The 72089-nt window shown below is 43.2% G+C and overlaps 1 protein-coding gene across 2 annotated transcripts; it reads left to right on the forward strand.

The window, feature by feature from the left end:
- The first annotated feature begins 626 nt into the window (after window positions 1–626).
- On the forward strand, window positions 627–58699 carry QSOX1 (quiescin sulfhydryl oxidase 1). 2 transcript variants are annotated; one of them, XM_001374361.4, is made up of 13 exons: window positions 640–1097; window positions 15978–16078; window positions 26978–27026; window positions 29112–29217; window positions 32308–32398; window positions 34949–35094; window positions 37845–37979; window positions 41623–41752; window positions 46475–46597; window positions 47097–47244; window positions 48053–48229; window positions 53384–54204; window positions 58079–58699. In XM_001374361.4, exons 1-13 carry the CDS (start codon window positions 797–799, stop codon window positions 58085–58087), a joined length of 2337 nt encoding a protein of 778 aa, XP_001374398.3. In that variant the 5' UTR covers window positions 640–796; the 3' UTR covers window positions 58088–58699. The 2 variants fall into 2 exon arrangements, with proteins under 2 accessions (XP_007480963.2, XP_001374398.3); XM_007480901.3 differs by lacking the exon at window positions 58079–58699 and having other exon boundaries at window positions 627–1097; window positions 53384–55950.
- The last annotated feature ends 13390 nt before the right edge of the window (window positions 58700–72089 follow it).

Raw genomic sequence — 72089 nt, forward strand, 5'->3', positions numbered from 1 at the left:
TTGTTGAAAGTGAATGGAGAATGTAAAGGGGGGCTGTTGGCAGAAGATTCCCCAAAATAACATCCTTCTTCTTGGTGCCTCTGGTCCACGGAAGGGAGAGAGCTTCTTTTCCCTTATCTACCAAAGGGAAAAAAAAAAAGAGTTCCTCATTTAGAAATCTTGGGAACCCCGGTGGCGTCTCTATTGCCTCTTAAGGACAAAGCAGGTTACACAAGGAGGAGGGCCCCTACCCAGCCCTGCCCTGCCCTGCTCATCTTTGAGGTCAGACCTGGTAGAGGCATTGGGGAAGAGGAATGGGGGTGGGGAGGGTGTGCAAAGGACCCCGAAACCGGAGAACTGGTTGTTATAAAGTTGGGAAAGTGTTGTACCCGACATGGAGGGCCACCCTAGCAGATGTCTCGACGCTGGAGAACCCCTGCGTCCATGTCCAGTAGATATCAATAATAATAATAATAATAATAATAATAATAATAATAATAATAATAATAATAATAATAATAATAATAATAATACACATACGTAAACCTGTTCCCCAAATTCCGAGCTGCCTCTTCGGAAGGAAGCAAGAGGGGGAAGGGAAAGGAAGAAGGAGCCCCCCTCGCCCCTCCCCCCGACAGCTCCAGCCTTGGTAGGCGTGACTTTGAGAGGGAGGAGTCTCTTCGCTCCACCTCAGGGGGGCGGGCGCAGCCAGCCTGGGTGCTGGAGTTCCCTGCTGCTGCGGGCAGCTGCGCCTCAGCAGCGCCCCTGAGGAATCGCAAAGTTGGCCGCAGCCGCTGGCAGCAGGCTCCTGCCGAGAATGGGGAAGCGTGGCCGCTGCTTCGTAGTCACCATGGGCCCGGACTTCGGCTCCGGGGCGTTGAGTCGGCTGCTCGTGCTGATGCTCCTAGCCGCGCTCCTGATGGCCCGGGCGGACGCGGCGCGAGTACGCTCTGTGCTCTACTCTCCCAGTGACTCCCTGGTGCTCCTGGGGCAGAACACCTTGCGTCCGACTGTCCTGGGCTCCCCCAGCTCCTGGGTAGTAGAATTCTTCGCCTCCTGGTGTGGACACTGCATCGCCTTCGCCCCCAAATGGAAAGCCTTGGCCAATGAAGTCAAAGGTGAGCAGCTGACCCGCACCCCAGCTCCATGCCCCGACTCTCCGGGGCTCCCCGGGCCCACTGGCCTTCAGGACTTCTCTCCGCAGCTCGCAGTAGGGCTCCTTTATTACCTCTTTCTCCTTCTCCATCTCTCCTTCGGTGTCGATACTGTCCTCCTCCCCCCTGCCTCTCCCTTCACTCCAAGACATTGCTCTCTCACTCTCCTTCCCTCTGGCAAAGCATCCTTTTCATTCCCCAAAATGGACCTTCTCTCCGCCCCTGTCCCCAGCCTATTATCCTCAGGCTTGGCTGACTCCTCGGCCTGTGTCCCTTTTTCTTCTCTTCTTTCCCTGCCCTGAATCTTTCTACTCTTGGTCCTGGTCTTGATGGCTTCTCTTTTCTGTTAACCATAATCTTTTTTTCCTTTCCCATCCTGGGCCCCTCTCTCATAGGTCTCTGCCTCTCTGTCTCCTTCTCCACCCCCTCCTTTCTGTCTGTCCGTCCGTCTGTCCGTCTGTCTGTCTGTCTGTCTGTCTGTCTGTCTGTCTCCCTCCTTAGAAGCTACTGATGTTCCCCATTTCTCATGACTTTCTGAGTCTCTTACTCTTTCCTCTACCTATCCTATCTGTCCCTGATCTCCAGTGTTGACATTTTCATGCTAATGCCTCTTTTGTATCAGTTTCCTCCCCTTCAGCTCTATTCACCCATAATTCTGTGTCCCTGTGCCAATGGGGATAAAAAAAAAAGAACTGCCCCCTTCCCCCCTCCCCCCTTAGATCACAGTGATTATAATGGGTGTATTCTTCCATCTGACTCCTTTATTGCTTAGCTATATTCTGGTGCCTTACTCTAAACTTTTTTGACTTGCCATTCTCACTGCCTGGTTCTAGAGGTCCTTTTCTCTTTTTCATGCCTAGTCTTCTTTCCTCTCCTTTTGATATTTTATTTCTCTTGTGGACGTTTCCCTACACCTACCCTAACCTCCTACTCCAACCCTAGGTTTCCCCAGCTCTGAGGATATTAGAACTCATTTTAAAAAACTAGAACTTTCCCCAAGATAATTACTATATTTTCCCATTTTCCAGTCCTATGGCCATCTTTTTTTTTTAATCATACAATTTGATGTTTGTTTGTTTTTTACCTTGAATCAAAAGCTTTTCCTGGTGCCCCAGATTGGTCTGCCCTTGTTTCTTGTTCATTGTCTCCAAATAGTACTACTTTTTTTTTGGTAATCAAAAGTGGGATCTTTATAGGGCCACACTTGAAAAACTGACACCAAGGGCCACAAAGAGACCCAAACTTTTAGAGAAAGAGGAAATGGAAACTAGTTCCCTACTGAATAGATTATACTTATTTGGTGGAAGACTGATTTCCAAATCCAAATGGTATCTAAATGGAGATTAGGAATTATTGTATCAGGTAGGCCTAAAACTGGAAGGTATCTTCAAAGTCTCCTAGCCTTACCCTGTCATTTTATAGATGAGAGAATTGTGACCCAGAAAAGTAAATGACTTTCCTCATAAATGGCAAATCCTAAATTCTTTCTACTTTATAGTAATGGTCCCATTTTAAAAAAAAATTCAGATATTACAATCTTATACTTCCCATTTGGGTATTAATTACAGTGTACCCTCTATTTCAGAAATCCGTCTACCTTTGAGCAAGTCCTTTGACTAAAGGTACTTCAGGGATGTCAGCCCATGATGGGTCATGGCAGGAAGAGAAGAATGTCTACTATGGCACTGTAGTGACAGAGGCTGAATTAAGTTTGAGAAAGACATTATGTGCCAAAACATAGAGGAAAGAGGAATCCTATTTTCTACTCATGCTCAAAGATTTTTGGATAATAGGAGATAGGTGAGACCCAGTGATGATTGAATGAGAACTGATCTGAAATACCTTGTGGTACAATGGAAAGGGCACAGGATTTGAAGACAAGAGATGCTGTATTCAGAGCCTAGCTCCACACTTGTATATCACTAGGTAATGACCATTCACTATCTCTCTGGCCTCAGTTTCCTTAATTATAAAATGAGAATTGGACTAAATGTCCTTAAAATCCCTTTCAACCCCAAATCACTGATACTATGGGTTGGAACCAGGCTGGAGAATCAGTCTATGACATTTCCTCCATATACTCTGAAGGTTCAGGAATGAAGGACTTCTTTCCAGATGACTCACCAGCCTGACCTCTGCACCTCAAAAGTTTTCCCTTGAAATGCACACCCAGATACTGACCCAGCCTGCTACTGTGTGGGATCTTCCAGACTTGAAATGACTTTCTGAGCCAAATCCTGGTTCCTGGTCATCAAGGAATTGAGTTCCTAGGAATGTGGCTTATGTTTTCTGTCAACTAAAGTGCAGGGGAAGTTGTGGGAGCATGAGGGGGATGGTAAAGTGAGATGAGAAACTTATACTAGTCTCCTCAGCTACCAACCTGTAGATTACTGAAGATTGCATCTGCCTTTCTTTTTGCCAGGATCAGGGAGTTTTTCATTCAGAACCTATTAATTGGTGATAGGAGGCTACTCAGAATGGAAATAACTTACTCCCTTTATCCTGCCTATATCTTCCAACTTGGACCTCAGAACCACAACTAGAATCATTGTTTCAAGTAATGGATCAGTTTTCTCTCTTTCTTTCACCTTTTTGTTTCCCAATTAACAAGCATTTATTTTTTCTTTTCACATGCCCCTTTCCTCAGCTTAAAAAAAAGAAAAGGGGGCAGCTGGGTAGCTCAGTGAATTGAGAGCCAGACCTAGAGATGGGAGGTCCTAGGTTCAAATCTGGCCTCTGACACTTCCCAGCTGTGTGACCCTGGGCAAGTCACTTGACCCCCATTGCCTAGCCCTTACCACTCTTATGCCTTGGAGCCAATACACAGTATTGATTCCAAGATAGAAGGTAAGGGTTTAAAAAAAAAAGAAAAGAAAAAACAAATCCTTCATACAAAATATGCATAGTGAAGCAGAATGAATACCCACATTGGCCATAACCAAAAATATATGTCTAATTCTCCATCTTGAGTCCATGATCTCTCCATTGGGAGGTAGGCAGAAGGCTTCATCTGTTGATCTATAATTGAATTGTGATTGGTCACTGCCCTTATCATAGCTCTTAAGTCTTCAAAGTTGTTTGTCTTTGTAATATTGTCAATTATAGAAATTGTTCTCTGGTATTGCTCACTTCATCCTGCATCGGTTTATATGAGTTTTTGCAGGTTTCTCATCCATTCTCCAATTGATGGACATCCTTTCAGTTTCCAGTTCTTTGCCACCACAAAGAGAGCTGCTATAAAAATTTTTGAATATACAGCTATTTTTCTTTTTTTCTTTTATCATTTTAGGAAACAAACCTAATAGTGGTATTATGAGGTTAAAAGGTATACACAGTTTTATAACTCTTTGGGCATAATTCCAGATTGTTCTCCAAAATGGTTGGATCAGTTCACAGTTCTACCAATAGTGTATTAGTATCCCCATTTTTCTACATCCCTTTCAATTTTTATCATTTTCCCCTTTTATCATTTTAGCCAATCTGTTAGGTATAAGATGATATCCCAGAGTTGTTTTGACTTTTATTTCTCTAATCAATAATGACTTAGAGCATTTTTCATATGACTATATATAGCTTTCATTTGTTTATCCACAAACTATCTGTTCATATATTTTGACCTCTTATAAATTGGGGAATGGCTCATATTGTTATAAATTTGACAAAGTTCTTTATATATTGTAGATATGAGACAGTTATCTAAGGAACTATTTATAAAAATTTCCCCAGTTTTCTGCTTTCTTTCTACATCTGGCTACATTGTTTTATTTGTACAAAACCTTTTAAATGAAATTTAAATTAGCCATTTTATATCTCATAATGCTTTCTATCTGTTGTTTATTTATACATTCTTTTTCTATCCATAAATCTGATAGGTAATATGTACCCTGAGCTTCTAATTTACTTATGATATCTCCCTTTATGTCTAGATCATATATCCATTTAGATTTTCATGTTAGTCACTGGTATAAGATAGTGGTTAATAGCTAGTTTCTGCCAGACTACTTTCCAGTTTTCCCAACAATTTTTATCAAATAATGAATTATTACCCCCAAATCTTGGATCTTTATTTTTGTCAAACACAAGTTTACTATAATCTTTTACTACTGTTTATTGAATGTCTGTTCTGTTCCCCTGATCTACTTTTCCATTTCTTAGCTAGTATGAGGTAGTTTTGATAATTACCTCTTTTCTAGTACAATTTAAAATCTGATACTGCTAGGCTTTCTTCCTTTCTTTACATTGATTCCCTTGATATTCCTGACCTTTTGTTCTCTCAAATGAATTTTCTTATTATCTTTTCTAGTTAAGAAAAATAATACATTACTTTCAAATAGGGGAGTGACCAACTACAAACTGCTAATCTCACTTCCAGAGACAGTAACTACAGCCACATAGGGCTGTTGACACATAGGGCTGATTTTTTTGCCATGAAGAGAGGGCTCTAAAAGGTCTGGCTCATTGAATGCCTCCCCAACCCCCAATTTTTAGTAAGTAAAATCAGGTTAACTTGAATATCAATAGCAGTCATGCAGGAGAAAAGTCATGAAAGGGAAGACAATAGGGCTTGCTTGGAAATAGGGAGACCTTGTCCCATCTATTTCACCTTGGTGGTGAAGGCAAAGAGGCATCTCTGGGTCAGTGGTTAAGAGCACTGGACCTGGAGTCAAGAAGACTCCAGTTCGAATCCAACCTCAGATACTTAGGTAAATCACTTAGCTTCTATGCCTAGGAGGTAGCTAGATACCACAGTGGATAACATGCTGACTGGAGTCAGGAAGCCTCAGATTCCTGTGTTCAAATCTGACCGTAGGCACTTCTTAGTTGTATGACCCTGGGAAGTTTAACCCTGCGTGCCTCAGTTTCTTCATCTGTAAAATGAACTGGAGAAGGCAATGGCAAACCACTCTAATATCTTTGCTAAGAAAATCCAAATGGGGTCACAAAGAGTTGGATACAACTGAAAAATGACTAGAACAAATAAACAAACACAATATGTCCAGCATAAACATTTATGTTTATGCTGGACATATTGTGAATAAATGCAAGTATATACAAAGTCTTTTTGCAGAGGAGGCAGTAGCAAAGAGGGGAATCAGGAAAGGCTTCAGGCATAAGATGGTGCTTGAGGAAGAGAGGGTCCCTCTGAGGCTGAGGTAAGGAGGGGGATACATTCCAGGCATGGAGGATAATCAGTGCCAAGATGTATAGATGAGAGATGGAGTGTTGTATGTAAGAAACAGAAAGAAGATCTACTATATGCCATGTATTCGAATAGGCACTGGATATATGAAGGCATGAATTGTCCCTTGGGGTCAAAGAGCATACTTTCTAACAGAGAAGACAGGATGTACACATAAGGACATATGCAAAACAGAAGGCCTTTAGCAATTGGGGGAACCAGGAGTGGTCTGGTGCCTCTGAATGGGGCATTTGGGCTAACTCTTTTTTAAAAAAGTTTATTTAATTTAGAATATTTTTCCATGGTTTCATGATTCATGTTCTTTCCCTCCCCTTCTCCCATCCCCTTTCCATAGCCAACAAACAACTTCACTGGGTTTCACATGTGTCATTGATCAAGATCTATTTCCATATTATTATTATTTGCATTAGGGTGATCATTTAGAGTCTGTATCCCCAGTCATATCCCCATCGAACCATGTGATCAAGCAGTTGTTTTTCTTCTGTGTTTTTAGTCCCACAGTTTCTCCTCTGAATGTGGATAGTTTTCTTATAAATCCCTCAGAAATTCCCTGGATCATTGCATTGTTGCTAGTAGAAAAGTCCATTACATTTTTCCTGGTTCTGCTCCTTTCACTCCGCATCAATTCCTGGAGGTCATTCCAGTTCACATGGAATTCCTCCACTTCATTATTCCTTTGAGCACAATAGTATTCCATCACCAGCATATACCACAATTTGTTCAGTCATTCCCCAATCGAAGAACATTCCTTCACTTTTCCAATTTTTTGACTTGGGCTTACTTTTGAAGAGAAGTTGGTATTCCAAGGGGTAGAAATAAAGAGGATATACATTCAAAGCATGAAAAAAACAGTGGCTGCTCTCACAAAGCTTATATTCTTTTTTTTTTTAAATATATTTTATTTGATCATTTCCAAGCATTATTCGTTAAAGACATAGATCATTTTCTTTTCCTCCCCCCCACCCCCCATAGCCGACGCGTAAGTCCACTGGGCATTAGATGTTTTCTTGATTTGAACCCATTGCTTTGTTGATAGTATTTGCATTAGAGTGTTCATTTAGAGTCTGTCCTCTGTCATGTCCCCTCAACCTCTGTATTCAGGCAGTTGCTTTTTCTCGGTGTTTCCACTCCCATAGTTTATCCTTTGCTTATGAATGGTGTTTTTTTCTCCTGGATCCCTGCAAGTTGTTCAGGGACATTACACCACCACCAATGGAGAAGGCCATTACGTTCGATTATACCACAGTGTATTAGTCTCTGTATACAATGTTCTCCTGGTTCTGCTCCTCTCGCTCTGCATCACTTCCTGGAGGTTGTTCCAGTCTCCATGGAACTCCTCCACTTTATTATTCCTTTTAGCACAATAGTATTCCGTCAACAAAGCTTATATTCTTTTGGAGAAATGACACTTAAAGGAGCAGTTAGGTGGCTCAGTGGATAGAAAGCCAGGGCTGGAGATGGCAGGTCCTGGGTTCAAATGTGGACTCAGATACTTTCTAGCTGTGTGACCCTGGGCAAGATAGTTAATCTCTGTTGACCTGCCCTTATCACTTTTCTGCCTTGGATACTTAGGAAAGAAAGGAAGGAAGGAAGGAAGGAAGGAAGGAAGGAAGAAAGGAAGGAAGGAAGGAAGGAAGGAAGGGAGGGAGGGAGGGAGGGAGGGAGGGAGGGAGGGAGGGAGGGAGGAAGGAAGGAAGGAAGGAAGGAAGAAAGAACTTGAATTAACCAATAATTAAAATAACCAATGAATAACCAATGAATTAAAATAGATGCTAAATAAAGGAGGGTGAGATTTCCCTTTTTAAGGAACTTAAGCTGACAGAGTAACTTGGTGGTGAAATGTACCCTTGAGTGCTACCTCTGTCCCTATGTTTCACAACAAGCTACATAGTGGTAGTGGGCAGGGTGCTGTTCTTGGAATCAAGACAATCAGAGTTCAAATAAGTTCCTCAAACATGTACTCCCTGTGTGACCTTGGGCAAGTCACCTAACCTTCCTTAGTCTAAGTTTCCTCTTTTGTAAAATGGGGTTAATAACAATAGCATCTGCTTCACTGGGTTATTGGTAGGATCAAATTAAATAACATGTAAAGTAATTTGCTAGTTTTCAGGGGCTCTATAAGTGCTGACCAGTTAATTTTGTAGCTATGATGGCTTCTATGAGTTCAAATCAGGCCTCAGACTCAACCCTGTTTGCCTCAGTTTCTTCATCTGTAAAATGGTGTGTGTGTGTGTGTGTCTGTCTGTCTGTGTGTTGCTTCATGAGAAATGACAGAACCACAGAATCGCCCTACCCAGGGCAATCATAAATAACACCACAGAATGTTTTCCTACAAGAGACCAGATTTGGGCTCACATCATAGGAAGTGCTGATGTTATTAGACATTCAGAAAATGGCACTTGAGTCATGGGGCAATTTGAAAGCACCTTTCCCCAAGAGGCATTCCTGTTTGGACAGGGATTAACTCCACTCAAATGTACTTGTATTTGATGCTACAGGTAGGAAGAGCTCCTTCCTATTATTATTATTACTAATAAAGGGCCTATGAATAGTAAAATCCAAAACGATTAGTGTTTCAGCAGGACATTTAAATATCATTAGGGCCCATTAAAGTATTGTCATTAAATCCTCGGTGTAACATTTTTCATCTCAGGATCTCCTAGCACCTGACAAAAATTAACCTCCTCCTGACATTGCCAGGGGCTGGGATGGTAGCCAGCTGCATGGTTTCCATGACAGAGATGGGGGAATCTAGTTTCTGCTTGTGTGCAGAACACTGAACATACAACCCAGTTGAGCATCTTGCATTTCTTTGTCTTTGTGCCATCTTCCCAGTAGAATGGAATGGGGGGGGGGGTGGCAGGGACTATTTCCTGGTACCTTGTAAGTAGTAGCAGGTACTTAAAAAAAATATTGGTCACTTTCTATAGTTTCTTTCTATATAGAGTAACTTTCTATTACAGATGGGGAGGAGATTGTGCTTCACCAATTCTCCTTTCTGTCCCCTGACTTCTGCCTTTCCTTTTATGGTATTTTTAGTGTTGGGCTATTAGGATTGTGTCAGACCTGCTCTAAAATCCTATTGTGTGGAAGCTGAATCTTTGCCATGGAAAGACCCAGCAGTATAGCCTGGTTTTTAGCTAAAGGGAGAAAGAGATAGCTGGAAGCATGGCCAGCTTCTATTTCTCCCCACTTTCTCCAGCCCCCCAAGCTTTCCCCAAAAGAGAAGGCTGTGGTAGTTCTTTTTTAAAATTTTATTTAGTTGATTAATTAAGAGAATTTTCCCATGGTTACATGATTCATGTTCTTTCCCTTTCCTTATCCCACCCCACTTCCATAGCCAACAAGCAACTCCACTGGGTTTTACATGTGTCATTGATCAAGACCTATTTCCATATTATTTGCACTAGGATGATTTAGAGTCTATATCCCCAATAATATCCCTATCAACCCATGTGATCAAGGAATTGTTTTTACTTCTGTGTTTCTACTCCCACAGTTTTTCCTCTGAATGTGGATAGCTTCTTTTTCATAAGTCCCTCAGAATTGTCCTGGATCATTGCATTGCTGCTAGTAGAAAAGTCCATTACATTTGATTGTGCCATAGTGTATCCATTTCTGTGTATCAGTCTCCTGGTTCTGCTTCTTTCACTCTTTATCAATTCCTGGAGGTCGATCCAGTTCACATGGAATTCTTCCAGTTCATTATTCATTTTAGCACAATAGTATGACATGTTGTGGTAGTTCTTAAAGGTAGTAGTAAGAGTCTAATCTATTTCCAGCCTTCAGCAGGGTCAGACCATCTCAGAGAACAGCCAGAATTTCCCTATTTCTCTGTATGTGTCAGTTCATTAAACTTTCCAGAAATATTTAATACTGTGTGCCTTTCATTAAGCTAGTGATGGCAAGCTTTTTGGAGATGGGGTGTTGTGTCCTCTGAGACTGAGTGCTGAGGCCCCCCACCAGAGATCATGCACTGTGCCCTTCCCCCCCACATTCTGGGTATGCCCTGTCCCCCCCCTTTACTTCACACAGGGGAGGGAGAAAGTGTTCCTATTGGGCTGCTGGATGGAGTGGTGGGTGATGTGAAAAAAATGTCCTTAGGTGCAATGGAGAGGGAGAAGGGAGCGGCTCTACCCGAGTTCCTCTGCTTTTCTAGTAAAGAACTCTGGGGGTAGAGAGTGGAGGGGGGGGTAGCCAAGTGCCCTTAGAGAGCACTCCATGTGCCATCTTTGGCTCCTGTACCATAAGTTTATCATCACTGCTTTAACCTATTGGAAATAAAAAGAAAGGGAAAAGCCAGTCCTTGCCCTTAGGGAGTTGACAATCTAATGGGAGAGACAAGAAAAATAGGAAATAATTAGCAGAGTTTGGGGGAGATGGGGGAGTGTAACCTGGACTTTCTTGGAGGGAGGGATTGTTACACAGCAAAACCACTGCATCATTGGAATGAATTTTTCTAACCTAGTTTTGGGGAAATGACCTAGCCTTAGCTATTATCTATGTGTGCCCCCTTCCTCCATTTCTAATTCCCCCTTTATTAACTGGAGTTTATTTCAGAGGAAGCTTTGTTCTAACCTGATCTCCCAAGGCTCTGTCCATTGTTTCTTAGTGTACCTGGTACCTCTAGCCAACTCCAATCAGGTGAATGTTTCCCAGAACAAGATGACCAAACATCTATCTCTCAGGAGTGAACTGAGTCCTTCTCATGGGATGGTGACAGGCAGGTGGCAGGTGGTGTCGGGGCCAGAGCTGTCATTTTCCTCCCCCTCTTTGCTGCTCTTTGGGAAGGAGAGGAACCAATCCAGTGGAACATACATGAAATACTTGCCCTGTGCTGGGATATTGAGAGAGAAACAAAAAGCAGTAATTGCCTTCAAGGACCTTATTGTTTAACTAAGACTCAGAGGATTTTGGGAGGGACTTTGGTGACTGAGTAGCTCACCCTTGTGATCCTTAGTTTTCTCATCTGTAAAAGGAAGGGGTTGGATTGAATGATCTCTAAAGTCTCATCTAGCTCTAAATCTATGATGTGACTGAATATATGAACACAGTGAATCCCAGAGAACTAAGTGACAACAATAATAGCTAACTCTTATATGCCAGGCATTATGCAAAGCAATTTACAAGTATTGTCTTATTTGAGCCTCCTGGGAGATAGATGCTATTATTTCCCTCATTTTATAGATGAGGAAATGGAGGCAAACCAAGGTTAAGTGACTTGCCAAAGGTCACACAGTAAATTGCCTAAGGCTGGATTTGAACTCCTGATTCCAGGAGTCATATATTTAAATCATTCTGGGTCCTCTCTTATATACATGACTTTTATGTTCTCCTTAACATCTCTTGCCCTTATCTATTGTTGTTTAGACATGTCTAACTTTTTGGGACCCCATGGACCATTGCTATCCATTGAGTTCTCTTGGCAAGGATAGTGGAGTGGAATTTAATTTCATTCTACAGTGGATCCTTTTATTACACAGCTAAGACTTGTCTGAATCTAGATTTGAACTCAGGTCTTCCCAATTCCAGGCACAGTGCTCTTCTTTTTTTTTTTAAGCCCTTTCATTCTAAATCAGAATCAATATTGTGTATTGGTTCCAAAGCAGAAGAATGGTAAAGGCTAGGCAATTGGAATTAAGTGGCTTGTCCAGAATCACACATCTAGGAAGTGTCTGAGGCCAGATTTGAACCTAGGACCCTCCCATCTCTAGGCCTGGTTCTTACTCCAGATCCATGTGTAGTGCTCTTAACCACTGAGTCACAGCTGCCTTGTTACCCTCACCACCAGAGTGAATTAAATGGGATTAGCCCTCCCTATTTTCAAAGAAACCCTTCTAGTTTCCCTTTTATGACTTTTCTCCTGCACATCTGTCCTTGATATTCACGTTAACCTCATTTTACTTATGAAAAATTGGGGCTTGGGGAGATACTCATTGAGCCATAGATATTTGAGAGTCCTCTGTTCATGGCAAAAAATCATCAACAGCCCTGTGGCTGTAGTCACAGTCTCTGGAAGTGGCATTAGCAGCTTCTAGTTTGTCTGTTGCCTGATTAGCTGTATCCTTCTCCCCAGCCAGCTGCTTTCCCCCTGCAGCAAGCCCCAGGGTATCAATTTAAGCTGTCAGCACAGGGACTAGGGCTATTGCTCAGGAGAGGAAGGAGCATGGGTTTGCCTCCTGGTGAGCAAAAATGTTCCCAGCCTCACTTCCTGACTTAACCCTATGCCCTGTGTGAACAGCTGTTCCATAAATATTATTGATGCAAACCAGTGAGGGGAGGCATTTGGATGAATGTAAGCTGCCTCTGTGACCACAGATGTGGCGAGTTTAGTCCCTCCCTAAGGAGGCAGATAATAATAGCTAATAATAGCTAACATTTATATAGCATTTACTGTGTGCCAGGAACCGTGCTAAATGTTTCATAATTATGATCCCATTTGAATTTCAAGACAACCCTGGGAGGTAGGTGCTATTATTATCCTCATTTTAAAGATGAGGAAACTGAGACAGTGGTTGGATGGAATTTGGGGATAAAGGCATGCCTCCATCTCTACCTTGAGCTAGGGTTTCCTTATAATTGCTACCTCTCTTTCTTTCTCTTGCTGACATATGGAAAGGGCTTTACAAACCTTAAAGTACTATATTTTTCTTGTTCAGACATTTTTCAAGCAAGTCTGACTCTTCCTGATCCCATTTGGGGTTTTCTTGGCAAAGATGCTGGCATGGTTTGCCATTTCCTTCTCTAGCTCATTTTACCAAGAGGGGAACTGAGGCAATCATGGTTAAGTGACTTGCCCAGGGTCACATAGCTAGTAAGCGTGGGAGGCTGGATTTGAACTCATGAAGATGAATCTTACTGCTTCCAAGCCCAGCACTCTATCCATTAGGCTCCCTAACTGCCCCATATAAATGCTAGCTATTATTTTATCATCAATATTATGATATTATTATTATCAGTATTATTATTAAAATGCTATATATAAATGTTACCTTTAATAGTAGTATTATTGTTGTTATTATTTTGGCCAGACTTAGGAGGTAACTCTAAAGCAAAGATCTGTCTTCTTGGGGGGGAGGATATTGGAAAGTAAAAGAATCATAAATTAATTTAGCCTAGGTTATCCTTATCTACTCGGATTTATTCTCAGTCCTCTTGCAGCAGGGCAATGTTGGCCATTAAACAATTAGTTATTAATAAGAACTTATTAATAAGTTATTAAGAAGAGTGGTAAGGGCTAGGCAATGGGGGTTAAGTGACTTGCCCAGGGTCACACAGCTAGGAAGTGGCTGAGGTCAGATTTGAACCCAGGACCTCCCGTCTCTAGGCCTGGCTCTCAATCCACTGAGCTACCCAGCTGCCCTCTTCATGGGACTCTTTAGATGAAGTCAAGTAGCAAAAAGAGGGATGTCATATCATGGTGAGAGTATCCACTGGTCATGGAGCAAGAGGAAGGGAGGAAATAAATTTATTAAGTGCCTACCATGTGCCAGTCAGTTTACATTTCATTTTTGCAAAAAGCCAGAAGGTAGTTGCTATTATTATCTCCACTTTACCACTGAGGAAACTGAGGCAAACAGGGTTAAATGACTTGCCTAGCAAATAAGTATCTGAGGCAGGATTTGAACATGTCTTCCTGACTCCAACATGCTATCTCCTCTATCACTTAGCTGAAGGTAGATTTGAATCCCATCTCTGCTACTTGGGCAAATCATTTTTTTCAAGTCTGATCTTCAAGTTCCTTATCTGTAAAATGAGAATAATAAACATAATAAGCGGCTTCCCTCATAGAATTTAAGGCTTTGTAAGCCTTAAAGTGCTTTATACCGAGTGAGGAAGTAATGGAACTGGGCTGAGGGATCCTGAAGAAGTTGTGATTTCACATTTCTAATTCACACAATGCTATAATATGATTATATTATATAGATTTCTTTAAACCTCCATTTTTTTTTTAATCTTGGTGTCCACCCCTATCTTGTATGAGAAGAGATTCAGGGTACATCTGTTTGCCCCCCCCCCCCCCAGGTATTCATGGATACTAGATGGATGGCTTCCTCTGTCAGAGTTGCTACCCTAACCCTTACTAGTCTTCTGATGCTTTGGGTCTCTGAACCAGTCCCTGGGGAGGTGAGCCTTTTTTAAGCAGTCCTTCTGCTTGCCTGCCACTTTCCCTGCTTTAGAACCTACCATGATTCCATATCACCTAGTGGGATCCAGTTTCTCTTCTTTAAACTGACATTGAAGGACCTCCAAAATCTGGCTCCTACCCTACCAATTCAGTGTCCCAATATTTCCTATAACATAAATTCTTTGGTCCTAGGAAGGCTGAGTTTCCCCCACACAAGTGATGTTCATTCCCACCACATTTCCTTTGTTCATGCTGCCTCCCCTTGCTTGAGATTCCTTTCTGAGTCCTCTCTGAATATTTGTCTTTTAAGACCCAGCTTATGTCCTACTTCCTCACTGGTAAGCCTTTACTAACCTCTACAGAACTCACTGTTCTCTCTTCTGAACTCCTCCAAACTTTACTTACTTTTACATATATACAATCTATCTCATCATAACATTAATTTATATCTCAACATGAGTGTGTGCCTATTGACTCTCCAGCTAGATTATACATTTCTTGAAGGCAGAGACTGCCTTCTCCTTGTTTCCTAACACAGTTCTAGGTACATCGGTGCTCCGGGAATGCTAGACATGAGCTCAGGACCAAGGAGTCCTTATTTAGAGAACTGTGGTCTGCCTACCACACTATGTGTTCTCTCTACAGCTCATCAGTTGATCAATCAGCCATGAAGTATTTCCTAGGCTGCTTCTGTTTGCCAAGCAATATCTTTGTTGACAGTGTGCATGGCCACCCAGGATTTGGGGGTGGGTGGAATTGATGAAATAGGAGATTTCAGGCAGCTCCTCCCAAGGAACTAAGGATAAGGAATTAGGCAGTCAGCCAACTTGGAACTGCCAAGTCTACTTCCAGAGTCTCTAACCCTGAAGCTTCACAACTCTGGGATTCGTACCTCATTCTTCACTATGACTCTGTTTCCTCCAACATAATCCTGGTTCATATTGGAGCCCCAGACTTCTCGAGGAGGGGACTGTCATGGTAGTCCTTTGCTCTGGCTCACTTGATTTCTGTGAATGCATCTAGAATGGTTTCCCTGTGCTTGGATTGTCCCTGTAAGGAAAACTATATGGTCCCTGTAGGGTCAGGATAAGTCACATTGTCTACTCTTCCTTCCTTACTCAGATATCTCCTTCCTTTCCACTCACTTCCTTTTGCACAGGTGAAATGAGGCTAAAGAATCCCCTTCTTACTGCAAATCCACAGAGAGCTGTGGAGAAATTAGAACTCAAACTAGAACCACAAGACAGCAGTATTTATACAGTCCTACTGCCCCTTGTACCCAAGGTCCCTTCTCCCTCCATGCCAAGCAGTCTTGGGGATCCCTCCACTATTGCCAGTCAGTTGTGAAGTGACTGATCCTTCTTCAGAGGTCATTTTCACCTCAGTTCTAAAGAAGTGAATTTTCTCATCAGTTCTTCAGGTTACAGGAGGACTGGGGCAGGGGAGGTGGCAGGGAGGCAGCATATGATGGGTGAAGTTGACTGCTTACTGTTGGCCCTCCTGCTTTTCATTTCAGACTGGAGACCTGTACTGAATGTAGCAGCCTTGGACTGTGCCGATGAAGTGAATTCAGAAATCTGCCGAGACTTTGGGATCACTGCCTATCCCACCGTAAAGGTAAGATCTTGAAATGTGAGGGGTGAGATATGCCCCATGGAGGGAGAGATATCAGAAGGAAAGTCTGGCTATGAGTAGGTCATGGAAATACCACTTTTTAACCTCTTATCCCTCCGTCAGACCCTGTTCTGAGTCTCCTTGTATTTGGTTCCATTCAATAGAACTCAGTGACCGAAGACCCAAACCTTCTGAGCTGTGCTTCTTTTCCTGTAGGATATTTATCTAGAAAGCAGAAAGGTTACCTTTGGACTTTGCTTGCTAGAAGTGGAAAAGCAACTAATTTTGATAAGAAGGCATATCTCTTATCTAAGAAGGATGGGACCTTGAACACCAAAGGGAAACCTGACCTTCTTTATTCTGGGTTCTAGCTGAACTTTTGGCCAGATAAGTGTTTTGTCATAAGCCTGGAAGGCTTTTGTCAAGTCAGAACTCATGACTTGCTAGGGCTCTTTTCTCTGGATCCTTTAGCTTAAAGATCTGATGTGGCTCTCTAGAACAAGTATTCCTTTTCTAGTAGATGGGTCTGGATCTAACTCAGAAGTCAAACTATATGGACATGAAATCAGTCTCATTAAGACTCAGGGGGCCTGTGAATATTCTACAAATAATGTAATAACAATACAATAAGGTGAAATGGGATGAGATGAGATACATGATCATCCTGTCTTCTACTAAAGATATCCCAAAGATGCTTTCAGTAAACTACAGAAGAGCTCAAATAATAATAATATTTGAAACTGGATGACACCAAGTTACATAGTTTCACCAAAAACCAAACACCTCCTCTCCCATTAAGTGGCTTCTGCAACATGTGGAAATTCCCTCTAAAGACATAAAACCCCAAAAATATGTTGATTATAAAATCTAAACTTACACCAAAGGAAGGCTTTGTTCTGGAACTTGAAGATCAAGTAGAATCAATGGATCAAAACTATACTTAAAAACATCTTGATCTCCTCCATCCAGGCAATCTGTCTTGCAAAACATATTGCCTGGAGAAAACCAACCAGAGATCTGAGAATAGACTCAAAAAGGCCTCCGGGGGCAATATCCACATGAACTCGAGCATATGTCAAGAAGGCAACATTGAACAAATGGCTAACTCGTGAGACTTTGTTTACAGAAATGGGAATATTTCTGGTCATTGCCACCAGAAATTACAAATAGGTTAGTCTAAAGGAGCCCAGGTTTATGGAAAAATGCAGATTATTCAAGGGAATGATAGAAATTGGATACTATATCATTATAGGCTGCAAATATTTAGCATCTACTAAATATAGCAAGACATTGCCTAATGGTCAGAATTATACATTCGAAGTTGGTTGCGTTTCATAAGTTAATAGATGATGAGGTCTTGTAATATAAATACAGACCTCAAAATATCCTTGAATTCTGTGCATCAGTTGTCCAGAAACCAGACATAGTCCAAATCTGTCCACAGTCATTTGGGCATAACACTTATCTATGAAAATTTGAGAACAACATTTTTAATAGCTATCACTGTACTGAGTAACCATAATCTCTAAATTACACAAGAAGAACAATTCTCCAAGTATAGAGATGTTTTGGAAGATATCATAACCATATGAGAACAGCATGACATTTCATCCCAGATCTCCTGCAGGCTACTGGAGTTGTCCCAGAGTTGCCTTCAGTGAACTTACAAAAGATGACCTTCCATCCCAATACTTTTATTCAGTTCCAAAAAGCAGTCATTTATCTGTCTTTGCAAAATATCTCAAAACATTAACCGTAAGAGAATAATAGTATTAAGATGACAATCATGATAATAGCTAACATTGCTGGAACCCGGTAGTGTTTGCCAAGAACTTTGTATGCATAATCAATCAAATTGGAAACACAGCACTGTAGACCTCTATTTATCTACCCTAGCCAGCCCCCAGAAAAGTGCTTAACCACTACTAGAAGTACCTCATAAATCATCATCCTCGACTTTGCCTCAGGTGTGTCTCCCTCCCCTTTCATAGAGATGCTTAATGTAACTGGTAGGGTTTAAGAAGAGCTCCCTTCCAGAGAAAGCAGAGGGGAGGATCCTGGGCAATGGACCCATCGTGCTTGAGGGTTGCCCAGCCCTGGCAGGAACCCTCTAGTGATCCTATTAGCCAATCTGCCCCCTTGGGGCATCTACCACTTAATTAAAATCTTCCCAGCAAGCTAAGATACTTCAGTGGAAATCTCCTCATAGTCACAAAACAGTGATATTCCCTTAATGGTCTGGTTCTGATTATTCTCTAAATTGTTTTCTTTCAATTTGAGACAAAAAAATGTCTACACATCCCCCCAACCATCCCTGCTTATATAAATAGGCTTTCCTTGTTTCTTTTGGACCCAAGAATGACTTATTGCAAGAGAGGTTTCCTCTTTGGCCACTAAGGTTAATCAGGAAATACATTTGGAATTGAAAGGCAAGGCATGGTTTCCAATAACAGGATGCCTTTAGACTCAGTGTTTCTCAGAGCCCAAGCAGCCCAGAACCACTCTGCTTGTCTCCCCTTCTGACTTCAACTCCCCCAAAACACCCTATTTTTTTTTTTTTAATTCAGGTAGCAAAGACCTGAAAATTCTGTTCTTGTTTTTTTTTTAAACTCTTTTCAATGTGACTTTCCTTTTGTCTCTTGAGGGCTTTAATTCTTGCTTTGAGAGTCAAAGGGCACCTACCATGTTTAAAAAAGAAATTAAAACCCTTACCTTTTGGCTTAGAATAGAAAAAAGTATGAGTTTCAAGGCAGAAGAGTGGTAAGGGCTAGGCAACTGGGGTTAAGAGACTTGCCTAGGGTCGCAGAGCTGGGAAGTATCTGAAGCCATATTTGAACCCAGGTCCTTTTAGCTCTAGACCTTGTACTCTATCCACTGAACCACCTACCACATTTGAGGTCATTGTTTAGTACCCGGGGTTTTGTAGAGCCCCATATCTCAGGACTTTGTCTCCTCTGGTACCTTAGGCCATGATAGGACTACAGGCTCCCATCTCCCAAGACAGCAAGCCATGAGATTTAACTGTAACCAATGAGCCTAGGGAAACGGAAGAAGCTGAAACCTGCTAGAGTCATTTTGAGATGGAATATTTTGGGCTCATTTTTTATTTGTGCTGAAAAACCAGACTTCCTCTTCAATGTTGTTATTGCTCCCTTAGGCTATATAAATAATAATATTTGTATATAATAGCCTGTACACATGTAATCCTTCACAGTTTGGGGGAAATTTTTCCTTACATTGAGCCCAAACCATCATCTCTGCCAGTGGCGTTCTTCGCTTCTAGTTTGACCCTCTGGAGCCAAGCAGAATAAGGAATTCTTCTTCCATGTGCCAGCCTTCAAATACATGAAGAAAGCTATCATTTCCCCCCGAATTTTCGAAATCAAGCTGGCCTGATCTCTATTACATCTCATTTATAAAATTATCCTAATTAACATTTTTATTGTTATCAGTCCCTTTGGCATTCTGTTGAAACCTATGAACCCCTTTTCTTAATGTTTTTAAATGAACAAAACAAAATAAGGATTACAATGGAAATCAATTATATTGGTAGATATAGATATATATTTCCCATGCAAGTTCACAGACACATTGGATCTATCCCTAGGTTAAGAATCCATGTCCTGGACTGCTATTTCTGTGTTCCTCATTTAACCAAAAGGCTTGGCTGCCTCAAGGAGGAAGGTTTTCCAAAACAGTTTTATCCAATTTGAAGTCAGAGGACACCTTTTTATTTTATTTTTTTATGTTGTTGTTCAGTTGTTTTCAGTCATGTCCAACTCTTCATGACCCCGTTTGGGGTGTTCTTGGCAAAGATACTGGAGTGGTTTGCCATTGCCTTTTCCAGCCCATTTTACAGATGAGAAAACTGAGGCAAACAGAGTTAAGTGACTTGCCCAAGATCACGTAGCTGGTAAGTGTCTAGAGCCAGATTTGAACTGAGGAAGATGAATCTTCCTGACTCAATTTTTAAAATAGAAATATTTTCTTTCTTTCCTTTTCTTTTTTATATAAGAAAAAAAGTATATAAACCTTACCTTCCTAAGAATCAATACCTAAGTATCAGTTTCAAAATAGAACAAAAGTAAGGTCTAGGCAATTGGGGGTTACATGACTCCCCGCAGGTCACAGAGCTAGGAAGTGTCTGGGGTCAGATTTGAACCCAGAATCTCCTATCTTTAGATCCAATTGTCAATCTCCTGAGCCACCTAGCTACCCCCTATGTGTATATTTTCAAATAAAATATGGTGCAGTCGTGAACGAGATAGTCTCAGAGCTGGAAAGACCAGCATCCAAGTCCCACCTCTGATATATCCTGGTTGTGTTTCCCTTGGTCAGGTCCCAACTTCCCTGTGCCCTAGACTATTCTCTAATACATCTCTACAAGTTGTAGGGAAGGTGCTGATCTGCATTTGTAGGAGGTATTTTTTTTTTGAGCCCTCTCTTAGTATCAATTCTAAGACAAAAGAGTGGCAAGGGCTAGGCAATTGAGGTTAAGTGACTTGCCCAGGGTCACACCACTAGGAAGTTTCTGAGGCCAGAGTTGAACCCAGGTCCTCCTGATTTCAGGCTTGGTACTCTATCTAGCATGCCATCTCGATGCCCCTTAAAGGTGTTTTTTAATCTAGTCATTCTTTTCTCTATCCCCATGTTTGCAAAATATTCAGTATGATGGCTCAAGCCATTCCAATTAAATTCAACAATCTTTTATTAAATCTCTGTTCTCCGTAAAGCTCAGTGTTCCCACACTCACAGAGAACAGACTGGAGTTCTGGCTATTTGATTTGATGGCCCAATGTTCGTTCCTAAGGTAGGAAGGACTCCATGTACGGTGCTCACTCATCTATCACCAGGTGCTTTCCATTCTAGCCAGAGTGGGAGGAAAAGAGTATTTGGAGAAAAAACATTTTTGTTTTTGAGATCTAGAGGCTCTCTGGGCATCATTTCTGGGAGCAAATTAGGCATTTTTGGAAAGCCAGTTTACCAGTTGAGGGCTGCAGCCTTGAACACATCAGCTGATTCCTCAGGAATCAAAATGGATTGTCACTTCTTTAATCACCTGATTTACAAGAAAAGCGGGTCCAGTTCACACAATCCCTGGAACTAGGAGGGACCCTAGTTGATCATCTAATCCATTCCTCTGCCTCTACAAAAGACCACACCTCTACTGGACCAGAAAGTCCTCAATCTAGTTCTATCCTTTTTTTTCTTTTTTCTTTAGAAAACTCTTTCCTTCTGCTTTAGTATCAATTCTAAGACAGAAGAATGGCAAGGGCTAAGCAATGGGGGTTAAGTGATTTGCCCAGGGCATATAGCTAAGTGTCTGAGGTCAGATTTGAACCCAGGACCTCCCAACTCCAGGTCTGAAGCTCTATCCTCTGTGATAACTAGCTGTCCCTAACCTAGTTCTCTAGAGCAGTTGGTTGCTGTTCTATAAGCTTTAGAATCAGAAACCTAGGAGCAGGGTGCAATGACAGATACCTGGGTTCAAATCCTGCCTCAGATATTTACCACCTATGTAGCCTTGGGCAGGTTTTTCATCTGTGAAGTGAGAGAGTAATTTCTAAGGATCCTTTCTATCTAAATCTTCCATCCTATGTCTGGATGTTGTGCTGGGGTGGGGTGACAGAAGGGTCTTAATGTCCTGGCACTGATGCTTTCTCCTGGGTTTACACTGTGATTCTCTGGCTGACTTTCCACACCGAATGAAATGGGAAAGCCACAGGTGTGTGATGGAGGAAGCCAGAGAGTGGGTGGTTGGTTTCTTTCGGTGACATCCACCCTTTGTTTAGTTTCTGGGCTCCAGTAGAAAGTTGTGGGACGGGCCATTGAGAACCAGGTTTCTGTGTGCAAAGTGACACGTACGACTTCTGTAAGTCCAGAACACAAGGGGAGATTGGAGGATATTGGAAGGGTGGAAATGACGGTGATTTGATGCTCCTGAGGAGTATCCTGGCCAATGAAAAGTCAACAGTAGCAACGAGCATGCCCTGCTCTGATCTGAGATGGGGCTGGGCTGAGTTACAATAACAGGACTTTCCTAGCAAGCTTGTTCAAAAAATGCGGAAGTCTGAGTGGCCTAAGGGGTATGTCTAGTTAAGACAAGAGGAAGGTGGTGTCATGGTGACTGAGGCATGGACACGCAAAGCCCTGGGCACTCCTGCCATCTGTGTCACTATCCCTTTTGGGCTCCTGCTTCCACCTAGCCCAGCCTGTTTAGCAAACACCTAGCTCTTAGGGCGGACTCCAGGTCTGTGTCAGGCTTACATCAGGCCCAGGGCTGATACCCAACTGGAGGTAAACAAAGGGAGCAAAGAAGGGAGGGGCCAGTTTGCCAGATGATGTGGATGGGAACTTGTCAGATGGGACTTATTTGGGGAGCTGGGAACTTCGGCTCTTTGACAGCCACTCAAGCTGGCCAATTTTTGGAAGTTCCCAGACCTCAAAAGAATAAAAGGGCAGAGGATGTTTTGGTCTCCAGAGTCTAAAAGGATTGTCTAGGAAAGAAACCAGACAGAAAAATTGGAGTAATAGAGTCGTTGACCAGCAATCCTATACCTTCCCTTCACTCTTTCTGTCACCTTCCCTTTCAGGCTCCCAGATGCAGAATAGTCCTTTTTGGTGACAAGCATTTCAGAAACTGATACTAATTGAGTAGGACCAATGTACTGAGTACTGTTCTGGGTGCTATGGGGGAATGCAGACGATGAAATATAACTCTTGCCCTTCAGGAGTCTAGTAGGGGGATGTGACTTTGACATGTTTCCAAAATGAAAAACCATCCTTGGCTTCAAAGGAGCTTACATATACTGAGCTGATATATTCACATGCATTCATGTAAAGAGACCTGTAAGGTCTTTTAGTCCAACTTTTTCATTTTACAGATGAGGAAACTGAGACCCAGAGAAGTGTCTAAGATCATACAGGTGAGCAGCAGCAAAGTCAGGATTCAGATTTAGGTCTGGGGACTTCTGGTTTAGTGCTTTCCCTCCAGTAACTGTTTTCCTTCTCAGTTACGGAAGGTGAGGAGGTCCCAGTGAGATTTCAGTTTGACCCCTAGTTTATAAGCCCAGGGCTTTAACCCCTGATCAATGAAGCCTTTTTAAAAAATCTGTGAAAGGGGCCATTGTCCAAATTAATAGTGGGGAACTTGCTAGTATCCTGTGCTTTCTGAATTAAAAAAAAAAACAACCATTTATTAAGTGCCTACCATGGGCAGAATTTGTTGTGTTGGATTGACTTGGGGAGTACCAGGGAATAGGTTGGGGGTTAGAAAAAGTAAATTATATCCTTGCAGGAGGTGATGATATTGGAAAAGAAAGCAGCCTTTTTCTGAGGAGAACAATACTTATTCCTAAAGTCTTAATTATCCCTTTGCAAGATGGCAAGGTAGCTCTCCTCCGGCAGGGCACACCTCCCCTGAACGACAATAAGTGCTTTAACCTGGAAACAAAAATGTAGCTTGGCTTGACTCTAAAAATATTCCCACTTTGGCTCTGAGAGATGATCAAAGGAAATGGCTGCTTTGTTGGCCAGTTATGGAAATAGTGACAAGGAGGGGCAGAAGGATTCTTCTTTTCAATTCAATAAATATTACCTACCATTTTAATTTAATTTTTTCCATTAACAAATGATTCTCCCCCCCATCAGTTTAACAAAAAAGAAGAAAATTCTAACTGTATAAGCCTCAAGCCAAGCAAATTCCCAAGTTAACTATGCCCAAAATTAAATGTCTCATTTTGCATCTGGATTCCATTATTTCTTTGTTAGGAGGTAAGGATCATGCTTTATCTTCAATTCCCTGGAATAATGGTTTGTCATTGAATTGATCAGAGTCCTCACATCTTTCAAGATGTTTTCCTTTATGTTATTGTAGAAGCTGTTTCCTGACTTTCTGCATCAGTTCATATAGGTCTTCCCACTTTTCTCTTGGAACCATCTCATTTCATCATTTCTTATTTCATGATATTTGTATACTATGATTTGTTTAGCTATTCCTCAATAGATGGCCACCTCCTTAGTTTCCTGTTGTATACCTTCTTAAGTGTAAGGCACAGAATGAAGGAATACAGAGGTAAGGCAAACCCTTTGGCTTCAAGGAGATTATAATCTTAATGGAGAAAGAATAAATAAAACATATATAATATATAATTATAATATGTAGTAATAAAATGTACATATGTGTGTGCATCAAAAATGTTTTGAAACTCAGAAGGGAGATTATGTGCATTCAGAGGGATCCCCAGGAGGTAACATTTAAGCTAGATCTTGAAGGATTTAGGATTTAGAGTGAACATCTTGAGCAAAGGCAGTAGGAGTGGGGAAGTAAAGGATGTGTTCCAAGAATGGTGAAAAATCTAGCTTAGTTAGAATGTAGTCCATGTGGGGACTAGTAGGGATAGACCTGGAAAGGTTGACTGAGGAGAACAGAGCATAAAGATATTTGAACACCAAGCTAATGAGTTTATTTGGTAAGTAATAGAGAGACATTTCAGTCTTTTGGTTAGGAGATTGACCTAATCAGATCTGGATATTAGGGAGATTAATCTGACAACAGTGAATAGGGTGGTGGAGAAGGTGGTATAAGATTGGAGTTGGAAGAACAGTTAAGATGGTACTATAGTAGTTCATGGGAGGTCATAGTAGCCCATTGCTACTGCTAGTCCAGAGTGATGAGAGCTTAAAGTAGGACTAAAAAAATTGTGGATTTTGAGAAGAGGATGACTGGGATAGTGAAAGGACTAGAACTAGGGTGGTAGCCACATGACTGGAGAGAAGGGGATGAATTTGGGAGGTGTTAAGGTAGAAATGATGGGATGTGGCATTGTGGATGGATGGAGGAATCTAAGCATTCAGGATAATTCCAGAGTTGAGTACCATGGCTGGCTGGAAGGATAGTGGAGCTCTTGAGGGAAAAAAGTTAGGGAGAAGAGTACCATTTTGGATTGATCGAGTATAGTTATAGGACATCCAATTGAAAATGGCCAATGGGAAGATGACCATTCAGGAATGGAACTCAGGAGATATATTAGGTCTGCCTAGATCTGGGGAGTCTTTCACATAGGGGGAATGGGGATAAGAACTGGACTTGTGATATCATTAGTATAGGGAATTCTCAGATGAGGAAACTCCTAATACCAGTATAAGTCAAGGAATCCAGAGCAGCAGGGAAAGACTTTTGTGAACTGATACAAAGTAAAGTAATCAAAACCAGGAAAACAGTATACACAATTACTACTATAGTGTAAATGGAAAGAAAAACAAGAAAGATAAAGAGTAAAGGAATAGAGGAAGGCTGAGAACAGATATTTTCAAGTGTGAGGATAAGAGAGTGAAGGTTTGATATTGCTGATTTCAGTAAAGTAAGTGAAAGGATCCTGCATACAAGAGGATGAGGGATTGGTGGTTATGTCCCTTGGCTACTTTTCAGAGTTGTTGTTCTCTAACTTTATTCAAACTTTATTCCTGGTGGAAGAAGGTAAGTATCATTTGCTTCTTAATAGGCGATTCTATTAATTGTCTGACTAAAATTCCATAGAGGCATCAGGGGAAATGTCAGGTCCCATAACATGGAGATCTCTGCCTGGATTGCAAAGATGCTGTCTAGAAGGCAGGACTGGCAGCTAGAAAAGTATAAAGGTGGATATAGCTTGTGCTCTGTGTCTCATACCACAGGCAATAAGAACACTAAAGCAAAAAACAAGCTGCAGCAAAGGTGGAGAAAGCAGTTTCCCAGACCATCCCTTAGGAAGAGGCTCCTTCCCAATTGCACCCCTAACCCAGCTCACCCCTTCTCTGCCATGGTCTCCATTACTCTCCACATGCTATCATATCTTCTCTCGATGGCAGAGAAGGATTGACAGAAACCAGAGCAACTACTTGACCCTCTGGCAAGGTGTTATTGTTGTTTTCTTCTCGTACCAAGAGAGCATAGGGATGAATAAGTCACTATTGGACAAGCATATAGTTGGAAGCCATGCATTATATTGGTACATCTTTGTTTCCTGGCACTGATTTAGACTCTTCTCCACTCTTCTGTTGCCCTCTCAACTGTTCACTTTATGCATTGACTCTTGGTGCTACTCTTTACTTGAGTCCATGGCAGCTGGATAGAGAAAACTTTGAGTTTTCTAATCTGGTTTTTTGAGGGTAAGGAGTGATTCTGGGGTGGTTAGACTACTCCAAGGGAAGGTTTCCATTTTGTTCAGTGATCTGTAGGGTGACTTGTATATAGTGGTAGTGGTGGTGATGGGGTGTGTATGTGTATATGTGTGTGTGTGTGTGTGCATGCATATATATGTTTAAGGAAGAAGTAGAACTTAGTTAAGTTCAGCATCATGGAATTTTACCTAGTCCACTTTATAGGGAAGTTAATACCCATGTTTGTCAACCTAAGTACTTCGGAATGATAACAATACTGAAAACAGTCCTGGAGTCCTGGATTCAATGTGAAAGGAAGATGGTTCAAATCTCACCCCTGTCCCTTACCACCTATATTACCTTGAGCAAAGCACTTATCTCACCTGGCTTTCTCATCTGTGTGATGAGAAGGGTGGAATAAATGAATTCTTGGATCTTTTCCAGCATTATGATCCTATGTCCCTGAGAACCTGGATTCAGGTTTTGCCTCATTTACTTTTCTGTGTAATCATAGACAAATAGTTTGACCTCTAAGACCTCTAGTTTCCTCTGCTGGAAGATGGGTATAATAATATTTGTACCTCACAGGGTTTTAAGAATCAAATGAGATAGTATTTGTGAAGACACTGTAAACCACAAACTTATGTGTAAATGTAAAATAGTGATTTTCGTATTGGATATTGTTGGGGTAATGGTGGTGAAGGAGGATGCCAGAGTCTAAAGTGATACTAAATCATGGGTGTTTTGTGTTTTTTCTTTTAGTTTTTTAAAGCCTTCTCAAATAATTCTTCTACTGGAAAAGAGATGTCAGGTATGTATCTGTGGCTTCTTTTTTCTTTATTTTAACCCTTACCTTCCATGTTGGAATCAATACTGTATATTGGTTTCAAGGCAGAAGAATGGCAAAGACTAGGCAAAGGGGATTAAGTGACTTGTCCAAGATCCTATAGCTAGGACGTATCTGATGTCTGACTTGAACCCAGGACCTCCTGCCTCTAGATCTGGCTTTCAATCCATAGTTGTACCCCTCACCCCTTTGGCATCTTCTTAAATCTGTCTAACCTGTTCAGGGATTTTCAATGTTCTTTTTAACTCCTACCATTTCCCCATCTCATATCACTGTCTTTCTTTGTGGTGATGAGATGGTATAGCTCCCAGGCATTGGAGAATTGTTCTTTTTTTTTTTAAATCCTTATCTTCCATCTTAGAATCAATACTATGTATTGGTTCCAAGGCAGAAGAATGGCAAAGACTAGGCAAAGGGGATTAAGTGACTTGCTGTGTGTGTGTGTGTGTGTGTGTGTGTGTGTGTGTGTGTGTGTGTGTGTGTGTGTGACACAACTAGGAAGTGTCTGAAGTCAGACTTGAACCCAGGACCTTCTGTCTTCAGGTCCCTAGAGTTGTCCTTTGAAGAATTCAAACAATAAAGTTTCAAGTAGGGTAAGAGAGGAGGGGGATTAAAGATCAAATTCTCATTAGCCTGTAGGAGGTGTCCTTCCCAGATATCATGGTGATCACTGGCAGGGAGATCTGGCCCTGAAGAGGTTCTGGATTTTTTGTCTCATCCTCAGATATAAGAAGGGGCTCTTTTGCTAGAATAAGTTCCTGGTAATCAAATGATAAGCAATCACAGAGTATCCTTTAAGTAAGGAAGGTTTTTCTTCCTAAAGAAAGACATAATTTCTTTGATGCTGAGTGGGAAGTAGGCATTCCCCACTCTTCTTGCTTTCTGAGGAATGGATTGAGGTTCCTCAGAAACTTGGGGATCTCCTTATTTGGTTTAGGCTTCTATGACCCAAGTCATAAGAGTTTAGGTCATTGTGGCCCAAGTCAAGGGCCCAATGGCTCTATGACCTTTTACGAATACGTAACTCAACACTTCTGATTTTGGGAAAGACATGGACATGCATCTTCTCCCCTCATTGGGGCAATAGTGCAGGTGCTAGCCCAGTCAGCCAAAGAATTCTAGGGGGTTTCTAAGTCTAGCAAGGAGTCATTGCTTAGTACAAGTTCCCTTCAATCAACAAGTCTTCATTAATCATCTGCTATGCATCAGACTGTTTTTAGTGCTAAGGATACAAAGGCAAAATTGAAAGAGCCCCTATCCTTGGGAAACTTGTGTTCCGTTGGGTAAGAGCATATGCACAAATACGTTATACAAAAAATGTAGACCCAAGGGAAATTTGGGGAAGGGTTGGCATTTATAACTGGGAGAATCATGTCAAGCAGAGGTTTTTAACCTTTTCTTTTGTATTTTGGATCCCTTTGATAGTCTGGTGAAGCCTATAGAAAACCTTTACCTTCTGTCTTAGAAGCAAGACTAAATATTGATTCTAAGGCAGAAGAGCAGTAAGGGTTAGGCAATTGGAGTTTAAGTGACTTTCCCAGGGCCACACAGCTAGGAATCTGAGGCCAGATTTGAACCTAGGTCCTTCCAACTCTAGGCTTGACTCTCTATCCACCAGGCCACCTAGCCACCCTTCAGAATATTTTTAAATGTATGAAGTAAAATTACAAAGGAAACCAATTGAAATAAAATTTTTTAAATTTAGTTTACAGACCTCAGACTTAGAACCCCTGATGTAGAAAGTATTATTCAACAAGAATTAACAAGGAAACAAGGGATTCCAAGAGGGGCAGTGATGAGGAAGGAGTACACTCCACACTTGAAAGTCACAGCCACTGCAAAGGGATAGAGATGAGTGATGGAGTGTTGTCTGTGAAGAAGAGAAAGAAGGCCATTTTTGGCTAGTCCACAGCATACAGGCAGGGGAGTAAATGGGTCTTAAGGCTGGAAAGATAGGTTGTGATGAGGTTGTGAGGCGTTTCCATCATCTCTTCTACTGAGGATTGGTATTCTGGAGTTAATTTGTCCAACTGTCCAATTCTTCTGCAGTATTTGGGAAAAGCGTTGAAGATCTTCAGCAGATGCTCATTGATGGCCTGGAGTCACATCATGGTGGAAGGTGGCCCCCATCTTGTCCCCCATTGGCACCAATCAGGTATTTGGGTTCTACTTGTTGATGTTATCCTATTCACAAAGATAGAATGGGTGGGAGAATGGGGATGGCTCAAGGCAAGGCAAATGGCACTGCTCTGTTACTCTCGCAATCTCCCTCAGGCTGGTCCTCCTCTTACAGGGTAAGCATATATTTACCCACCTCTCACAGATCTTTTTCTACCTCTTATTCTATAAATATAGACATTCACCAGAGCCCTGACATAAAATCTAAGGGGCTGGGAGCCACAGACAGACTTCTCTGTGATAGGGATGGGACAGAGGAGAAGGCAGTTGGGATGCCTGCGGATCTCAGTAACTCTTCGCTCTTTTCTTGGCATGGCTTTAATAGTCTTACTGTATATTCAATAAATTTTCACATGATTCATTCATTCATCCATCCATCCATCTATTTATTCATTCAACAAACATCTGTAAAATGAAAGATGACTTCTAAGGTTCCTTCAAGTCTTCAATGCTGACATCCTCTTTATCAAAGGCATCCTGTGTGCTGAGCACTCTGCTAGGGGACAGGAGAGAAAAAGTCAAAATTATTTGGGATCCAGGGCATTTATTTAGTCAGGTATGGAAAGAGAGAATGTGCTAGGGTAAAACCCTTGAAGAACAAAGAAAGAGAGAATACCACTGCTCTGTTTCTTGGGAAGGAAGCCTTTTGCTTCCAATACTCAGCAAAGTGCCTGGAACATACTAAGCATTTAATAAATGGGTTTTTTTTTAAGTCCTTACCATCTGTCTTAGAATCAATACTAAGTCTTGGTTCCAAGGCAGAAGAGCAGTAAAGGCTAGGTAATGGGGGTTAAGTGACTTGCCCAGGGTCACACAGCTAGGAAGTGTCTGAAGCCAGAACATCTTTTCTCTAGGCCTGGCTCTCTATCCACTGAACCACCTAGCTGTCCCTTAATAAATGTTTGTAGACTGACTGTTGACTGTTTTGGGAGTGGTAGAGTTCATCACATGGTATCCATTGTCATTTAGAGTCACTGATGAATCCTCTCTCTGATAGGCAGCCTGGTTTTATTGGGGGTTTGTCTTAAAGGAAAACAGGTGGTATTTCTCTCTTGCCCAGGCTTTCCCAAAGGATTGGTAGCATCAGGGCTTGGTACAAGGGTGATCAAGACACACTACTATGCTATTTCTTTCGTCCCAGGAAAGTAGAGCCAAGTCTTAATTATCAGGGATTGATGGAGCCTCTACAGACACATTCTGAGCTGGCAGGAGTAAGTGAACTACCTATTACCTCAACTAATTTATGACTTAAAAGCACTCTACACTCATTAATTACTAGTTCCTTATAGTTCTCTTCCAGGAGAATTTTGGATTATTTTTACAGATGAGAGAACACAGAGATCTAATGATGGATCTTTCTAGGGCATGAGTGGTAGAACAAGATTAGAATTCAGTAGGTAGGGGCAGCTAGGTAGCACAGTAGATAGAGTTTTAGGCCTGGAGACAGGAGGTCTTTGGGTTTAAAACTGGAACTTTCAAACTGTGTGTCCCTGGGCAAGTCACCTAACCCCCACTGCCTAACCCTGACCACTCTTCTGCTTTGGGATTGATACTTAGTATTGATTATGAGACAGAAAGTAAGGGTTTAAAAAAAACAAAAGAATGTAACATGTCCATGGGATTCTGATAATTGGGTTGTTGTCTTTTCTCCAGGAAACTACCTAAGCTCTCCCCACAGCTAATTCGATTAAACTCAACCAGGATTTATTAGGTACCTGCTAAGTGTCAGGCACCAGGAGTACAAGGGCAAAAACAACATCTCTAAACTCTCAAGAAGCTTATCATGCTGCCCTTCTGGGATGCCTCTTTTTAATTATAAAAGAGGCCCACATCTCAAGACTTTTGATGTCTTTTGCTTACTGAGTACACAGCATGGACCTAAAAACAGACATGCTGGATGGCAGATATCCTTCCCTTTTTAAAAAAAACTGAATCTCCAATTCGGACCGAATGAATGAACTCTTCTGATTGGTTTTTCTTTTTCCTTTCATATCCAGTTCTTTTTATTTGAACCATTTCTCCTGATTTATAAACATTGCTTTTTCTCTCTCCCATGTCCCCATTGGAAAAGAAAAAGGAAAAAGAAAACCTCTTGTAATGACTATTCAGTCAAGCAAAGCAAATGCCCGCATTGGCCATGCCTAATAACGCATGCTTGATTCTGCACCTTGAGTCCGCCATATCTCTGTTAGGAATTAAGTAGCAAGTTTTGTTATCAGTCCTCTGAAGGCTCCAGAGAGCTGAATCCTTGACTCTCAGAAAGGAGGTAGAGAGGTACTTTTGTGTAATCAGAGCCAGTTCCAAAGGCTTTGAGAGTAAGGACTTCCCTTCCCACTAAGAACCAAAATGCCCATTTTTTTTTTCCCCTTCTGATACCTACTGGTGATCCCTAGTGGATAGATAACTGCACCTGGAATCAGGAAAACTTGAATTCAGATCTGACCTCAGACATTTCCTAGCTGTATCACCTTGGGCATATTTGCCTCAGTTGTAAAATAGCACGTACCTCACCGGGTTGTGAAGATACTCAAATGAAATTAATATTGATAGGGGTGGCTAGTTATATATAAAACATATAACTATCTATAAGGATACGTATAGCTCTATCAGTAGTACTGATAGAGCTATATGTATTCTTATAGAGTCAAGAGGACCTGGGTTCAAATCTTGCTTCAGACACTTCCTGATGGACAAATCACTTATCCCTGTTTGCCTAGCCCTTGCCCTTCTGCCTTAGAGTTCTTACTAAGACAAAAAGTAAGGATTTAAAAAAAAGGTAATTTCAGTAAATCTTAGTAGAAAGAGCCTAGCACAGTGCCTGGCACACAGTAGGCACTTATATGAATGCTTGTCTCCTTCTCTTCCCCATGCTTTAGAAGCCTGGGGTGAGCTGGCAAAGGATGCCTCTGGCAGAGCCCTGGGGGAGGATTATCAGGGAGGTTTTTATGGCCATTCTCGGAGTCCTGTGTCATCATAATTGTCTCATACACGCATGGGGAGTCAGCTGTTCTTGGCACTGGCATTGGCACCTCTTTGCAATGGCTACAGCCCATGTTATCTCTTTCAGGTTGGAGGAGATTAATAATTTCTTCTTGAGAAACCCTGATGACTACCTGGCCCTGATCTTTGAGAAGAAATACTCCTATGTGGGTAGGGAGGTAAGGCCACCTGTAACTACCTGAGGAACCAGGTGGAAATGGAAATGTGGCACTTGTTGCCATTTTGATTTTGTTGGGGTTTTTTTGGTGAAGGGAGTTGGAGTAGAATTCGCTCCCTTAACTATGGGGACACCTGCTGGAAGAGATAGGTACTACATGAATGGTTGGCATCAGTTACCTTGTAACCCTCCTCTATGCTACAGAATCACAGAAAAGGAATGGATTTTTAAAAGCAGCTTTCCCTACATCCTCATTTGATAGACGAGGAAACTGAGCCCCGGTGACCCAACTTACCTAAGGCTACATAAAAAATGAGCAGCACAGTGGGGACTGGAATCCAGGGCTTCAGATTTGGGGGGCAGTGGGGTGAAGGGAGACCAGACCTGTGGTTTTATTAGTATTAAGAAACTCCTGGTAAAGAAATTCCTTCTACCAATGCAGACTGGCACCTCCTCTGCAACTCGGAGCCTTAGAGTATTGCCTGAGAACATGGTACCCAGGGGGTGTCGAGTGCTTTGCCAAGGGTCACATAGCCAGAAAGTGCCAGAAGTAAGAATTGATCTTAGGTCTTCCAGCAAATGCTAGCTCTCTAATATACCAGTGGTGTTAGACTCAAATAAAAATGAATCCCTGTGGGCTGAATATTGACTCAGAAGACTGCAAATTAGCATTATCTGTGTCATATTGTAATTTTGCTGGATATATCCCCATTATATATATTTTTAAAAACCCTTGACTTCCATTTTAGAATCAGTATATTGGTTCCAAGACAGAAGAGTGGTAAGGGCTAGGCAATGGGGGTTAAGTGCCTGCAGAAGAACAGCAAAGGCTAGGCAATGGGAGTTAAGTGATTTGCCCTAGGGTCACATAGCTAGGAAGTATCTGAGGTCAGATTTGAACCCAGGACCTCCTGTCTCTAGGCTTGGTTCTAAATCCACTGAGCCACCTAACTGCCTCTTCCCCATTACATTTTTTTTTTAAAACCCTTACCTTCCGTCTTGGAGTCAATACTTTGTATTGGCTCCAAGGCAGAAGAGCGGTAAGGGCTAGGCAATGGGGGTCAAGTGACTTGCCCAGGGTCACATAACTGGGAAGTGTCTGAGGCCAGATTTGAACCTAGGACCTCCCATCTCTAGGCCTGGCTCTCAATCCACTGAGCTACCCAGCTGCCCCCCCCCCCCCCCCCATTACATTTTAATTTGGTTTGGCAGAGTGTCCATGCACAAGAAGCAAGTTTGAAACCTTGGTAGTACCCATTGGCTGCCTCTCTCCTAAGATTTTTTTCAGCATATCACCTCTCTCTCTCTCTCTCTCTCTCTCTCTCTCTCTCTCTCATATTGTTTATTTGTTTTTCAGTCATGTCTGACTCTTCACGACCCCATTTGGGGTTTTCTTGGCAAAGATACTGAAGTGGTTTGTCATTTTTGTTCTTTAGCTAATTTTATAGATGAGGAAACTGAGGCAAACAGGGTTAAGTCATTAGCCCATGGTCTCATAGCTGATAAATGTCTGAGGCTAAATTTGAACTTGGGTCTTCCTGGCATCAGACTCTGCACTCTATCTCTGCCACCTACCTCCTCTTTTTCATTGATTCTTATATAGTCTTTATAGCCCTTGTTATTCATGAACTAATTTAATATTCAGAGATTGGTGCTTTGGGTGAGGTTTCCAGATCGACCCCCAGAGAACCCAAAAGAAATAGGGGAAAAGGGGAAAGAGAATTCTGCTGCTGTGCAATGCAAGGAGTGGTGGATTTAGAATCTGAAGCCCCAGTTCTACTCTTGGCTCTGTCACCTGTGTGACCTTTATTTCAATGGACCTCAGTTTCCTTATGTGTAAAGTGAGGAAGATGACCTCAGAGATGCCTTCTACCTCCAAAGCTATAAGCCTCTAATTGTTGACTTTGAGGGATTCCCCTCACTGAAAATTTGCAGTTGAGAAATTCTGTGCAGTCATTGGCTGTGCAGTGACTGACCCCGAAGGTATAGGAACAGCAGGGATGGGAAGAAGGAGAGACGGGATCCGGGTACCTATGTTCACTGCCAGGTGAGAGGCCAATGGCTCCATCCCCTGGACCTTTCTCCATGACCATCCCTTGGCCCCTTGACATGACAGTAGGCCAGGCAGTGACCACAGGAAATGGTGGTAGGGTGTGTCAAAGGGCACTGCTTTTAAAGGATTGGTTTTTTCCCCCCAGTTTTCAAGTGGGGAGGAGTATAGGGTAATTGGTCCGTGGATTTCCTGGTTGGTGTTACTCATGGCAATGGTCATGAAGTGAAAGGTCTGAGAAGCTTTACCCTACGTTAATTATAGCTCCAACCATCTAGCCCTGAGAATTGGTTTGGAGTCAGGACTTGAGTTCAAATCATCACACCCATAGGATCAAAATTGGGCCTCAATTCTCTCTTTTATAAAATGAGAGACAGACTAGATGGTTGTTGAGGTCCCTTTTGAGCTGTCATCCTGGGAGTATTGGAGCCAGAGATTTACTGTCCCCTAGCTCATTTTCTTTAATGCCTATCCTTTCAACAAATCCATTGATCTTTGCAGGTGGAATTGGACCTGTCTCAGTACCATGGCATCAAAGTGCGAAGGGTCTTAGATGTACAGGAGGAAATAGTAAAGAAATTTGATGTCACCACCTTCCCTTCTTGTTACCTCCTGACCAGAAATGGCTCCAGATCCAGGGTCCCCGTGTGAGTATTTCATCAGCTCACCCCTCCTTCCCCCCTACCAATTCAATCTTTGCCCCCCTTTCCTGCACAAAGAAGGCACCAACAACCAGCTGTGCCAAGGACCAGAAGTCTAGTCCCTTTCTGTTATGCTTTGCAGAGGTGATCCAGCCCATCACAACTCTGAAGCTTGTCCCCATCCATGGTGCTAGTGGGCAGAAACATTGGCAAACTTGCTAACTTGGCAAGGAACCAAATGTGCCTGACCCTCCCTCCCTTTGGTTTCCTAATTGCAGAAAAGTTCATTAGAAATCAGACAATAGCCAGTTCCAAAAAGCTGGCAGAGAACAATGAGCCCAGTGCCGGGCCCCTCTGGTAGAGCCCACTGCTGAATAGCACTTTAAATAGGGGCCAGATGGTACCTTCCTCCCCTCAATGGATGATGGATGTCAGGCTAGCAGTGTAGGGAAGAGCATGGAAGGGCAGAGACACAAAACCTGGGCCTCGGGTTGCCTCTGAAAGGGATCTCGGGGAGGGGGGAGTGAGTGGTGCCATCCTGTTCCCTTATAGAGAGGTAATAGAGCCCTGACACCCTGTTACTCCTGAGTCTGATCTGCCTCAGTAGATCTAGCTGGTAGCATTTGCAGTGAGGAAGGATGGTGTGAATGGCAGAGAGGGGAAGGAAGGGGGTTTAGCCTTCTGGGCTGGCTCAGACGATGCCAGCGCTGGCAGAGAGCAGTGTTATTGTTTCCTTGCTATAGAGTTGGTGGAGGGGAAAATTGCTTGTGACGATGCCATCTCCCAGCCATCTGCTCATCGAGAAACATCGGGTCGTGAAAGCAGGGCGGAAAGTGATGGCTTCTTGATGCCAGCTCCCCTGCCACTGGGCTTCACTCTCAATTTCTCTCTCGGGTTGGGGAATCTCTCCTTTTGCCTTCCTCCTGGTTTCTTCTTCCTCCTGAGGTAGGTAAGTTGCCAGAGAACTGACACCATTGGTGTCCCTTAAGCCCTAGTCTTTGCCTTAGTATCTGTCTGCTGTGACCAGTAGCCACGCCAGTCATTTGACACTGTAGTTTCAGAGGAGGAGAGACGAGGAGGAAGGTGGCGTTAGTCTGTAGGTATAAGATGGGGAGAATGAGCCTTCCACAACCTGCCAAACCTTTAAGCGCTCTAGAGAATCAAGAGCTTTCTTTACTTGGGCAGAGGCAGAAACTAATCAGAGACAATTGTCCCAGAGGAGGCACATACTTTGGGTACATGTGTGCGTGTGTGCCGGTTGTGAATGTTTCTGTTTTGTCCCAAAACAACCACTTTCACACACATCGAAAAACAAATATGGTCCCGGAGAACAGTGCAGAAGGGAAGAGGAACAACCCACAACTAAGAGAACAGACTATTGTGTGTAATATTCAATGTAGTCAAAGGATCTGGCGTTTTTGCTTCACTGTTAAAAGGAAGATTTAACTTTCAAGGGAGATGGAGATGGGAATAATTCCAGAAATGACTGATGTAAAGACAAAAGGCATCAATAAAACTTTTTTCCCAAGTTAAAAATGCCCAGCTCAGTATTAAGAATAATAGCTTGCATTTATATAGTGCTTTAAGGTCTATTAAGTAATTTATATATGTATAAAGCAATTTATTTATAAGAATTATTTGTGATATATATAGACCCATTTCACAGAGCATTAACACTGGAGTCAGAGTGCCTGGGGCTAAATCCTTTCTCTGAGGCTTACTATGTAGGTGACCTTGGGCAAGTCACTAAATTTCCTCCAGTTTCCTCATGAGAGAATTGAACTAGATGGTTTTTGAGGTTCTTTTTAGCTCTAGAGTCATATCCCAGGTGATCCCTGGATTACTATCACCATTTTAGTAGCTCAGTCAATTTTTGGAATGTGTAGCTTCCATTTTGAACCTTCTGGCCTATTGGGAAGGTTGAAATGGGACCCAGTAACTGCAGCCAGGCTTAATGGGACATGGAAGGAGACAGCTTTTACCAATTTTCCCCCACCCTACCTTTATCTTTTTCCTTCCATCAAGATTCAGTGTCTAGGGCAGCTAGGTAGCCTAATGGATAGAGTGCTAGGCCTGGAGTTGGGAGGATTGGGGGTTCAAATCTGATCTCTGACATTTCCCAGCTGTGTGACCCTGGGCAAGTCACTTACTCCAATTTCCTGTCTCTTGAAACTCTCTTGCCTTAGAACTGGTACTTAGTATCAATTCTAAGATGGAAGGTAAGAGTTTAAATAAATAAATCAATAAGACTCACTGCCCTTAGGTCCCCTTAGGGGCTAGATCTATTTCCCTGTGGAGGTCTTTTCATCCCCAAAGAGGGCCCTGCATAAGTAGATTGTCTAGAATAATACCTTCTAACCAGACTAGCATCTGTCTTTTGCAAGACTTAAAACAGTTCGTAGCTCCTCCAAACATCTAGCTGCTTTTTGAAGTGGAATACAGAAGCTTTTCCATAAAGGAACATGGACATAAAGATACTAGCTGGAGCTCTTTTCTTGAACTCTCCCAGAGCTTTGGCAGATGGATACTTGAAAACCTTACTAATGTTCCTTAAAGAAAAATCTCCATATGTTAGATTTTCCCATTCTCCATTCTCTGCAATGAACCTTGGACCAGAGACTCCCTCTTGCTGCTTCTGTCTGAGGTGTGGGCATTTCTGTGACATCAGGAATTTAGCAGATTAGTTTTGGTTGTCTCCTCCCAGCCCCACTTATTGCCTCTTTTACTCATATATTCTTCTCTCTCTCCCTTCCCAGGCTTATAGAATCCAGATCTCTTTATACCACATACCTACAGAGGTTACCTGGCGTGGCCAAAAGGACTTTTACTCCAACAGTGAAGCCAACCACTGGAGATCGGGGAGCACCTCCTGTTAGGACATTTGCAGACCGGTAAGGATGCTGCTGGCTCTCCTGCTCTAAAATGATCGGTGACTCCATTTCCCACTCTTTCATTTGGCCAAAGATCCCTCTTTCCATCTTTGATCCTGATCTTGATTCTGGTCTCCTGTTGGAGGTTGATCTTTGGCTCTTCTGGGTGTGTGGGGAGTATTAGTAAGGAATGAGAAGAACCTTTGTGATGGAAGGGTTTGGGGGAGTCATTAGTCCAGAGACCCACCTAGTGTAAGATGTTGTGGAAGGGATTTCTATCATCAGGACCAATTGCCCCTCTTAACTCTGAACTTCTGCCAGTATCCCTGACAGATGGGCCATCCAGCCTGAGAACTCAAATGCAGGGCCATGTAAGGATCAAAGGCAAATTCATGTCTTCCTTTTGTTCTTTAGACTAGAATAAAAAAGTTCACCCTGAAGTTTGATGCCCTCCACAGTTTGATTTGCACTAACCTTTCCTATCTCTTCATACACTCTCTGTCCCGGTTGAACTGACTTGCTTTGTTCTTCCCCACCTCCAACATTTCATCACTACAACCACCACCAACCCCTTGCCTCTGTTTACAAATATCCTCCATATAACTCCATGCCTTTGTATGTATGGGGAATGTGCTCCCTCCTCACCTATTGAGTCTCTAGCAAGCTTCCTTTAAGAACAGCTAAGAGCTTATGAGGCAACTAGGAGGCTCCATAGTGCACAGAACCCTGGACCTGAAGTCAGGAAGGCTTGAGTTTGAGTCCAATCTCAGATACTTACTAGCTATGTGACTTGAGCAAGTCACTTAACCCCATTTGCCTCAGTTTCCTCATCTGTAAAATGAGCTGGAGAAGAAAATGGCAAACCACTCCAGGATCTTTGACAAGAAAATCGCAAATGAGTTCACAAAGAGTTGGTCACAACCAAAAGTGACTGAACATTCCTTGTGTATATATATATATATATTTTTTTTTTTGGAACTTCTTCACTTTGCATCAGTTCATATAAGTCTCTCTATGCTTCTCTGTAGTCATCATATCCTATGGTATAACAATATTCTATCACATTCATGTGCCATAGTTTGTTTAACCATTCGCCCATCAAAGGGCATATGCTTTGTTTCCAATTCTTTCCTACTTTAAAAATGCTGAGAGGAGGGTAGCTGGGTAGTTTAGTGGATTGAGAGTCAGGCCCAGAGATGGGAGGTCCTGGGTTCAAATCTCACTGCAGACACTTCCCAGCTGTGTGACACTGGGCAAGTCTCTTGACCCCCATTGCCTAGCCCTTACAGATTTTCTGCCTTAGAACCAATACACAGAATTGATTCTAAGATGGGAGGTAAGGATTTTTAAAAAAGCTGCTTAAAATAGTTGATGTATATGAGACCTTATTTTTACTCCCTGATTGTCCCATGATTTTGGAAGGGATTCGCAGTTGTAGTGATTGAAAAGTCCACTTTGAAAGTGGAAAGTGAGGATAATGGGATCATTAACAAAGAGAAGAAATGAGTTTGAAAGATGGACCTTGTGGTGTCTGTTGCCTGAGGCAAAACATAGAAAGTGGCATTATGGAAATACAAGCCTCTGGTTTCACAGTTAAACTAAGCAGACAAATGCCTTTGGGAAGAAACTTTGGAAAGAAAAAAATAGTAACTAATAACTATGTCAGGCTTTATAATTTTCAGAGTGCTTTCATCTCCATTATCTCACTGGGTGTTGCCCAGAACCCTGAGAGGTAGAAAGGAAAGTATCATTTATTTCCATTTTATGGGATAATAAATTTAAAGCTAAAAAGGACCTTAGAATTGGCTTGCAACACCCTCGTTTCAGAACTAAGGAAGCTGAGGCCAAGAGGAACTAAATGACTTCTTCAAGGTCACACATGAAGTAAATAGCAGTCAACATTTGAATACAGGTCTTTTGACTCCTTGTCCAGTGTTTTTTACTTTTTAGCCCATCTCCTGGCATTGAGCAAATGGAAGACCTTGGGGTTAACATAGCCTTGAGTAATTAAGATCTTGGGATTTTGTCCAGGGTCATATATGTAGATAGTGAAAGAATTAGAATTAGAACTCATATCCCAAGGATGAAGGTGAGAGTTAATAACATTCAGAAGTGCCTTGGAAACAAAGGGTTGACTTTGAGGAAGCCTCGATGAGCTTTTGGATTTAGACATAGTAGTAATTGGCTTGAAATTCCCCTTCATTCAGCCTGGGTCTGATCCCAGACCTTCTATTTTGACAGCTTAAACAGAGTAGACATTCACTTAGGTAAGCACTTAGGCACTCAACAAGTATTTAAATAAATTCCTAGATGAATGCAGCCCTAGGATGTCCAGGCACCAGAACCATGAGATCCTTTCCCCTTACAGATCCCCTTTCTAGATCCCAGAAGGGCAGAGCAGGCATTGGCATGGGGAGAAGCTCAACAAAGTCATTGGTTCTCTCCCAGAGGTGGATGGCTACCCAGCAAGAATAACCCCTCAGCTAGGAATGGAGTCAGCTTCCACGTTAGTCTGGGGTTTCCGGCAGCTGTGAATGAGCCCCCTAAGAAAGCCAGTCCCAATGTCCTCTAAAAGAGATTTAGGTCCCAGAACCTGTTTGTTTTGTGATCCAGCAGATAGAGCACCAGATAAAGAATGAGGAAGACCTGAGTTCAAATCCAGACTTACTATGTGGCACTAGCCACATTACTCAACCATCTATATAAAACAATGATAATAATAGCACCTACCTCCCAAGTTATTAAGAGGATTAAATTAGAAAATTATTTCTAAAGCTCTTTGTAAATCTTAAAGTACTCTAAAAATTCTAGCTAGTATTATGAATAGGTTTCTATTCCACCTTCCCTAGGAGAGAAATATGGGTCCTTCTTTGCCTTTGGCTCAAGGAGAGTTCAGCCCAACAATCAAAAGACTTTGGATGAGGCTTAGTGGATAGAGGCTGGACTAAGTGTCAATTTAATGTCACTTTAGAAACTTACTTAATCTGTGTGATCCTGGCTGGGCATGTTACTTAAATGCTCTCAGCCTCAGTTTCCTTATCTGTAAAAGGGGGACAATAATACCTATCTTATAGACTGGTTGCAAGGATCAAATGATATCCTTGTGTCAGATGAAACAGAGCATTATACTGTGCTTTGAGTAACTTAAAGTGGTGTTCAAATGTTAGCTGTTATTACTATTATTATTATATGAAGGTCTCTATAGGATCACAGATTTGGTGCTAAAAGGAACCTTAGAGGCCATCTAGTTCAACGTCCTAATTTTAGAAATAAGGAACTGAGTCCCCAGAGAGAGACTGAGTGACTTGCCCAAGATCTGAGGCTATGATTAAAATTATTTCTTGGAGCATCTAGGGTACAGATGGGAGGTCCTGAGTTCAGATTTGGCCTCAGACATGTCCTAGCTGTGTGACCCTGGGCATGTTATTTAATCCCACTTGTGCTTCTGTCTTAGAGTTGTTATAAGACAGAAAGTAAAGGTTTACATATCTATATCTACATATATAAAATTTCTCTGACAATGGGTTCTTTTAATTGGCCCACAGTGGAACAATTGTAAAACGATGACTTTGCCTTTTTTCTAATTCAGTCCCTCCCCCTACTGATCCCAGGTTGCCCCCATTTGTCAATGCCATCTTTCTCTGCTTCCCATCCTTGTCCCCAGTTCCAAGATCTATATGTCTGATCTGGAGTCCTCGCTCCACTACATCCTTCGGGTAGAGGTGGGGAAGTTCAAAGTCCTGGAGGGAGAGCGTCTGAGAGCTCTGAAAAACTTTGTGTCAATCCTGGCCAAGGTAAGTTGGGCTCATGGCCTCCATCATCCTCGTTAATGTTTTCCATAACTCATTAATTAGGGCCTGCTTCTTCCGTACCCTGCCTATCACTCCACTCAGAAAGTCATCCTAAGGCCCTCACATTCCCAGGTGGGTTTACCCCTCCCCCCCCCCCAAGAGGCTAGGGGGATCTGGTCTGGTCATTTTCCTGGTGACTTATTGTTCCTAGAAACTATGCCTAGTAACCTGGCATCCTTGGGCATTCTATACAGAATTGTCAGTTGGCCAACTAATTACTTTAGAACCCTAGAGACTGAAAATTCCCATACTGCTCACCACCCAGGCATCTCTCAGTTCAGGGAGGAAACATTGGGGTATATGAGGTGATACTGAGTGACCAGGGGGAGGAAGAGATCTCTGGTTTGTCGGGGAATCTTTCTTTCCTCCTAGATCCTGGTACTTAGTATCAATCTTTGTATCGATTCTAAGACAAAGGTTTAAAAAAAAAAAGATATATAGGGCTGATCTGGTGTCTACACTCCATTACTTCCTTCTGGTAGTAGTAGGGAAATTCAAAGTCTGTGACCCAATAATGACTCACATTTATGTAATGCTTTAAGAGTGGCAAAACATTTCTTTCACAGTAACCTTGTGAGAAAGGAGTTCAGGTATTTTATCCCCATTTGACAGATTAGAAAACAGAGACAGAGTCAGTGACTTGCCAACAGAATTTGAATCTTGCTCCACTGATTCTGACAGTATTCTTCCTCTCAAAATTCATTTCCTTTCAAAACTCCTTTAAAAAAAAAATCAATATACTTCTCTTTTGTTGGCATTTCTATAGTCCTAGAATCTTGGTGGTGTCCTTCCCTGACTCCCAAGGCTGAGTGTTGGCTCCGATTCTCCCGCCCTCCCACTCCTGCCACCCCCTTCTCCTTGTTTTAAGAACAGAAGCCAAAAACTCCACTACTTAAAACCGCAGGCACCTGCTACTAAGTGCTGCTGAGTCAGATCTGGGCTTTGGCTAAAAGGGATGGCTGAACGCTGAATCAGCTGCTCTGGACATTCCAACGTGCCAACTGATGGAGCATAATCTAGCTGTCTGAACCACCCCACCATCCAGGCCTGCCTCCCTGAGGCTTACTGGCCACTCTAGCCTTTCCTTTATTTTCTGAGGGTCACCCCTGCCCTCTAGACTTCTGACCAATCACAAAAAGGTAAATGAATCTGCTTCTTCCCAGGCTCCGAGTCTCCTTTAGGCTTGTTCATTATTCAGGTTTTCTCCCAGGTCCCTAGGGTAAGGGATCTAAATACCAGGTACACTTCTTCTAGGATCTTCTACACTTCTAGGATCCCAGGACCTTGCCCCAGGGAGATACCCGAAGAGTTCTGAAGAGAACTCAGTCCTGGAATGTGATTAGAGCCAGGACAGCCTTTGGTACCTTGGTGAGGTTATAAGAAACCTAGAACGTAGGTTCTCAGCCTAGCTCAGATGTGGGACAAGAGATTTGTCAGCTCCAAAAGTCCAGAAGCTTTGTACTGTTGGGTCAGAGCGGGAGAGGTCACCTGAGATATTATTCTCCAGCCTTCTGAATATCTAGAATATCTCTAGTAAAGACCATGTAATGAGTAGGATTTCAAGAGCTCTCTGTCTCCCTTTCTGCTGGAATCTCTTCTGGTTCTCAGAACCCTCAGGAGCTTGTCTAAATCCCTTCTGCTGTGGTCTGAGTTAATCCCATGCTTGCTTGCTTCCCAGGTCCTGTTCGAGCATAAGGTGAACAGAGGATTCTGGTGTGTGTGAGGAAAAGAGGAGGGAGCAATGAAGAGACCTCAGAGGTTCTATGAATGTTCTACTTAAGCTCCTGACCAGGGATATAGGAGAGATCCAGGAGGACACAACAACCTTCCAGTTGGGCTTTAATCAATTAATAGGCATTTCTCAAGCACATCCTTTCCTCCCAGCACTTGTTAAACCCTGGGGATACAAAGACAAAGTACCCCAGAACATACATACGTACATACATGGCACATATACAAATATACACACATGCATGTATGTGTGGGTACGTGCTGTCTAATATTCAAGTGACACGTGCCTTGGGCAGTAGGCAGTGTATATACACAAGATACATACTGAGTAGACTTATATCAACTTACTGGTAGATGGGGGCAGGGCCAGACCTGCCTCCTGCCCAAAGTACATGTCATTTGAACTAAGCTTTGGAGGAAGCCAGGGATCCCAAAGAGTAAGAGGTTAGGAGACACCAGGCATGAGGGGCAGCCAAGAAGTAAGGACCAGTGCTTAGCACAATGCCTGGCACATAGCTGTTGCATGATGACAGATCAGAAGTGGGAGTAGGCAGAGAAGAAGTGGTTGTTCAGCAGATGGAGAGAGGTAAAGGTTGTGTTAATTGTTTAATACCTTTTGTGCAAATAGTCCCTTCCCGATCGGAACCCATCAGGATTCTTAATGGTCTCCAGGAGACCCCCATGAGGCACCCATCTTTCCCTTCCTTCTTCTCTCTGTGGCCCCTGGTTTCTTCCCTGCTCATCTGGCTCCTGCTGGGTGGCAGCTGAGGGTGCCTCAGTAGGTATTTCTCAACAGTCATGGGCTCGTGTCCCTCCTGGCGACTTCATCCAGAGGAGGGAATATCACATCCCCTTGCTGGTGCTTGGAAGCACTGAATGCCTTTCAGCCACCCGTGGATACACTTGGGTTGTTAAAAAAATGTTTTAAATTCTTTTTTTTTCCCCCAGTCAGGCATTTAGGCTCTTTCCCTCCCACCTCCCTTCACTGAAAAAGAATAACAAAGGCTGGACTAACCTGCCCAACTTTGTTTTCTGATAAAATTGACTCCTTGCCTCTCAGTCTCTGACTAGTAATAGTCCCATTATGCTGGAGAAGAAGGTTTCTGCTGGTCCCCTTTTCTGCTTGGCTTCTGATGCCAAACGGGGCTTCCTACATAGAACAGCTCTGTGTATCCATCCAGCTGATTCCTTCCTTCTCCATCTGGATGCTTTGAGGGTCCTTCCAAGCTGCCATTCCAGGCCTGACCACCAGGTTGCAGGCTGTCATCAGGATTTCACTCTTCTTTTCCTCTAGGAGATTTGTTCCTTGAGAAAGGGCTGGAGTTCCAAGTTGATGTTAAGATAGGGGGAAGGTTGGAAAGAATCGTTGACCTCTGAGCAATGGTCTATCCATTAATTTAGATTTGTGAGCCCCCTGGGAACCCCAGTGTTGGTTATCAGGGAATGCATGTCACAGGAAAGCAGTTTCTAGCAGCCCCAGACCCCCGACTCTTGGAGTTGCTCTCCAACTTAAGGTTTGCCCACTATATTTACAGGATCTGGCTTGAAAGATGTTTACTTTAGGCTGGACCTTTGATTTCATCAGTATGAGGACTCCTTCACCAATGCAAATCTGTATAGACTCCCCCTTTACCAATACCTGCTTCTTTGGAGTTCTCTGGACCCTGAAGAGGTTAAGTAACTTGCCTAGGGTCATACAGCCAACTTTATTTCAAAACAGATTTTAAACCCAGGTCTTCCAGACTCTCAGGACAGCAGCATCTACTGCTACAAGCTTGTTCTCCTTGAGGGACTAGATTTGTTTAACAGCTATCTCTGTTTACTTTTTTCATTCTCATCTAGAGATCCGGTCTTTTTATTTTTCTCTCTTGTGTGTTTTTTTTAACCCTTACTTTCTAAGTATCAATTCTAAGAAGAGTAGCAGAAGAGCTAGGCAATCAGGGTTAAGTGACTTGCCCAGGATCACTCAGCTAGGAAATGTCTGAACCCAGATCAGAGTTGAACCTAGGTCCTCCTGATTGCAAACCTGGTGCTCTATCCACTGTGCCACCTAGCTGTCTCTCTTTTGTATTTTCTTTCCCCAACTCTCCTTGTGTTACCATAAATACTTTGATCCCTCCTGCCTGCCTACCTCTCTTCCTCAGCTTTATCCCCTTAGTCTCTACCCTACCCATTGTCTCTTTTTCTTTTTGTGACCGAGTTTGTAGCTCAATCATGTACTTTCTCTCTCTCTCTCTCCCTCCCTCCCTCCCTCTCCCCAGAGTGCTTGTGGTTTCAGAGTGCTGATACTAATCAGATTTGAGTTGACTTATTGTCATAGTAGCTTTTCATGTTCCTCAGAGACTCTTTGGAGTTCAGATCAAGATTTGGAGATTGGCTACAGGCCCTCCTGATGGCAGTCACTGGAATACAAATGAAAGCGCCCTTCCTCCTAACCAGGCAGTCAACAAGTCAGATAACTATGCAGACAGTACTTTTCCACAGATGGACAGTCTAACTATGAATGCCCCGTCTAGGAATCAGAAACTTTCAGACTTGCCTTCCAGCAAACCTGGGGGCTGGGGAGAAGGAATGGATCTACTGAAGCCACGGGGTAGCCTACTGGCCCGTAAAGGTGAGGCCAGAGTGTCTGGCTCCCAGAGTTCCTCATTGCTTAGTTTCATTCTTTTCTTTCCCCCTTTCCTAATCCATGTCCTAACAAAACAGCTTTTCTCAAGATGGTCAATCTGAGTTTTGTTCCTTTATGCATAATACTTAAGGTTTTTAATCACTGTAGCTTTGGAGGAAAGGTATCCTTCCTGGGTACTGCTCTTCCCTGCTCTCCTTGCTGACCTCTGCCTCTTGTCTTGGGCCTCAGGAATCTAAAGTTCTGGTTTTCACATCCCCTACCTCTTTCCTCCCCCCCCCCCCCCAATCTCTGCTTCTTTGCTGCAGTACTATCCTGGTCAGCCCCTGGTCCGGAATTTCCTTCATTCCATGGATGTGTGGTTACAATGGCAACAGAGGAAGAGTATACCCTACAGCTCTTTGGAAGCTGCCCTGAACAACAGGAGAGAGGTGAAGGAATGAATTTCCCTGGCCATCGGGTTGTATTTTTTTCCCCTCCTGTCCTCTCTATTTAGTAGAAAAGGAAATTATTTACCTTCCCCCACCCCCCCCATCCCTGGCCTGGTGTATGCATTCAGATGGGACTGAGGGAGCTTGGAAATGGGTTTTCCTTCTCCCATCATCTTCATGTACCTCTGAATCACATCTAAACTTCCCCTTCCCTCTTCAATAGCACTAGGTTTCTAGATACTCCGATCCCTTGTTTTCCTGCTACCATTTGCAGGCGGGTGAAATAAAGGATCCTGCTGGACCTTTAATCCAGTCTCAAGAATTCCATTTGTTGACTGAGATGTTGAGGTCGAGTAGGAAAATGCCCAGTTTCTGGGGTCCAGCAAGGAGGGAAAGCTTTTCTCTCTGACTGTGTGTTAAGACTTCCTTTCTGACTGCATCTTTCCTTATAATGGCCTTTGTTTCTTGACCAATTGCTTCTAATGCTCCCATGCCTCAGGGTGCTGTTTTGCCCAAGAAATTGACCTGGGTGGGCTGTCAGGGCAGCGAGCCTCATTTTCGTGGATTTCCTTGTTCTCTCTGGATCCTTTTCCACTCACTGACAGTTCAAGCAGCTCAGCACAATGAGTACCTTCAGCAGAAAGGAGGTAAATGCTTAGCTGTGCCCAGGTTTTTCTGAAACCATCCCCTTCATCATTTCTTTCTTTATTTTTTTTTTAAATTAAACCCTTGCCTTCCGTCTTGGAGTCAATACTGTGTATTGGCTCCAAGGCAGAAGAGTGGTAAGGGATAGGCAATGGGGGATTAAGTGACTTGTCCAGGGTCACACAGCTGGGAAGTGTCTGAGGCCAGATTTGAACCTAGGACCTCCCATCTCTAGGCCTGGTTCTCAGTCCACTGAGCTACCCAGCTGCCCCCCTAGCTGTGCCCTCTTGTCTCCCTAAGATAGAAGGAACAAGACCCAGAGCTGGGGAGAGAAGGTGGGGATCAGAGTGGTTCCTTGGAGTTCCCCTGCATCAGGGAAAACCCCTCCTATGTACAAGTATCCTCTTGTGTTTCTAGAGAATCAGGAGTGAATAGCATGGGCATACCTTAAAAGAGGAAGAATCACAAATACCCGAGGCCCCTCCTTTACGCAGATCAAGTCTAAACAATGCCAATGAGACAGCATTTGTTATATTTTCTAAGGCTTGACGAGATGGAGATTCCATAGGTTCCCTAATAACATAGGAGGTAGTTAGCCTAGATCAGTGATAGGATAGCAGAGTGAGGGGGGAAGGGGAGCCACTGTTAGGGTACCAGGATTCTTAACTCAGAAGGACAGGTGGAGAAATGGAGTAGGACACAGGATTCTGTGAAGGGAAGGGAAGTTGGGTGTATGGGGTGGGAGGGAGGAAATAAAGAAAAAAGTGAGGGGCATTTTATTGAGTAAGGACATGTCCTTTCTCCCAAAAGACCCCCAGGAAATCCTCCAAGCCATCCGAGGCTATGTGAAATTCTTCTTCGGCTGTCGAGATTGTGCCAACCACTTTGAACAAATGGCGGCTGCCTCCATGGACCAAGTAAAGAGTATGGATGAGGCCATTCTCTGGTTCTGGAATCGTCACAACCGAGTCAATGCTCGCCTAGCAGGTAAGGGTCAGGTTTGAAGAGAGGTTAGATCCCAATGAGAGAAGAGAAAAAGCGTAGGAGAAGCAGCAGATTCCTGAAAGTCTGATACCCAATAAACCACATCCCACAAATGGAACCATCCCTCATAACAAAGTAAAACAGCTAGTCATTATTCACCAACACAGCAACCAAGGCTAGCAGCATATGCAACACTCTATACATGTGCCCTTCTTGGGGGAAGGAACACTGCCTTGCTTTAGAGCAGGGGTTCTTGACTTTTGGGGGGGTCATGGTCCCCCTGTGGCTTCTCAGTATCATGTTTTTAAATGCACAAAATAAAGGGCATAAGATTACAAAGGAAACCAATTATATTTTAAATATAAAACATAAAAACATATTCAAAACAGGCTTATAGACCTTAGGGTAAGAGAAAATTTAGTATAATGGAAAGAATGTTGGACACTGAGTCAGGAAAAATATAAACTCAAATCATTCTGAAAAGCCATTTGAACTAAGAGTCTCAGTCTTTCCATCTGCAAAGAGGGCAGAATAGCTGCTTCACAGGATTATCCTAAAGATGAAACCATTTATACAAAGCACCCTATAAACCTTAAAGTTATACGGAAATGAATCCAGATACATAAAAATGTAATATAATATGTGTGTGAGCTGTAGCTGAGCATAACTTTAAAAAAGAGGATCTGAGGGCTTCTGACCTCTTCTTCCCAGGTTGGGGGGGTGGGGTGGAAAGAATGGGACCCTATTGAAACCCTGAGTCAGGTATTTTTCTACCCCTCTGTTTAGCATTTACCCTGGACATTTTTAGAGACAGTGTTAGTAATGGAGGAAAAGGGGAGGGTTCTTCCTTGTGCCACCTGGGGATTCACATTGAGCCAGTCATTTACCATCTCTTTGCCTTGTCACCTTTCCCATATCAGGTGGATGAGCTTTGGAGAGCAAAGGCAATAGATTAAGGGTTTTGAAAAATTATTTTTACCATTTTTATGTCATGGACCTCTTAGGTTACCTGGTGGAGCCTGTGAGCCCTCAATCAGGATAATTATTTTTTAATTCCTAATTTAAGGAAATGTTAAATTTCAGTGAGGCATTAGGCAAGATAAAATCATAATGATTTTTTCCAACTGAGTTCTAAAATCCAAGGGTTAGTGAACCCTGGGTAAGAACTGTCACACCAGATGGAGGGTCTTGGCTTTCCTTCTGGGGCAAATGATGGGCAGTAGAGAGCTAACCTTAGGGCTCTGGACGAGGGTGGGGGTGAGGGTGGAGAGATACAGACATGGACTGTTGTGCTCAGGGATCTGGGAGGCTGATGGCCCCGAGAGCTGGGCAGCAGGTGGTGTAGGAGTCAAAGCTTCAGGCTAAATCTGGTGGGGCTTGAAAAACTGACACGTGCCGGGCTTTTCTGGGTTCTCCGCCTTCCTCCTCCCTCTTCACTTGTCGCCAAATGCTCCATTTAACTATCTCCACCCACTGTGAACTCCACAGACTGCCACTGCCCCTGAAATGACTGTGATCCCTCCATGAAAGGGCTGAGCCATGGCAGGCATGAGATGCTTAATATCGCCACTAGAGGGGCAGAGTCGGGTACCTTCAGGCAGCTGGCAAAGACTAATGGACCAGTGCTAAATTCTGTCCCTGGAGCTCTGGGATTAGAATCAAGAGACAATTCATTCCAGATTGGCCTCAGACTAGCTATGGGACCCTGGGCAAGTCCCTTGACTTCTATATGTTCCCATCTCCTCTACTATAGAACCTACCTCTCAGCATGGTTAAAGGATAAAATGGAATCGTATTTGGAAAAGCATTTAGCCCAGTGCCTGACACTTATTCCATCACCTTCCCCATTTCCTAGAGAAGAGAAATCTGCCCAGGTCTTCTTCTTCCCTTCTTTCCACAGCTTTCAAGTTTGTTTGCTGGTTGGTTCCTTTATTCCTTTATTTGTTATCATCACAAACATTTATGATTTTTATTATTCCTTTTTAACCCTTATCTTCCATTGTAGAATCAGTATTGTGTCTTGGTTCCAAGACAGGATGGGTTGACGGGGATATGATTGAGGATGTAGACTCTAAATAATCGTCCCAGTGCAAATATCAATAATATGGAAATAGGTCTTGATCAATGACACATACAAAATCCTGTGGATTGAGAGTTGGGTACAGGAGGGGGTAGGAGGAGGGGAGGGAAAGAACATGAATCATGTAACTATGGGAAAATAGCATTAAATAAATAAATGATTAAAGAAAAAAGGCAGAAGGATGGTGACGGATAGGCAATGGAGATTAGACTTGCTCACGGTCACACGGCTAGGACGTGTCTGAAGCCAGATTTGAACTCAGGACACACCTCCCATCTCTCTCAATCAACTGAGTCACCTAGCTGCCCCCCAAACATTTATTTGTTTATTAAGTATCTGCTATGTGTCAGGCACTTGGATAAGTGCTGGTGATACAAAGAGGGCACAGACCTTTTTGTCATGGAGCCTACAGTCTATCAGGAAGAAAAGCTAGAACACCAATAATGATGTGAGGGAGAACAAGATCTATGGGAAGGAAAGGTCTAGACCAAAAGCTATGAGAAAAGTAAGGATTTAATTTAGAATCAATAGACCAAAATCAAAGAGACTATCCCACCCAGTTCCCATGTCCTTTTTTTACAGATGAGAAAGCTGAGGCTTAAAGGTTAAGGGATTTGCCCAGATTCATATAGTCTGAGGTAGGATTTGAACCCAGGTTTTCCTGTGTATCGAGGAAAAGCTGAATTTAAGAGCTGCCATAGAGGCAACTACTTGTTTAACTGTTCACAAGTGGCATTTAGATTTTAGGCTGTGGCATCTGAAGAATAGTGGTGACAGTGAAGGTGGCATGCACAGTAAGATAAAGAAGACAAAGTCTTGGGGGAAGGGGCAGAAAGGCATCACAGTAGATAGAGACCCCAGGGCTAGAGCTGGGAAGAGCTGGGTTCAAATCTGGCCTCAGACATTGCTTGGCTGTGTGAGTCTGGGCAAATCACTTAACACCATTTGCCTAACCCTTGCCTTCCTGATACTAAGACAGAAGGTCAGGGTTTTTTAAAAAAGAGTCAATTCCCCTAGTGCTTTTAAGTTATTTCTCAAAAATAGGCACAGCACTATTTCATTGTGGAACATATTGGTACAAAGTACCATGGTGCATAGTAAGATATCTGCATTTTGCAAAGGGTAACTGGGTAACAGCTGAGCTGGGAGTCAAGAAGGATTTAAATCTCAACTGAGACATTTCCTAACTGTGTGACCTTGGGCAAGTCACTTACTCTCCTTGGGCTTCAATTTGTAAAATGAGGTGGGAGGGGCTAGATCCACAACCTCTAAGGTGCTTTCCAATTCTGACTCTATTATCATGTAATTGTTCTCAGGGAAACAGAGGGAAAGGAAGGGAAATGAATAAGCATTTATTAAGTGCCTACTGTGTGCTAGTCATCATGCTAAATGATGCTTTATAGATATCTCAATTTGATCCTGACAACAATCCTGAGAGGGAGGTGCTATTATGATTCCTATTTTATAGTTGAAGAAATTAAGGCAGATAGAGGTAGAGCAGCTTGCCAAGGGACCTGCAATTATTTAGTGTCAGAAGCTGAATTTGAATTCACGTCTTCCTGAAGCTAGATCCAATGTTCAGTCCACTGGGCCACCTAGCTTCCATGAAGGGTCTTTTGAGATAAGGAGAAAAATTAATCCATCAGCAAATATTTTTAAATATCTATTCACAAAAGACACAGTTACTCAGAATAAATGATCTGAGGTCCAGTCCCTGGATTGTAGCAGCTATTGGGTTACATTCCCAAAGAAAGGAAAAATTCCAGGGGAGGGATGCCTGGGCCAAAAACAGATACCCTTCCTCCATATTCAGCCTGAAAGTAGCAAGTGAGAAACCCGCTAATCCTGCTTTACTCACTGTTTTTTGTTTGTTTGTTTGTTTGTTTGTTTTAAACCCTTACCTTCTGTCTTGGAGTCAATACTGTGTATTGGCTCCAAGGCAGAAGAGTGGTAAGGGCTAGGCAATGGGGGTCAAGTGACTTGCCCAGGGTCACACAGCTAGGAAGTATCTGAGGCCAGATTTGAACCTAGGACCTCCTGTCTCTAGGCCTAGCTCTCAATCCACTGAGCTACCCAGCTGCCCCCTACTCACTGGTTTTTAAGGGCTCTCTATCCCACTTCCTCTGTGAGAATAAAACTTGGTATCTGCTCAGTGAATGATTATAGTGAGGTAACAAGGAGCTTGTTGGGAATAATTGAAGAATTTTTAAGCTCGAAGGAACCATAAAACCATCTAATCCAGCCCTTCCTCCCTTTACAGTTGGGGAAACTGAGGCCTGGAGAAACACAGTGACTTGGTCAATGTCAGCTAGTTAATGACAGAGACAAGACCAAAACTCAGGACTGTGGACATCATGATCCCTTTCCCCAGGATATCATGATCCCTCTGTATTTTAAAGCCATATATAGTATATAACTGAAATTTCTCTAAGAATATGAGGACAATGTTAGCAGAAACACAAATAGGAATGAATGATCAATCAGAAAATTCTGATGAAGACTTAGATGGAGACTTATGTGGCAAGCACTGTGCTAAAGGATGGGGGATACAAGTGGAAAAAAGGAGACAGTGCCTGCCCTTGGGGGTTCCCACTCTAGTTGAAGGAGATAATACATTAAAAAAACAAAACAAAACCAGGAACAGGGTAGTTAGAAAGGTCCAGAAGTTGTAAGGGCAAATATGTGGAAACTTCAGTTTCATTGGGAAGTCAAATGATTATGTTGGGGTTCTGGAAGTAATGGGGGGATGGTAAGGCCTGGAGGACCTTCAGGAGGCAGCAACAGGGTATGTGGGAATGCCTTATGTTTTTTCATCTCACTAAAAGGAAGAGTTGAAGCTAGAATGTATCCATAATGATGATAAAGTTTCTAGTTAAATAATTTTGCAAAACAGTGTCCTCACAATAGCCTTGTGAGAAAAGTACACAATATGTGTGGAAACTGAGGTTTCAGAAAGGTTGCCAGGCTATTGGAATTAGGACTCCCATGACTAGAGATCTTCTGGGATTGATTTGCTCTTCTTCCCAGAGCTCAAAGGGTTGTACACAACTCATCCTCCTGTGTCCTTCCCTCTCCAGGTACAGCCAGTGAGGATCCTCGATTTCCCAAGATCCAGTGGCCACCAAGGGATCTATGTAACCCATGTCACAATGAAGTTGAAGGGGCCCCTGTGTGGAATCTAGGTGCCATCCTTGCATTTTTAAAGTCCCACTTTTCTGCCCGAAACATGGTCTTTAACCATAGCCTGTCTGTGGAAGCCTTGGGAAGGTGGCACCGAGAATTGGAGAATTATACTTTGAATTCTGCTTCCTTTCCTCCCCTTGAGGAACAAAACCCCACAGAACTATTTGAAGAGAAACCAAGGGATGAATTCAAAGAAGATTTGAGAGAAGAGAAAGGAAATCCAAATGAGGAGACTGCAGATAATTTGGCAATCCAGATTAAGGGGAGTAAAGTTGCCTTAACAGAGAGTGATGGCTTGATAACAGAGGATAAATCCTTACAAACAGAGTGGCCAAAATACTACCGTAGCTCAGAGTTAAGTGTGGGAGAGATGAAGGCCAAGGAACTCCAGGAAAAACAGGTAGTACAAGACCCGGATGCCCATGAGGATGATGAAATTGAAATCCTGAATGTTGCAACAGAGTCCCCAATTTCAGATCACAAAGACAAGTCTCTAATCTTGGACAATAGAGACAAGTCCCTAGACTTGATTGCTGGAGATATGCTCCTGACCTTGGATGATGGAGCCATGTTCCTGGACCCCAAACCAAAAGTTTCTCGGAAACTGACCAAGCGGGACACACTGACCCTGGAGCTGGAAGAAGGTGCAGAAGGAGTCATACAGAAGCACTTTGGTGGCAGCTTCCAGCACCTGGCCAGTTTCAACAAGAAGAAGGTGGGGGATAGGGCCCAGCCAGATGGTCAGTGGTGGTGGATGCTTGGGGGGAGCTTTTCTTACTTGGATGTCAGTCTTTGCATTGGGCTCTATTCTCTGTCTATCATGTGCTTGGTGGGCATGTGTACCTATTTCCAAGAGAGGATGAGGTCTCGAAAAGGTCGAATGAGCCACTGCTCAGCATGAGCTACTGATGTCCCACTGGGGGAGTGGGAATAGGAAGGGGGGCATCTCTTCTCTACCTCCTTCCATGGTTGAAGAGCTCTCAGATAGTTGGGGAGGGAGGGGTGGGGAATGAGAAAGACAGCACCATTGACCCTCTATGGGTCAAAGAGGGATGTCTGCTGGAAAGAAATGCCCCTTGAAGGTGATGCTGAGTCAACTTGAACCATGGCTCTAATGTTGGGAAGTGAGATGAAGAAGGTTGAGGATGCCTTATCCCTATCAGAGCTGGACCATGGGCCATAGATGAGTACTGAAGGGAATTCTGTCAGCTCCTGACCTTTCTGCCACCAATTAGTTTTTATCCTCATTTAGTTCTAAGTTCTGGGCACTAAAAATTCCTAAATCCTCTATCTACTCTAAGGTAGGTTGGGTTCTTCTACTCCATTATAGGAAAGGGCTAGAAGATAAGGAGTCTCTGCAGTGTGGCTATGAGCCTTTGCCCTATCAAAAACTTAGAATCCTGGGTGGGTCCATGGATTGAGAGCCAGGCCAAGAGACAGGAAGGTCCTAGGTTCAAATCTGGCCTTAGATACTTCCTAGCTGTGTGACTCTGGGCAAGTCATTTAAACCCCAATTGCCTAGCCCTTACCTCGCTTCTTTCTTGGAACCAATACACAGTATTAATTCCAAGATGGAAGGTAAGTTTTTTTTTTTAAACCAAAACCAAAACCAAAAACTTAGAATCCTGATCTATTGCATTAATAAAAAAATAAATGAAGAAAATAGCCTTAATTCCCAAATCCTGACTCTTAGTTAAGAGGTCTAGTACCTAGCTTAACTACCCCAGGGTTTGATTAGAGATTGGAATGTGGGAGTTTCTGGGGGTTATTCAGCTTTCTTGGGTGTGGGTTTGGAGGGGTTGGGAGGTTAGAATGGAGTAGAATCTTTGACTAGGTGGATTGGCATTTCTTGTGAGAGCCTGCTAGAGCTACAGTAGCTTCTAACTTTCTTCTCCAAAGCAATCACCCTCCCCAAAGCAACACCATCAACTTGGGTGCCACTGAGAATTCACCTGTTTGCTCAACTGCTGGTAGGGGTGGGAAGGCCAAAGTTGCTTGAGGGTTGTGTATGGAATTATTCGCTTATGGAGCCAGGGAGCATGGCAGGGGCTGCAGGTTATTGGAAAATGTATTTGAATCTCTTTGTGGTGAGTTCTGGGTGGCTTGGCACATAACTGTGATCATGGGAAAGGGAAGCTTTTAACAAGAGATGAGTACTCTAGGAGAAGGGAAAAGACTTGGGAGAGGCTCATTTGGCTCATTCTTCCTTCTGTTGAGGTAAAGCCTCATATTTTGATCTATATATACCCTTACCTGTTTCTCCTCTGATAGTGTCCTGGGGCATGGGTTGACTGTAGTGGTATTGGGATTGGCTTTCAGGGTTTCAGGGTTTCCTCTCCCTCCAGACACCAGGTTCTATATTGGTCAAAGGGAAGGATGAGGGCAGGAAGGAAGATGCAGCCTGAGTCAATGAAATGCCTATCTTGGCTAGTGATTTGCAGAATAAATTATTTTTTGCTAAGGTAAGTGTCTGTGCATTATTTGCCCTTGCTAATGAGAAAAAGAGAGAGTACAGAACTCATCTGGGCTTCTGAATTAGAAATGACCAACCTCAGTGAAATTTGGGTCCTCTGCAATAGTCTGCTGCCATTTTGTGGAATCTACAGGTCCATTTAGGAAAGAAAATCCCCTGGCCTCCTCATCTAAACCCCTGGAATCTGGCCTCTGCAGGAGGGAGTTGGGTCACCCCTGGGTGCTAACACCCTCTAACCCATGCTGGCTGCTCAAATGACCATTTTATTCACCCCCAGAGGGTCATAAAATCATAGATTAAGTGCTGGAAGTGACCTGAAAAGTCATATTGTCCAAATCCCTTTCACAGATTTCACAGATTAGGAATTTCACAGATTAGGAATTTCACAGATTAGGAAACTGGGATGGACAGATTCTAACTGACTCATGCAGTGGCCAATCCAGGATTTGAACTCAGTTCCTCTGATTCCAAATCCAGTGTTTTTAAATGTGTCATAAGAAGCCACGGTTGTGATTTCCAGTCCACTTCATTCCTGTTAACAAATGGACTCTGGATTTTATACTTTCTTGCCTTTCAACCCATTCTTCCCTATTGCCCTTGCATCTCCTACCTCTTATTTTCATTTCTACTTGAGCACGGGCTGCCCCTTCAGCCTTCTTCCCCCCCGCCCCCCTTGTCTCCCTTTCCTCATCTCCCCTCTCCTCCCCACCCCCCAGCTCTTTCAGCCTCCTTGCAGATCATTAGGGAAAGGCTGTGTTTTGGAGAGGGGTCCTGAGCCATCTGCCGTAGCCCAGGATGAATCGGCCTGGAACAGATTCTTTGGGACTAAGCAGCCTTCCTCTAATCCAGCCCTCCTCCTGCCTGGAGAGGATTTAAAGGGATCAGAGGCTGACAGATAATAAACTTTATTAAGAGGGGGGAGGTAGAGGCTGTCAATCGGATTTGGACCCTTTTTTCTTGACATCTTCACTTGGCTCAGATGGCCCTTGGGGTGGGGGTGGGGGATGACAGTCAGGTCCAGGGGAAGACCATTGTCCTGAGAGATCCAGGGACCAAGGGGAGAGGGTGGGGCTGGGCAAGGACTCTCAGCTCCTACTTCCTGTGGAATGAGCGAGAGGGTTCCAAGGCCACCATAGTGGCTCCCCTTTCTATAGTGCCTTTCCTTACAAACCATCCAGTAGAGCAATTAGGATTATTCTAGATGAAGTTGTGAAGGCTCAGGGAAATGAGGGGCTTTCCCCACATATCTGACTCTAGGAAAGGGGAAAACAGGGCTGGCATCTAAGAACTGAAACTCCAGGCTTGAAATCCATATTGCCTTTGAAAGGACAAGCAGTGCCAATGAAGTCCCCTTTATATCTGGGCATTGGTGGCTCCAAAGGTGAGAAGAAAACAATCCCTGCCTTCAAGGAACTTCCCTCCAGAGAAACACCATATATATAAAGTTCCTCTATCAACGAGCCTTCGTTAAGGGCTGCCCTTGTTCTGAGCATTGAGGAGGAAGACAAAGGAAAAACCTTCCAGGGGGTTATAGTCTAAAAAATAGGGGGCAGATGGCACACAAATAGCACAACCTAACGTAATTAGGAGAGGCACACTAGCAGCTTTAGTAATCAGTAGTGTTGAGGCTAAAGGAAGCTGGGGATTCCTGAGAGGTGAAGAGGACTGACTGTGTGTGTGTGTGTGTGTGTGTGTGTGTGTGTGTGTGTGTGTGTGTGTGTGTGTGTGTGTGTAAAAGCTCTGTTAGCATCTCTCATTCTTTTGGTTTTCATTACTTACCCCAGCTTCCTCCCTCTCTCTCCAGGGTTACTTGTCCTCAGTCTCCCCTCCCCCCCCCCCCCCACTAACACTTCTCTCTGTCTCTCTATTCTGTCTCTTTCTCTCCTCTTTTCTGTTACTTCTCTCTGTTTCTGCCTCTTTGTATGTGTCTCTTTCACACACACACATCATTGGTGTCTTTTATCTTTATATCACAGTAATTTCCAGACACAGTTGTTTGTCCTTTTTTTTTTTGAAGAGGGATCAGTGACATCACAGGGTGATGTCTTAACTTGTGCATGAATTGGATTTCAGAAAGATAGTCCCACAAAGTCGTCAGCCTCATTTTCTCTTCCAGAGTCATTGAAGTCTGGTGGCAAGATAAAAGTCAGAACAACCAACAATGGCCCAGGACGCATCGGATGACCTTGGTGTCTTCAGATCTAAGCCCTTCACAAAGCCTGCTTCAGCCACCTTCATGGCCATGGAAGGAATTTTTCTCATCTGCCCTTTCCACAGGAAAGAAGTCTTCAATTGCTTGGGGTGGACATTCCCCTAACTCCCCAATGGACTTGTGGCCCATTGGTTACCCTCAAAATGTAGTACAATACGTAGTAGTAAATGATCATAGTATTTTAGTACTAGTTTGATAAACCCAAGGACAAAAATTCACTATTTAACAAACACTGCTGAAAACTGGGCAAGTCACTTAACTCTGTTTGCCTAGCCCTGGCTCCTCTGACTTAGGGTTGTTACTAAGACAGAAGATAAGGGTTAAAAAAGAACTGCTTGGGAAAACTGGAAAACAGTATGGTCAAATCTAGGTATAGACCAACATCTCATCTCATATACTAATGCAAGATCAAAATGGGTACAAGAGTTAGACATAAAGGGTGAGACCATACATTTCCAGACATACCTCCCATAGTGAGTTTTACCTTGTAAAAAATAAAAGCAAATAAAATATGTCAAACCAGCAGATAAAGCAATGGACACTACAACACTCTATACCTCCAGACCCCCCCTCCCCCCCCCTCGGGTCTCATACAAAAGATCTTTTCTTCTCTGGTCCAAGATTGGTCATGCTAATTCCATGGTTTAATTTATTCTTTTTATTTATGCTGTAGTAGTATATGTGGTTTCCCCTCAGAGCTTTTCAACACTATCTAGTGAACCCACCTCTCCACGGGGCTCCTCACATCCCAGAGTCACTGCCCAGCATGAGGCCCCCCCAAATCCTGGGACAATTCTCCCCAGAGCTGATTACAACAATGGCAAATCCAGAAAATTGTATTCACTATAAGGTACTTAGTAATGGCAGCTGGCATCATCCATACCCCATTCTTATTGGGGAAAAATCTTCATTCCCAAGGAGGTGAAAACTGGGAGAAAGGGAGAGAGGATGCTTATTATACTCCCAAAGGCATCGGGGTTGGACTTCCCCCATGAGGTATAGCCTATTGAATTGCTCCAGATTTTCATCAGCTAACTTTTGGATAGGATACTTTTCTCAGCTAGCCCCAAAGTGTTCTCTCCCAGTTCACATTGCTCTAGAGCAGTGATAGCAAACCTTTTAGAGATGGAGTCCTGGGCCTCACCCCCACCCCACCCCCCAGACCAAGTGCTGTGCTCCTTCCCCCCATCCAGTGCTAGGCATGCTTTGACCTCTCCCTCCTTACCCCACACAGGGGAGGGAGGAAGCACTCTTGTTGGGCTGCAGGATGGAGGGGCCAGTGAAGTGAGGAATGTCCTCATTGTGAGTACAGAGGGGGAGGGGAGTGGCCTGAGCCCTCTGCTCCCTTTCAGCTCTGCTGCCTATGAGCCTCCCATCTTGCCCACTGCGTGCTCCCACTGGTTGCTGGGCTGACAGGTAAGTGATGTGAAAAAATGTTGTCAGGCAAGGTGGAGAGGGAGAGGGGAGTAACCCCGCCTGAGTCCCTCTGCCTTTCTATTAACAAACTCTGGGGGGTTGGGGGGGAGAGGATGGCCATGTGTCCATAGAAAGTGCTCTGTGTACCATCTTTGGCACTTGTGCCATAGGTTCGCCATCTCTGTTCTAGAGCATTTTGGTTCTCTTTGAACTCAACCCCATCCCAGTCAGAGGTTTTTAACCTAAGATTTGTCATCTCATACACACATACTCTCACATGTTTATACATATACATATACACACATACATGCAAAACACATTTATACACAAAATATTACCTTATAATAATCTACATGCACACATAAACATCACATCACATGTGCATATTATATACACACATGTAAACATTACATTATAACTACATGTATATAATTATGCATACATATTAAAACATTTTATAACAATACATTATGATATGCAATAAAACACATTTATACTCAAAACATTACATTATAATCACATGTATACACAGAACATTCATTTATAACCACACAAATATATTTATGCACATACACATGTAAAACACACACATACTTAAACATTACATTATAACCACACATATTTATGCACAAACATAGCATATACACACCTGTAATACATATATACACAGACATATAAAACATTGCATTATAATAACGTGTACTCACACCTGCATGTATATATTACCTTAAACATATACATTATAACTACATGAATGCACTTATTTCTACAATACATGTATGAACCACACACATTTATACACATGTAAACCAAACATTAGATTCTATGCACGCATATACATAAAACATGACATTCTATCACATCGATTTCTATACACCCATATGAGACACTCCACGATATACACACACGTATGCCAAGTGTATTTTACAATACTGAACCGGTCTCCTTCGAAACAAGCGCACATATTTCATTTTCCGCATTTCAAAGCGTTCCTCAGAGAAGGGGGCCGGGCTTGCCCAGGCTGCTACAGGGGTGCAGGCTGGTCACCCCAAATCCCAGCTCTCCCGGCCCTCGAAGGGGCAGCAACTGTCCCTGGTGAGGCTGGGTTCGCCCCGCCGCTTTCCACAGGTAAAGTAGTTCCTGAGCCAGTGTGTGTAAAGCACTTTGCAGACCTGGAACGCGCACACGTTCCTGTTATTATCCCCAGCGCCGGCAGAGAATAGGAGCTTTAATGTTAAATGAATGGGTGGCTGGACAGAGGGAGGAGAGAGCTCGCTTGGAGCCCGGGAGTGTGAGGGAGCGCGCTGGCGGGGGCGGGGCGGGCCCCGGGAAGCGTGCCTGTGTCCCCCCCCCCCCCCCCCAGCCCCAGGGCCCCCTTGGTGTCTCCCCCAGCTCCCTCGGCCCTCTGATTGCTAAACAGGGGGTGGTTTCTTCTTGTTAGCGGGGCCGCTGCCTTTCACCCTGATTTCCCTTGGGCTCTTTTGAACAATATCAATAAACACTAGTCTTCGCCCCCACCAGCTGTTCCCTTCCCCCACACAGTCTGCCAGGCCGGGGAGCTGGGGGACTGCCGGGCTTGGCAGGGAAAAAGCTGCGGGGGTGGGCTGGAAGCAGTTCCCAGGTGGTCCGGCAGGCACGCGTCGGCCCGCGCCCCCAGGCTTTGTCTCATTGTCCTTTGGCGGCCGGAGCGCGGGCCTCTGGGAGGAGCTGGGTTTGGGTTCCTTTGAGGTGGAGCTGGGGAGAGGAACCTTCCCTTGGCTCCCGAGCGGGGCTGACTGGTTAGGATGCGGACAAGAGGCTCTGAGGAGGGAGAGGGGAGCCTCCCCAGCCATTAAGAAGCTTCTGGGTCAGGGGAAGTGGGGCAGAGGGGGAGGGCAAGGCCAGGAGAGGGAGGGAGGCTTTTCATCTGCAAGATCTACATGCCATTTGGTAAGTCTGGGCTTGAGCCAGAGGGTCAGAAGAAGTGACTCCACTCTCCAGCAACAGCTCTCTCCTAACCCTTGTCCTAGCAACAATGTGCCAGGCACTGTGCTAAGGGCATTACAATCATTATCTCATTGGATCCTCACAACAGCCTTGGATGGTAGGTACTATCATCATCTCCATTTTACAGGTGAGGAAACTGAGGTTAAGTGACTTATTCACAGTCATGTGGCTGTTGTATCTGAGGCTGGATTAGAACTCTGGTCTTCCTGACTCCACACCCAGCATTCTATCCACCGATTGGATGTCCACATTCAGTGAATCATTCATTCATTCATTCATTCATTCATTCATTCACTTATTCATTCTAAAAAAAACAAAAAAAAAAAACCTTTACCTTCTTAGTATCAGTCTTAAGACAGAAGAACAGCCAGGGTTAGTTAGTCAGGGTTAAATGACTCCTCCAGTGTCACAGATCTAGGAAGTATTTGATTTGAACCCAGGTCTTCCTGACTCCATGCCTGATGTTCTTTTTACTGTGCTACCGGGCTGTCCCTCATTCCTTCATTCTTACAGACTTAAATTTCACCAGGGGAGAGTGCATGGACTAAAGTTATGGCTTAAAATTGCACCAAGATTTTCGGTATACCCTATATGAGTGTGCAAAAGGAATGCGAGGTTAATTTGAGAGGAAGGCATCAAGTAGAAGGCAGTACTTGCACTCAGCTCTGAAGGAAATCAGGTATCTGAAGAGGCAGAAAGGAGGAGGAAGTACATTCTAGATGTGGGGGCAGGTCATGGCAAGGGGCCGAGGATAGCATGTGTGAGGAACAACAAGAAGACCCGTGGATCATTTATCATTCAATAAGCATTGAGGTATCTATCTTGCACCAGGCACTGTGCTAGGCATTGGGTTTTGGAAGGCAAACAAAGGGAACACTTCTTGCTTAAAAGGACCTTATATTCTTATCAGGGTATAACCCTAAGAATGATAACAGAAGGCTGATAAAGATGGGAGGAAAAGGTGACTTTGTGACTAAAGGGTTGCCAGGAGACATGAGTAAAGCAAAGAATTCTTAGGCTTTGGAGGGGGCTAGGAAGCAAGCTAGATCTTGTGAAAATGATCTGAGGTTCCTAGAGACAGGAGGTCCTGGGTTCAAATTTGGCCTCAGACACTTTCTATCTGTGTGACTCTTGGCAAGTGTCTTAACCATTGCCTAACCCTTCTCACTCTTTCACTTTTAGAACCACTAAAAACATGATCTGGGGGTTGGGGTAGACTACAAGCTTTATGAGTCAGCAGTGTGATGTAGCAGCCAAAAAAACAGTTAATCCAATCTTGGCTTGCTGTACTTGGGCACCCAGGATAGAGTGGAGATAATCCCACTATACTCTGCTCGACCTCATCTGTTTAGTTCTGGGCCCCACAGTTTAAGAAGGTGAACTGGATTGTGTCCAGAGGAGGATAACTAGGACGTTGAAGGATCTAGAGTCCATGACATCTAAGGGGTGATGAAAGGAACTAGATATATTTAGCCTAGAGAAAAGAAGACCCAGGAGATGTATCTTTGTATCTGGAGAGCTGTCATGTGGAGGAAGGATTAGACCCAGGGCTTATCCTCAGTGCTTAAAATGGTGCCCAGCACATAGTGAGTGCTTAATAAATGCTTATAACCTATCTATCCAGATGGCAGAATGAGGAGTGATGAATGGAAATGGCAAAGAAGCAAATTTAGGTTTGAGATCAGGAAATATTTCCCAGTGGTTTGTCCAAAAAGGGATGAGTTACCTGTAGAGCTGATGGGTTTCCCTTTCCTTGGAGGTCTTTAAGGAAAGATTAGAAGGCTTCTTCCTTGTTTGCCTCAGTTTCTCATCTGTAAAAATGATCCGGGGAAAAATGGCAGACCACTTTGGTATCTTTGCCAAGAAAACTCCATAAAAGAGTTGGACACAACTGAAAAATGACCAGAGAACAAACTTCACCAATATGTCGTAGTGAAGATTTCTACGATTCTGATTCTGTGATTCCAAGATAGTCCAGTCCCCATTTCCCAGGCAAATCTATGCCTGAACCATTCTTTAAAAAAAAAAAAAGCAAATTAATTCTATCTTTTAAGATTCCACCATACCTTCCTTTTCCTGAAATCTGGGGTAGTGTCTATTCAAAGTCCCTTCCTGGGCCCTTTGGGTTTCCAAGAAGTTAAAGTTTTAGCCAGGTGAAAATACTCAGCAGAATAGACTCCAATGAGAGTGGAGTCTGAAGTACAAACCACTGGAGTAAAGAACAACTGCAATAGCCCAGCCAGGAGAAAGCATTCTAGGAAAGGTTGATACTCTCCAGTTGCTGTCTATGGTTGCCTTCAAAGGCATGGTTGCTTCCACAGTAACATATTTGACTTGACACTATGAAGTAAAAACCCATTTATCTACATACCAGCAGAATTTTCTAGTATTATTAAACTTATGTACATTCATAAAACATCATATTCAAAAGTGTTCTTTTTGCCTCTCCTTCCAATGTGTCGTTCCCTAGACAGTTATCTAATTGGCCCATCTCTAGAGGGTCCTGGCTCTACCTGTGGGGGAGTAGGGTGGGTAGAAGAGCCTCTAAGGGAGCTATAGAGGCTGTTTCATCCTCAAATTATGAAAAGGAGAAGGGGGAATCTGAGCTTCCATTAACCCCTTTCTTTTCTTCTCTTGTAATTCTGGAATGAGCTATCCCTAAAATAGTCCCCATCCCTTTTATGTGGGCGAGATCAAGGATGATTTCAGTTTAACTTTATTCATCTTATTTTTTCCATATTGTTCATTTGTGTGATTAGGTAATCTTACAAAACCCAAACCACTGCACATAAACCCAAATAAGCAAGTGAAAAATCATATCCTTGATCTGCATCTGACTCCCACGGTTCTTTCTCAGGAGGTGGAAAGCTTTCTTTGTCCTAAGTCCCTTAGAATTGTCCTGGAGCATTGGATTGCTGTTAGTAGCAAAGCCTATCATACTTGATCATCCCACAATATTTTAGTTACTGTGTACAATGTTCTGCTTATTTCGCTCTGCATCAGTTCATGGAGATCTTTCCGGCTCTCTCTGACTTCATCTTGTTCATCATTCCTTATAGCACAATAGTATTCCATCACCATCATATGCCATCCCCCAATTGACAGACAACCTCTCTATGTGCAGTTCTTTCAAGGATGATTTCAAAGAAGATCTGAACTTTACGATCTTATTCTGTAATATGGGAGTCCTATTTGTACTGCCTCCTTCATAAGGCTTCGGTGGGGAGCAAAGCAAAACCCCTTCTATAGGAAGAAAAGGGCATCTGCAGTCTCCCAGGTTGTGTGAAATCATGATCCAGATGAAACTTGGAGGCTGATTGTATGTATAGATAAGAGCAACTAGGTGGTCCAGGGGATAAACCACTGGCCAGGAGTCAGGACAGACCTGAGTTCAGAATTTACTAGCTGTGAGATCCTGGGCACATCTTCTTACTTCCACCTGCCTCAGTTTCCTCATCTGTAAAATGGGGATCATAACAGCACCTACCTCTCAGGGTTCTTGTGAAGATCAAATGAGATAATAATTATAATACATTATCTTAGCACAATGGTACCCAGCACATTGTAAACCTTACATAAATATTAGCTATTATTATCTACAAACCTTGGTTCTTTTTTTAAGCATCTGAAGGCATGAGGCCTCACCCCTCTGCTACCTCACTGACTTCCTGAACCACTTTCTGGAGTCTTGTATCCATCTGGGGGTTCCCACTCCCCAGGGTCAAACAAGAAAGCTTGAACCCTGTACCTAAAAACTGTGAACATCATGACCTGTAGAGACAGCTCGGTGGTAGAGTGGATGGAGGGTGGCATATGGAGTTGAGAAGACCTAAATTCATAATCCCGTGTCAGGCCCTTAATTGGTTGAGTGACCCTGGGCAAGTCACCTAACCTGCTCTGGTTTCTGTCATTTTGCAAGGAGAATGATGATGATCTCAGTATCTCCCTCCCAGAGTGGCTGTCAGAATCCAATGAGATAACAAATGAAAGCGCTTTGGAAACTTTCAAGCATCATAAAAACAAACACTACTAGAAGTGACACCTTCTAGACTGCTTTCTTTCTCCTTCTACCAGGATGGAAGGTCTTCTATAGAGCATGGTGGCCTCTCCTCCCGGGGGACATTCTAGGTCTGCTTCCTAAGTCATTTGGGGCTGGACCAGAATGAGCCCTGGATGGACAGATGCCTTAGTAACTGCAGGAGTCAGTCGCTTAAGACTTGGACAGGGATCTTGTCAAGCCTGAAAATCCAATTTCCACACGTCCCATCCCCTCATTGCCTGAGGAGATGACTCCCCGGCTGGGCTCTGCCCTCCCCCAACCCACCCCTGTGGGTTCTACCAGGTGCAAGTCACACTGGCTTTCTTCCTTTATGTCTGAGATTGTTTCATGTCTGAGATAAAATATCCTCCATCTCAGACACCTGCTCCCTGCCCAACCTCCCTTCTCCCTGGGGGACATTCCTGTCATCATCCACACCCACTAGAGCCCAGCTCCACCTGCCATTCTTTCCTCTTCAGTCCTGTCCCTTCTAACCTAGGCTTCCTCCCTTTTCTGTGCTCCCCCCCGCCCCTGGAAATGGAGGGAAGAGAAGGCAATTCCTCCTCATCTCCTCCCCCAGTTCTCCAAAGCCTTAAGTCTCTTGGCTCTGAGGACCACATCTCCATTTAGGGCCCTGGGCTCTGCCTTCAGGAAATCTGAAGAAGCATGGCAGGCAGTGCCAAGGTGGCATAGGGCACCATGGCTGCTGTTTCCAAGGGAAAGGGAAGAAAGGCCCAGGTCTCCTTCTCCATCCGACCCAGCCTCCAACCACTTCTCATCAGCAAGGCAGTGGTAAAGGCTAGATTTGGGACCACAGCCAGGGTCCAGGTCTGAGAGAGAAAGCGTTCTGGCATCTCGGCAAAAATGAGACAAACAATCTAATTGGATTCAGCAAACAGTTATTATTCAGGAATTATGTTCAAAGGGAGGCAGGACCATGTAGTGGGGAAATCATTGAACTTGAAGTCTTGGGATGGGAGTTCAAGTTCTGCTACTTCCTTTCTCTATGACCTTGGTTAAGTCCATTAAACTCTCTGTGTCTCAGTTTCCTCTTCTGTTAAAAAGGGGGTTGAATGAGATGATTTCTCCCTTCCAGCTCTATCACATCTAGGTGGGGGAGGATGGAAGTGGAGATTTCACTGGTATGAGAAGCTTATGATGAGGCTCCTTCTATCACTCAGTATCTTCCCTACATTTTGTAACCGGGAGGTTTGGTGATTTGTTTAAGGTCACTAATCTAGGTCTTCCTGACTCTGGGCAAAGTTCTCCATCCACTAACCTACACTGCTTCTAGGCCCGGGGGAAAAAAGACAACCAACCAACCCCCAAAATAAATAAGTCGGGGCCAGATGAACAGTCCTAGAAGGCATTTATCCTGATGGATTCTAATGAACATTTAGGAAGGGCAGCTCGGTGGTGCAGCGGATAGTGTGCTTGGTTTAGAATCAAGGAGACTTTTCTTCATGAGTTCAAGTCTGACTTCAGATACTTATTAGCTATGTGATCCTGGCCAAGTCCCTTAGCCCTTTTCACCTCTGTTTTCTCATCTGTTAAAAACTCCCATATCTTTGTGAAGAAAACCAAAATGGAACCATGAAGAGTTGGACACAACAGAAAGTGAACGAGCATACTATTAGGTATGCAAGACCCTAGTAAGATTAAAAGGATGAAAAGAGAAAAAAGCAATAAACAGTTGCTGCCCTCAAGAAGCATCCATTCTATTATGTGGGAGGGATGAGCATAGAAGATAACCACATGGACACAGATAACAAGGTAGGGTAAAGACAAAATCCAAATAAAGTATTCTAGGAAAATTGGAGGAATGGGGGGGGCATTTTTAATTATGAGGAATCTGGGAAGACTTTCCAGAAGAAGCTAACTATGATCTAAGCCCCGAGGGAAGATGAGGAAGCAAATTCCAGAGATGGTGGATGGCTAGAAGGAATGCAATGACAAGAGGCAGCATGCTGAGTCAGAGGGAACAGCTTGTAATCCAGTTTGGCTGGCAGAAATAGAGTAGGAAACACAGTAATATGAAATAAGACTGAAAAGGTAGGCTGTAGTTAGGTTGAAGAGGGCCTTTAAATGCCAAGCTGAGGAAACCCTAGAGAAAACCTGAGATCAGATCTGTCAGGCAGATTTATTTGAATTGATAGACTTGGCAGAGAAAAAGACACATAGATACTGACATACATCTCTTTCTGTTCTTGGTCTGTCACTTTACTCCCATTGGAATATCTGGTGGTGGAAGAAAGGAAGGATGGAAGGAAGGAAGAAGAAAGAAGAAAAGGAAGAGAGGGGGGAGGAAGGGAGGAAGAAAGAGAAGAGGGAGGAAGAGAGAGAAAAAGAAAGTATAAAAATGATAAAGAACAAGAAAAAAAGTATAAAAAAGAGAGAGAAAGAAAGAGAGGGAAGGAGGAAGGAATAAAGGAAAGAAGATGGAAGAAGAGAAAGAAAGAGAAAAAGAGAAAGAAAGAAAAAAGTATAAAAAGAGAGATGGAAGGAAGGAAAGAAAGAAAGAAAAAGAAAGAAGAGGAAGGAAGAAAGGAAAGTCTGGTGGCCTGTGACAAGGCCAGAAATTTTCTGGGATTAGGGAAAAAGCAATATTTTTGCTACTAGTTAATATCTACTTTTAATTTGTCCCTAAATTCTTCCTTTCCCCCTCATTGACACCCCAGGAAGCAGCCTAGTGTGCTGGAGAGAGTGCTGGAATACCTGGCTTTGAATTAATCCATTTATCAACCACATGATTTTGGCCAAGTCTATTAACCTCTTGGAGTTAATCTCAGTTTCTTATTAGTAAAACAGGGATGACATTTGTTGAGAGGTGGCACTGGACAGCGCACAGAAGTCCATATTTGGAATCAGAAAGAAATAAGTTCAATAGTTGCCTCTAATAACCATTGCTAGGGATCTATAACATTTGCAGGAGTTAGTGGTGGATGCTGTTTGACCATAGGTGAAGTCATATAACTTCTGAGGGCTCTGAGCAACCTTCTCAGACCAGTACATTGAGGATAAGTTACTGATTTGCATTGACAGAAGATGTTTTCCTCAAACTATGTAAAATCACAAATCTAAACCAACAACAAAACCGCCTACTTCTGAGAATTGTTGCAAAGGTCCAATGAGATCACACACATACCTGTGCTTTGTAAATAAAAACTGCAGGTAGGTTTGGATCACTCCCACAGCTGGTTTCTCTCCTATTCCTGTGATGATGAACTAAACTGGAGAACATCACAAAACCATCCTGAGTCCAGCATAAATTTATGCTCCATAATTTCAACTGGGCTCTCACTGTAGCAATTCAATCCTTTTATACCTCCTTAATTCATTCAGCATCCTGGTCCACAGAGTAGTTTTTCCAAACATTTTCATTCCCCCTCAAGCCTCCCTCTCTGGGGAGAGTCTTGTCTCATATTTCACTGAAAAAAATTGAGGCCATTCACTAAGAGCTCCCCCTTCTCTCCTCTTTAGGTCATGTCTCTCAGAAGCCTTCTTCCTCTCTCTCCTCTTTCACCCTTCTCTCACATAATGAAGTGGACAGAACAAGGATCAGTGGGAAAATGTTTGAAAAAGGAATTTTGACTGATGGAAGGAAAAACTTCCAAACAATTTGAACTATTCCTAAGTGCAACAGACCACCTTGGGAACAAGTGAATTCTCCCTTCCTAGAGGTCTTCCTTTTGGGAAAGATTAGATGATCTTTGGTTGAGTATTTTGTAGCAGAGATTCTCATTTGAATATGTGTTAAACTAGGTGATTTGGTGGGTCTTGTCCCCCTCTAAAATTTAGTGACTCTGGGACAAGGTAGGGTGTGCCCCCCAAGAAGGATAAGACAAAACAGCTGTAAAGGTCGCCCCCCTACGGTGGGGCGGGCCAGCCTTCCACAGGGGATGGGGTCTTGGAGGTGGGACGGTGTTGGTGAAATGATGGATGGGACACAGCTTTCTCATTCAACCAGCAGCACAGGTTTCACAGGATAAACTGCTCTGCTTTGACTGAGGCATGGCTTTATTTTATACACTCATGATCACACATCTACTTGGCACACAGTTTCATTCTCAACATACATATTTCCATGGAACCTAACAACAGACAGGAAGCCTAGGGAGATAGTCAATGAAATATTGTTGCTAAGGGCAGGATTAGTGGGTAGAATTAACATGACCCAGATATAGGTTAGGGATTTCAGAGCACAGATTTGCCAGAAGTTTTTATGCCTAGAAAAGAGGGTCCTATCTAAGTGGGTATATAAGAATACTAAGGTTTAATTTTGTAAGTGGGCTCTCCTGGTAATATCTTGGGGGGACAGAGTGGGACATCTGTATTAACCCTGCAAGCATGTTGCTCTCATCTATTTTCCCTGGGGCTAAGTAAGAATAGTAATCATGGAAATTCCAATAATATGGGGATGTTAATAATGAAAGTCACTTAGGGGGGTTTCAGTGGGTGTTTCCATCCTTCCTGGGGACTACTTTACAGTCCCCAGTTTCCACTTGGACCATGTCAAACAGTGTGGTTTTTGATGGCTCCCTGCAGCTCCCAGCTTCCTATTCATGGCCATTCCTTCATCAACTGTATCTGGGAGCCCAGATTTCAGTTTCAAGACCCAAGGATTTTTAATGTTGATTCAGACAGCTCCTTCCCCTGAAGCTCCCGACAGTTTTCATTTTGTGCAGCCTCACAACAGACCCAGGCACTGAAATGGGAATAGACTGGCTAACAGAAGGGATTTTCCCAGCAACTCTATTTGTTAATAATGACGATATTAGCAGTAACAACTACTTAAGCCTCTTGATAAATATTCATGCTTGCAGGGCAAGGCTTGGCAGCCTAGGATGGCTTCCCCCCAAATCTGTACTTAGAGCAGAGAGACCCTGCTGGATCCCCAGGTACCTGCTGCCTTCAGCCAAAGCAGTCCTTTGGAAGGAAATGGCCTCAGAGCCTCAGCATAGGGGCCGTTGATGAGATGCTCCTGTCTGACAACTGAAGAGAAGAGTGGGGAGGGGGTTGAGAATATCCAGGTCCTTTAAAATTTATAAGTATTATAAACAAACAAAACATACCCCCCCATGGACTCTGGAATCTTCTATCCAAAGGAAGAGACACAAACATTATCCTGAGGTAGATAGAACCAAAAGATGAGAAAGATGTCTAGCATTCCTGGTTCCAGACTATGCCTCTCAGCTCAGGCCTGATGATGACTGGGAAGCTAGGAGTGGGCTGAATGCAGGGTACAGGTTCAGGGCACCAAGGAGAAGGGGGTCTTTCTGAGCCCAGAGAAAGCCCAGGGCCTTATGCCAAGATAGTCAATGTCAACACTCATGGAAAAACAAATCTGGATTGGTTCAGGCGGAGTAGCCAGGAAAACAGAAGCTGGAGAGACCAATAGATAGACAAGCATAGACAGAGACAGAGACTGGGAGTCTCAGAGAAATAAAAAAGGCCTTACCCTCAAGGGTCTTACATTCTATATTCTTGAAGGATTAATATAAGAATAAGGTGAGCAACAGGATCTGACAGTTGATAGGATATTGGGTGTGAGCCCAAGTGAGAAATCCAAGATGATGTGGAGACTGTTAGCCTGGGTGAGTAGGAGAATTGTGGCGCCCTTGGCAACAAATATGGAGGGTTTGGGGTGGTGGTGGAGGATAATGAGTTCATTTTTGGGCATGTAGATATCTATGGGACATCCAATTTAAGCTGTCTAATAGACAGTTGGAGATGTAAAACTGGAAGTCAGGAGAGTGGTTTGGGTTGGATAAATAGATTTAAGAATTGTTAGCATAGCAATGATCATTGAATTCATGAGTATTGATGATATCACCAAGAGAAATAGTATGGAGGGAGGAGAAAAGGGAGCCCAGGACAGAGCCTTGGAGGACACCCACAATTAGTGGATGCAGTATAGATTAAAAAAAAAAAAACTATGGTAACTAAGAAGGTGTAGTCAGACACCTTCTTGGAAGAGATGGAAGAGAACCAGATAAATACAGTGAGAGAGATTTATAATAGATATAAGAATCATCTGCAGAGAGAGGATAATTGAATCTAGAGGAGCTGATGATTTTACCAGAAAAACGAATATGGGCTTGGAGCATAAAATAGAGGAATGAAAACATTTGGAAAACCACTTGAAGTGAATAGGATAAGGGATTCATTTGTTATTCAATTGTTCAGTCATGTCTGACTCTATGTGACCCCATGGCCAAGTTTTCCTGGCAAAAATACTGTAGGGGTTTGCCATTCCTTCTCCAGTGTGTCCCCATTTTCCAGATGAGGAACTTAGGCAAATAAAGGTTAAGTGACTTGTCCAGGTTCATATAGCTAGAGTCTGAGGCTGGATTTAAATTAGAAAGGTGTAAAAGGATTTCCTTGTAGCAGGAAGGGTCCACTTGGGTCTAAATTTATAGCAGATTAAATCAGCAGTTTTATGATATTTTCCAGCTTTGTTCAGCAAAACAGTAG

Source organism: Monodelphis domestica, chromosome 2 (assembly GCF_027887165.1).
Source record: "Monodelphis domestica isolate mMonDom1 chromosome 2, mMonDom1.pri, whole genome shotgun sequence".
Classification (NCBI taxonomy): domain Eukaryota; kingdom Metazoa; phylum Chordata; class Mammalia; order Didelphimorphia; family Didelphidae; genus Monodelphis; species Monodelphis domestica.

Coding starts and splice junctions, on each gene's coding strand:
- QSOX1 (XM_007480901.3), top strand. CDS start 797: ATGGGGAAGCGTGGCCGCTGCTTCGTAGTCACCATGGGCCCGGACTTC. Junction 27,027..29,111: donor TACTGGAAAAGAGATGTCAG/GTATGTATCTGT, acceptor ATTCTTCTGCAG/TATTTGGGAAAAGCGTTGAA. Junction 47,245..48,052: donor GTACCTTCAGCAGAAAGGAG/GTAAATGCTTAG, acceptor TTCTCCCAAAAG/ACCCCCAGGAAATCCTCCAA.